General features: G+C 41.2%; 2 protein-coding genes across 4 annotated transcripts; one reads left to right on the forward strand and one right to left on the reverse strand.

The window, feature by feature from the left end:
• The first annotated feature begins 1,254 nt into the window (after positions 1–1,254).
• GTF2A1L (general transcription factor IIA subunit 1 like) lies at positions 1,255–14,403 on the forward strand. 2 transcript variants are annotated; one of them, XM_065058767.1, is made up of 10 exons: positions 1,255–1,388; positions 3,274–3,375; positions 3,674–3,797; positions 5,405–5,460; positions 6,688–6,781; positions 8,396–8,994; positions 10,488–10,778; positions 11,527–11,616; positions 13,452–13,571; positions 13,975–14,403. In XM_065058767.1, the coding sequence occupies exons 1-9, from the start codon at positions 1,353–1,355 to the stop codon at positions 13,557–13,559; spliced, it is 1,500 nt and encodes a 499-aa protein (XP_064914839.1). In that variant the 5' UTR covers positions 1,255–1,352; the 3' UTR covers positions 13,560–13,571; positions 13,975–14,403. The 2 variants fall into 2 exon arrangements, with proteins under 2 accessions (XP_064914839.1, XP_064914838.1); XM_065058766.1 differs by having other exon boundaries at positions 1,256–1,388; positions 13,452–14,403.
• Positions 14,404–17,515: 3,112 nt separating this feature from the next.
• On the reverse strand, positions 17,516–45,669 carry LHCGR (luteinizing hormone/choriogonadotropin receptor). 2 transcript variants are annotated; one of them, XM_065058764.1, is made up of 11 exons: positions 45,418–45,669; positions 38,848–38,919; positions 34,815–34,889; positions 32,067–32,141; positions 31,493–31,567; positions 31,319–31,396; positions 28,611–28,679; positions 27,871–27,945; positions 26,496–26,681; positions 23,164–23,244; positions 17,519–20,818 (listed from the first exon to the last, which is right to left on the reverse strand). In XM_065058764.1, the coding sequence occupies exons 1-11, from the start codon at positions 45,567–45,569 to the stop codon at positions 19,570–19,572; spliced, it is 2,187 nt and encodes a 728-aa protein (XP_064914836.1). In that variant the 5' UTR covers positions 45,570–45,669; the 3' UTR covers positions 17,519–19,569. The 2 variants fall into 2 exon arrangements, with proteins under 2 accessions (XP_064914837.1, XP_064914836.1); XM_065058765.1 differs by lacking the exon at positions 34,815–34,889 and having other exon boundaries at positions 17,516–20,818.
• Positions 45,670–71,207: the final 25,538 nt, after the last annotated feature.

Consider the following 71,207-nt stretch of genomic DNA (forward strand, 5'->3'; position numbering starts at 1 on the left):
TATTAAACACATTCCGTTGCAGAGCAAAATTACTTCAACAGCAAATTCCATTTGTCTCGCTTGCAAAAATGCAACTTACAATATTATTATGGATGCTTTTTTTTTTTTTTCTTTTTGTAGGTGTTTTTAGCTATATAATTAAGGGTCTGTCAGTATTTTCATTAAAATCTTTTCATTCTTCACGGTGCGTAAGTCAGCCTTAAAAATTAAAGCTTAATGGGCGAATCTTCCCTTTACAAGCCAAATAGCGCTATAACTACATAGCTACCTAAAAATGGAAAAAGGAAGAAGGAAAAAAGAAATATGTTTCCAGGTTCTTAGAATGATCAGGGTAGCAATGACCCATATGCAGACAGAAGGCGTATAAAGACCAAAGTATATACTCTCCTGCACACACAAGATTAACGAATATTTTTCCAGATGAGTATCTGCTAAATTGGTAAATCTCTTTATTAACATATGAACAGATTGCTGCAAATATAAGCAATAATTTGAATAGTTGTACCAGATTGCTGCTACTTAACTGGTAGCTTCAAATATCTCCCTGTTTATGAGGTAATAATGACTTCAGAGTTTATTAGAGCAAAATAATATGCTTCTGTAGGCAGCTTTCCTAGGTATATTTTCACACTCAGGAACAACTATGGTTCTCATTCACTCTGTTCACCAGACAAAGTATCCTGCCCTCCAATCACAGAATCACCGGATGTCAGGGATTGGAAGGGACCTCAAAAGATCATCCAGTCCAATCCCCCTGCCAGAGCAGGAACACCCAGATGAGGTTACACAGGAAGGTGTCCAGGTGGGTTTTGAATGTCTGCAGAGAAGGAGACTCCACAACCCCCCTGGGCAGCCTGTTCCAGTGTCTGTCACCCTCACTGAGAAGAAGTTTCTGCTCATATTTAAGTGGAACCTCCTGTGTTCCAGTTTGCACCCATTACCCCTTGTCCTATCACTGGCTGTCACTGAGAAGAGCCTGGCTCCGTCCTCATGACACTCACCCTTTATATATTTATAAACATTAATAAGGTCACCACTCAGTCCCCTCTTCTCCAAGCTAAAGAGACCCAGCTCCCTCAGTCTCAGGGACAGAAGCTGAAGTTCCAGGCAAGAGCTCAGGGTGTGAACTGCAAACCCCGCGCTTCGTGCAGCGACTGGTCCCTCTTTTCAGCCTGAGCAGTTGAAAGAAGAACCCCCGGTTTAGTAACCAGCGCTCGGCTACACCCAAGCTTGCTGCCCTGCGTGGGGTTTTTCACGGTTAGGGAAGAAAAGGCAGAGCAGGACCGGGCGGGGCCGGCGGCGGGCAGCCGCGTCACGGTGACAACGGCGCCTTAAGGCGGGAGGGCGGGGTGATGGCGGCGGCCGCCATGGCTCACGCGTATCCTCTGGTGAGGGGCTGCGGTGGCGAGGCGTCTCCTGGCCCCGCGGCTCGTAGCCAGGCTTGGAAGCTGCGAGCGGCCCGGCGGGGTCTGGCTGCCCGCTCCGGGCCGGAGACAGGGGCCGGGGACGTCGCCTCCCCTCCCCGCGGGGTCCCCAGAGGATACCTGGGACCGCCGGCCGTTCCCCGGCGTGGGGAGCCCGGGGGTGACGTCACGAGCCTTTATTTTGGTGGGGGGGGGAGAGTGAGTTAAAGAAGCGTTTTGTGGGCAAAGAGCATCACGGCAGGGGTTGGTGTGAGGCGCTGGGCAGCCCCAGGGTGGGGAGGGATCCCGTGGCGGTGCCAGGCGCAGGGCGGCGGCCGCTGCCTCGCCTCATGTGGGACTTAAAGCGGTCCTTCGGCTGGCAGCAATACCAGGGGAGCCTCGGAGGCTTCGCTTTAAGACTTGTTTTTGGCTTTGCTGGAATGGGGTGTTGATAAGTTCCCCCCCCACCCCCCTATCGTGTAAGAAATAAAACTGGAGTTTTCTGTTTCGTGGCAGTGGTGGGTCCCAGCGCGGATGGCCTGGTCATCGCAAAGGGCTGCCTGTGTGTAAAGGGGTAAAACCAGAGTACTGCAGTGTCTGTGCTGTAACCATTTTTCTTTAATTTGAAAACGCATAGCATTTGAGTTTTACAGTTGCTATGCGTGGTTTTTATGTAGCATAATAAATATTTGTACTTACCATAGTTTGGTAATCCTGGGGAGAGTAATAGGCCTGTTGAAAGATTTAAATTTGGTTTCTCTTATGGATTAGCAATGACGGCAAAGCATTTGACATATGGGCTAGTCAATATCTCCTAGTGTAGCGGTACAAGATTAAATTTTTTTTTCTTCGCATATTCCTAGTATCCTGAAATGTGCTGGGGGAATTCTTGGAGATCTCCAAGGAAATCATACATGAGTATGGTTATTTTAAAGCAGTGCTATGTTGTGCTGACAGCCTTTTGCAAAAAGCCTAACTTGTTGCTTTTTAATAACTGCTAGGGCTTTTTTAAACACATTGTTTATCATCTACAGTTTAGAACAACTTTAGAGCAGCAGCATATAATCTGATGTTAAGTTAGAGAAACGTAAATTAGTATTGCGCAATCTTAATTTCTAAGGCTTTAAAAATTTCAGCTGCATCTTTCACCTTGTTTAGCCTATTCTGCTGGTAATGATAATCAAGATTAATAAGCTTTAAATTGCTAAAAGCTTATTATGTTACATTTGCACCTGAGTGGACGAATCTTGAAGCTCCTGTGTGTCTGTTGTCCAGGTCTGACTGGAGGATTAGGATTTGATCACTAACATGGACAGAAGAAGGAATCAAATGTTGTGTTGGAGTCCTGTTGTAATATAGGATGAATTATATGTATTGATAACTATACTATTAAAATTTCCATAGCTAAACTACAGCATCAGACCACAAATAAAATAAAAAAGTTATTTCTTGCAGGTTACTTAAATTTTATATATATTCTGATAGAATTGGCACATCTCATTTTTACTAGCTTGTATTGTTAGTTGGTCTTTAAGCTAGGAGCAATGACGCTATAATGATACTAAGCAGTAAATGTTGGTTTTAAACTGACATTTTTTACATGCTTGTTTGAAAATATAAGCATTTCATAGCCTGCAGAAAACACAATTTGAGGCTTGAATCCAATTTTTTCCAGGGATGTCATATTGAAAAGAACGAGTGGACTTGCAGACCTCTGCACTTGAGAGAGTATTCAGTTTATTACACTGATCTGTTTATGCTGTTCAGTTTGTAAGAGTAGTTTATGCAGTGAGATTAGACCTTGTGCTATCATTTAAAATGGTTTAATGTTCATCTTAACTCGAAAACATTTATTTATTTATTTATTTAGCCTAAACTATACAAGTCCATTATTGAAGATGTGATTGAAGGTGTGCGGGAGCTCTTTGCAGAAGAGGGTTTAGAGGAACAGGTTCTGAAAGAATTGAAACAGGTTTGTTTGGTTCCCCTGCATTAAGAGAAGTTGTTTACTTTTTTTTTTTTTCTTTTGAGATGACGTAGCTGTCCATTTCTTTGCCCTCCAAAACATGCAAAATTTTGCCCTAAGTTAGAGTTTCAATGTAAATGATATCTTGGGCTGCTGGAAGCTGAAATTCTGTAGTGATTGTTACCATCTTTATTGGATAGAATCAATTTACTCTTGTAAAAGCTAGGAATACCTGATTATAATTTCAAATGTGGTTTATTTTTAAAGCTGGTATCTGTTGACCTTAATAATAATCTTTCTGCAGCTTTGGGAAACCAAGGTGGTGCAGTCTAAAGCAACAGAAGGCCTCTTCAGACGTAACCACCATTCTCCACAGTTTACCCTGCAATTGCCGCACAATTTTCACCATGTTCTGCAGGCTTCAGCAGGTCAGGTGGTGTTGAACACAACAGATGCAATTCAAGAATAGCTCAGTGATGCAAGAATCTTTTTAGAATACTTGAAGGTGCTGGTTTGGGATACTTATGTGTGTATCTAGGACGACAGGTAACAGCAATTATTTGAAAGTGGAATTTGACCAATGAAGGATTCATTAAAATTTGATAAAGTAATGCAGTTACGGCTATGTGCTCTTGATTTACTGCTTAGTTCGAGTAACAAAATGTGTAGAGTTTTAGCCGCCTTGTCTGTGGTTCAGAAGTTTTGCCGTTCAATTGCAAATTTAGCAGAAGGGGTAAGGTTCTACTAGCGCTTTTAATGTGTGGCATCATGTATACAGAGGTTATATGGCATTATTGTGCCATGCAGCTTGGCTGTCACATTGGATTTTAACCTGGTTCTGCACGTCTTAAAATGTAATCCCTTGCTCAAACAGCAGAGTGAGAGTTTTTGGTGAGGTTTTTTGTCTTTCAGTTAGTTTTCCTAAAAGCGGCATTCCTGTTACACTTGACTTTCACAAGACCTGTTCTTCTCAATTAAGTGCAGCTGACCACTGTGGTAATGTTATGGCAGAGCGTAATGCTCAGCTGAGGCTTCTCCCAATGTGAGAGGCCATTGGGACCTTTCCCCATTAAGGACAAGAAACATGTGAGATGATTCAATGAAAATCTGTGTCATAGTGCTCTTCGCAGTTGGGCAGGCACTGCTCATCTGTTTTTTTACAGTCTTCATAGTTGAATGGGCTGGTTTTGGAGACAGGTATTTTATTTATTCCATGTGGTTAAAGGGAGTATACTTTTGGGTTTGTTTGCTATTGGAGGCTTTATATTTAATGAGTTTTACCTTATTACTCCTAAATTTTGGAAGGGTAGTACTACGGCAAAACAACCTGTTGAAGCCAGTTATTTTCTTTTTCTTTTTCTTTTTTTTTTTTTTTTTTTTTAATGTTAAATGGCATTTGAATTGTCCTGTAGCAAGAGATTTTCAAAGTAGTTAGGGCTACCTAAATAGTTTGCTTGTTGAAGCCTGGGGAAGTTTTCCCTTTGGCTTATCTTCTCTCACTGAAGTCAGTACTTAGTGCTTTTGAAAATTGCACCCTACTGTTCCTTCTATGAGCAACATTGGATTTGCTGTGGTGCAGAAATATAGTTGCATATCTTCCTCATATTGACAAGGCAATTCATTTTACATATATGTTCTTGGTAGCATTGCACATCCATCCTTCTAGTTGATGTAATAAATAGAAATGGCATGCTTAATTTTTGCAGTGCAACTTAAATGGATCAAACAGTTAAATAGAAATATTTTTAAAACAAACAAAACATCTCCAAGACCAGCTTTTAGCAAAATGTAAGTTTTACAAATTTGGGTGTAACCTCTCCCTGCTGAGTACAGCATAAGCTTGAAGCAACATAAAGGGAAGTATATTCAAGGGCCTCTTCTAGATGTGCTCACTTGTTTGTTGATCGGAGTATGAACTGAAGGTAGGTTGCTTTCGTTTTAGTTTTAGCTGTGTTTGCTGTAGATTATGGTAAGATCAACTATGTCCAAGAAAGTAATGTTTTTTGTAAAGTGTCTTTTTTTTTTTTTTTAATAGCTTCTTTAGTCATCCCAGCTGGCAGAGGTTTTCAGCATTTGACAGCAGGAGATCTGGTATGTAGCTGTAGTGATATCTATTTCAATTTTGATTATTCTGAATTCTAAATAATTATGTTTGTCAGTTGTTAGTAGGCTTAACAAGAGGCAAGTATTAAATATTTTCCACGTATAGATGCTTTAGGACAGCATTTAGGGACTGAAAAAGTACCCCTTCCCATGACAGTTTTAACTGTCCAATATGGTATAGTAGGTAAGGGAGCATGAGTCCTGCTGAGAGAGAATCAACAGCTGAAGAAACTCAGTGTTGTTACTTCTAGCCCTATTATTTTGTTTTATATTTTTAATGAAAACTATACAAAAATTAAGAGTCTGCAGATGGAGAGCTGTAACTCTGCTGCTTCTGTTTGAGCAGTGAAAAAGGATGGGGATCTACCAGTTGGTTTTACAAGCAGTGCAGCCAGAAGCGTGTTGGAGGACCCAGCTGTATTTAGCCCATGAGATGGAAGTCTAGTAGAAATGCACATCTACAGACCACCCAGATTTCCCCACACACCTTTTTTTTTGGTTACTGGATATTAAATTAATGCATGGCTAGGAAATGCTAGCAGTAGTGAAGCTGGGAGGAGCATTAGCTGCAAGGCATAGAAATCATCTAGAAGAAAATGAGTGTTTTAAGAGTTGACAGATTCTGAACTCTGGGCATGTCAAAATTTGTTTGGAGTGGGCCTATTAATTGTCAGAACTTGATGAATTTGAGTTCCTCCTAAGCATCGAGGTAACTAGCTTGCCAAGCTGAAGTATAATATGGGGAAGGTGTTTGTATAATGTGCAAGTTTCCTGATTGAAAGTTTGGCTTTCTCTGGAACAGCTAGTTCAAAAGGGAGCTGTATATCCAACTCCTTGCTGTTCAGGAGAAAAAGAGAATGTGAAGTGACTTCATAGACCCAGGCAAGGAGTCTGTGCTGTGTGGAGTAATGCATAAGCTTAGGTAGAAGTGGCTCTGAGTGGAAAAACACCTTTCTGAATGGTGTGCATGTTGAGGGGGTACAGAAAAGTGTTCTGTTAATGAAAAGGGGATAACTGGAAAATAGGGCAAGTGATTATCGTGTCGCTACAGAATACTGTTTATCTGTCTAAATCCCAAAAGTCTGAAGCAACTTCTCAGTAGAGATCATCACAAAAAGGCCCTCGTTCATGTTTGTCTGGATATGTTAGCGTGACGTGCTGGGGCCTAGGAGATAAAGTGTGCGCTGTTTCTTACTAAAGCTCTTGTGTATCTAGGGTGCTCCACAAGCGGGCGCAACTCTTACTCTCCCTACGGGTATTGCTTATCCTATACATGTACCAACTGGAGTGACGCTACAGACAGTATCTGGTAAGATTAAAGAGGAGATGTAAAATGTTACAGTGCATTGACTGTATGTGGATATTGAAAGATGGTTCCAAGTACAGTAGATAAAACAAATGTGAAGTTAAAGCATAGGGGGGTAGAGACATTTATGCTCCTCTTCCTTTGTAGTTTGTGTTTGTAATTGCTGCGTGGGGGAAGTAATTACATTGATTAGTTAGTGTGTCAGTTGTGTACACTTGCAAGATCAGTTAACATGGGCTGCCAGGTGATGCCATTTTTTTTGTTTTACAACTGCTTACAATTGTGTTCTTTTGTCAGTTCAGACATAGGTATATCCTTCTCCTATATGAGGAATATCTTCCATGTTTTAAAAAGGTAAAGACATTCTGGTGCTTCAGAATTGAATTGACTTCTCATTCAAATAAAATCCAATCATCCATAATCCTTTTTGCTCCCACTCTTTGCTGACAAAACTGCCTGTACTGCTTGTACAAAAATGTGCTAGTGCTGCTTTGAATGTGATGAGTGGAAGGCTTATTTCAGTCACTGATTGACTTTTTCTTCAAACAGCTGTTATTTGAGAACTAATCACAGTATCACAGTATGTTTGGGATTGGAAGGGACCTCAAAAGATCATCTAGTCCAATCCCCCTGCTGGAGCAGGAACGCCTAGGTGACAGGAACATGTCCAGGCGGGTTTTGAATGTCTCCAGAGAAGGAGACTCCACAACCTCCCTGGGCAGCCTGTTCCTGTGTCTGTCACCCTCACTGAGAAGAAGTTTTTTCTCAAATTTAAGCGGAACCTCTTGTGTTCCAGCTTGATCCCATTACCCCTTGTCCTATCACTGTTTGCCACCGAGAAGAGCCTGGCTCCATCCTCATGGCACTCACCCTTTATATATAATTCCTAAGGTTTTTGAGACCTATGGGCTAGTATCAGTGACTCTCTGTCTGCAAGCTTGTGTGTGGGGTAAAGAATAATTGAATGACATTGTGAGCTTAGCTCTGGCTCAGCTTTTAACACTGATAATAATAAAAACTGTAAGGATTCAGTATTTGGAGTGGTTTTCATACAATGAGAGGACAGATAAACTAGGAGGTGTGTGGGTTTTGGTGTTTTTTTTTTTTTTTTTTTTTTTTTTTTTTTTTTTGTTGTTGTTGTTGTTGGTTTTTTTTGCGTTTGTTTTTAAACTAGAGTTTTTTAGAAGGGATACTTAAAGGTCCTTGAAAGAGTGAACTGCCCATGGAGATATGCAATAGTAGTTTCTGAAATGATAGGGAAACGAATGCAAAATAGGATTATTTTCTATTGTTGTGTGGTGCGTTTTTTATTTTATTTTTTAATCCAGCATATAATTAAGTTCTCGAACTGACTGCCACAAGGTATTGTGAAGGCCAAAACCAGAAAGGGGTATTAAACATGATCGTCTGGATGGAAGCTCTGACTGAAGTAGCCTCTGAACACTTAATTTTCAAAGGCTGCAATTGTGCTTAGAGAAAGTACTGCTTTGTAAATGTCCTGTTTCTCATAGTTTGCCTGAGTATTTGCTATTGGTTATTAGTGGTAACAAGAGAGTGGCCAGGATAAACCCTGTAAGTTTAACCTGATGAAGAACTTTTAAACTCATCTCTTTGTAGGGCAGCTTTACAAGGTAAATGTGCCTGTGATGGTGACCCAGGCCCCAGGAGATGCGAGTATTTTCCATCACCCCGTTCAGCAGATGTTTCAGCCCCTTGAGCAACCTTCAGTTCTGCAAGCCAACGTTGCCGGTGTTGCACAGGTGAATGAATCTTCTGCTCAGGCAGCTGCTGAAATGTTACAACCCCAGGAGACTGCTGTCCAACAGACCACGGTATTTCCACCAAATGTTGTGGAAGAAAATCACCTAGAGAACTCTGCCAATAGTGCATTGGTCCAGCAGCCTTCTCTGAGTCAGCAGCCACTTGCATCTAATGCAGTGTTGGATCCGTGTGCAGACTCAACAGAGAAATCCCAGCACGGCAGTCTTCACACAGCTGTGTTTACTCCAGAAGCCTCTGAAGGGTTTTCTCCCACAGAGTCCTTGGCAAACAACTCCAGTAGTGTCCTGCTGGATGTGGCTGGGCAGTTTGACACTGAGCCTCAGCAGTCAGTGCAACAGCAAGTGCCTGATATCATTGACCTGATTATCATGGGCAAAAGTTTGGATGATAATGCTGTGCTGAAAGATCATGACAGCATTGCTTCCTCTGACAAGGTAAGGCCTTTTATTTCTTAGCTGGTGAAAATACATCTGTTGGAGATAGTTGTTTGGAGTATCAGAACAGATGAGATCAAACACATCTGCAAGCGACAAGTAGCACCTCTAAATTATAATAAGAAAAATCATTATAATTTTGAAGTTCATTCTTGAGCTTGTTTTGAATAGCAGTAGCTATCTGCTTAATGTTAAGAATTTCTCACAAATATTGCTGAAATACTGTTGTTGAAGAGAATGTCAATCTAAAAAAATGCTCAAAGTGTAATGCATAGATATAGTGTATTCTTAGACTTACTGACAAATTTTGGGCATAATACTTTGTGGGTTTTTTTGACTGAACAGACATAAATGACCCTTTGAGAACTTCCATGTCATTGTGACAGTGAATCTGCATGTGGATAATGGCCAGCTGTGGGCAAATTGCTTTTGCAATGTCAGCTGGGGTAGTTTTAGCTTGTAATGTGCAAAGAGCATTTAACTTGTCTTGCGAATGCATATTGAGTATGAAAAGTCAGATTTGGTAAGTGAAAATCTGATGGAAGGAAATGGATTTCCTTGGTAGAAAATACAGAACAAACTAGAATTGCTGTGTGAAAAACTTGAATGATTTTAATTAGGAAGCCACTTTCCTGACCTCATCTAATTTTTGTTCCAGAAATTATTTGCAGATGTTTTTAAGTTCAGGCTGGCTTGTTGACTTTGAGTTGTAGTGCTTATATGTGATTGAGACAAATTTACTAAATGCAAATTTAATGACAGTAATGACAAATGACTGTAAATAGAAGGCATGTTATGCTACTCGTGAACTTTTTGATGGCAGGATGTCTTACTACTGTCAGTAGTAATAATGGAAGGTCAAAACAAAGTGTTATTTTCTTGAACTAGAAAGAATATGTGGATGTGAATTAAGTGCTACAATAAAGATTTAATGAGAAACTGAAGACGGCTGAAAGCTTAAAGCCCTTTTATGTTCCTATGAACAATCAGTTTAGGAATTTCTAGCACTTTTATGAACAGTAACTTGAAGTACTGAAATAGTTACTGTCTCAGCTTTTTAGATGTTGTTGAAACAAAGCATTTCAATTGAATTGAGAGAGAAGGATGAGTTAATCTTGACTCATTTCAAAAATGAAAAATGCTATTTTGGGGGGCGGGGCAGTAGCTTGTTTCCCTTTTTTTGTTTTGGAGTTTTATTTGCAGTAGAAATTCACAGATTGAAGTTGGTTGTGTACAATAGTGTTTAAAGAAGAGTCTAAGAAAATGTCTCTTTATATTGCTGAGGAATATTTGGAATGGATTCTGTTTAAGGTTAAGTGTTAAGATTTGCAAATCTAGTCAGGGTTTACAAGTAGTCCAGGACTTGAAACTCTCATTTTAGTGCCCCAGTCTTGTTACTTTATTAAACAAAGATCTCAGGCTTTGTACTGGAGAATGAAAGCTTTGCGGTGTTAATTCACAAGCTGTCTCTGGTCTCTTTTTATTCCTGTCAGATGGAACCTACTGAGCAGATGGAATCTAATTTACAATCAGAGAAGGATATCTGCAGTGACATTGAAGGCATAATTCAGCTAGATGGTACTGGTGACGTCTCTCCCAAGGAAGAAATACCACATACAAAATATAGGGAAGAGAATGAATTTATTGCTCTTATTGAATCAGAGGATCTAAAAGTTCTCGAAGATGAGGAAGATGATGATGAAGAATGTGACAGTGTTACAAGCACTGAGTCTAGCAGCAGTGGTGGTGATAATGAAGAGCCCCAAGTAGATATAGTTGAGGAGGTAATTTACTTTAAAGCCTTGTGAAGCACATTACAATAGTGTATTTATCTTGACTGTTGAATTGTTGGACCCAGAACAATTCCTGACAAGTTTAATGCAGAGAATGCATAGTTAAATTATATACCTCTTGAGACAGGAGGTACTGCTGAGAAATTACTCGAGAGCTCAGTGTGAGAAGCCTGGACAAACGAAAGAGATGTTGAGAAGTCATTTGTTTATTAGATGAATTAAAATACTTAATTACCAGAAATAAAGTTCTATGGTAAAACTCTGGCCTCAGTGGAATGGAGTTTTGCTTTTTATTAAATAAGATCAAGATAAAAGTCTAGGTTTCTTTTCCTTCTGAAAGACTGCAGAGGATTAGACAGAGAACAATGTGATACAAGTACATATGTTTCCTAGAAACAGGAATTTCTTAAAGAAGTGCAATCTTGTATCCTAGAGATTCACAAGAGAATCAACTCATAGCTTTTGGGCTGCAAATGAATACCAGTTGATTAGTATCCCAGTTACTGGGGTCAGCTTTATCAGTTAGTAGTTCTGCTTTTTGACCTGTGTTTTTGGTTTTGGTTGGTTTGTTTTTGAGAATGTGAAGATGCTTATAAATGAGCTTTGTGTAACATGATCTTCATAGCTTCTAGGTCTTGATTTTTGCAGTGGCAGCCTTTTATTTTTCTAGGTGTGTTTCACGTCAAGTATTGTCAATGCTATTCTGAAACATTATGTAAAATACAATTCTAATCTCTAGGACCCCTTAAATTCTGATGATGATGTCAGTGAACAGGACATTCCAGACTTGTTTGACACCGACAATGTGATATTTTGTCAGTATGACAAGGTACAGTATATAGTTTTATCTTTGTTCCTTAATAATTCTAAATATGTTCAGCAAATCCGTATCTAGTTATCTGTCAGTGCCCTTTAAAGAAAATCTCCTGCTGTTATAATTGAGTGTTTAAATTAGGTCTTTAGCTGACAATAGTCTGAAGACTTACCTGCTGTTTTCTGAAATAAGAATAATCAATGGGCTCATAATGGCCTGTTAAAGGAAAAGGAGACCAGATTTGTAAAGCTGCTAAAGCTTATGCATTTCCTTAACTTCTAAGTAATATCAACAGCTCCATGGATGTATGTATGAATTTTCAGCCATGAATTAAGATTTTTGAAATGGCTAACAGAAAGAGGAGTATGTGTACTTTCTTTTACACTTTTTGACTTTTGAAGCACTTACTGAATGATTATCCTACCAGAATTCTGCTGTGTCTGAAAAACAGAGCAGTTGTTAAGAGCGATTTGTCCTCCTTGTTTTTAATGTTTAAAATTCAACGTTATTTTGAACTCTTGAAGATCAAATCAAGTATTTCTAACTCTGGTGTGGATTTGGACACATCAATAGTTTAAGAGCTGAACATAACAAAGTTCATCTTTTTTTTGAAACAAATATGGAAAAATGTATCTATAGTTTGCTAAAGAATGTGCCTTGGCTTTTATTTTTTCAGAAGGGACTAGTGATAATTTTGTGTGTGTGTTCAGTTAGGCCTGCCTTAATGCTGTCTGTATTTTAGGAAATGGTGGGCTGCTAAGAAAATTGTCTTTACTGAAGTGTAACAGGTTATCTGTTTCTGAAACTAGTTATTTTGGAAAATGTGTCTAGAAAATGTATCTGAAAATAAGCCACAGTGTCTGGGTTGCATTGAAGAAAGTACATTAAGTGTGATGTTACAGAGGCTATAGGTAGTGTATATTGTTATCTGCTGCAAGTTTTGTCTGTAATAAGCTGAAAAACTGTTTGAAAATGTTTAAAAAATGATAAGAACTTCAGTATTGGACATGTCTTATAGGAAATTTAACATCAGATGTTATTAGAAATTAATAGTTACAGAAATTGGGGGAAGATGTTGGTAGCTTTCCCCTTTCCTATATAGATGTCATAAAACAGGCCTAGTAGAAAGTAGATTCAAACAGCTATCTATTAAATTACTTTGTTACCTGTAAAAGAAAGCTGTTCGCAAAATTACTATTCCATTTCTTTTGCTTTTTCCTTCTTTTTTCTTTCTAGATTTGAAAATGGACTGATGCTTAAAATCCAAGGAATTTTCCAGAGATGTTTGAAATTCATTCTTATAGTATTAAAAACCAAAACCAAACAACAAACAGAAACCCCAGCTTTCTACAGTATAGATAATTTTGCAGGCCTTTAAAGAGAAGCAGAATATGCAGATTATTTTTTTTTTTGTATGGCAGAGTTTGTTTTTAAGCAAAGTTTTCATGCTTTTAGCCTTATCCTAAAGCCTCTGTGCATGCAATCTTGCTTTGCAATGTGTATGGGAGAAGGAAATGGCTGCATTTCAGTGGTTAAGCCATACTTGTTTGCAAGGTGCAATATATTTTGGGACTGATATGCTCATGAAGCTGTTCTGTTATTGAGATTCAGAAGGTTGTTCTCTTGAAGAGGGCAGGGAGTTCATTATAAACAACTGAAATCTACTGTCTCTGTTGAATACTTGAGGTGTGCCCAGTGGCAGTGTGTCACATGTTCTGGGCTAACAGGATTTTGTAAACCAAGTTGTGCTTAAGAAACCTTTCTTTTTAAATGGATGGTCTAACATATTTTTGGGAGGTGTGGAACATTGATTTTTTTAAAAAAATTTATTTGTTTTTTTAATTCATCAGATACATCGAAGTAAGAACAAATGGAAGTTCTACTTAAAAGATGGAGTGATGTCCTTTGAGGGTAAAGACCATGTTTTTGCAAAAGCTGTTGGTGATGCAGAGTGGTGAAACCTCACTGAAGTATGTACTTTCAGACTGTGGCATTATTCTCTTATAAACCTTCTGTGCAACAACTAGACTTTCTATTGTTTTGCCATTAAAAAAAACAGACCAACAGAACAACAAATCAGTGACAAAAATATGTAAAATCAGTTTTGTTAATCCATGCAAACTAAACCACTGTTTTGTTAGCTACTCAGCTTTCTTTGCTGTTTTCTGATTATTTAATTACTTTTCTACCCGAGAAATGTTGTTGGCATTAATAGCTTTAAAGACTGAAATACTGAATCTGTTAGTAATTCAAGAAAGTAATGGAATATTATGTGACTATACTGAAGTAAGTTTCAGTTCTGTTGGTTTTCTTTCCATTTTTTAAAATAAGAACTATGTAGTTGTTGGTGATACTATATATTTCTTTCCAAAGGGGAAAAAAAAAAGGAAAAAACCGACGACAACAACAACAACAAACCCACCAACATCTGTGCAAGTCTGAGATTTGTGACTTTCAGCTGTGCACTTCTTTCTCGCCTTTCCTTCCTCTGTTGCTTTTTTATGTTGTTGCTTTGTGCATTTTGTTGAGCTTAAAGGCAGGCACTTTAGATGTACATCAGGAAATGTGGGTGAAAGACCCTTGAGCTCTCAATATGTGAGAATTATTGTTTATTCTATACCCTATGTGCCTACTGAGATGCAATGAATAGTGTGATTTAATATTAAAATGTGATTTATTTTCACTGTCAATGGAAAGTCATTTAAGTTTGCTTCTGCACATATCCACTACATTCTAGGACTACAGACCAGTAAGCTGTGAATGATACAAATTGTGCATAATAATAAAATGTCATCTCATATACCTTTCTAGCAGAGTTGGTTTTGTTCCCTAAATATAAACTTTGCTTACAAAAATGCATACAAACCATGCATGTGACAGTTGTTCAGCTTGCCATGAGAACTGCATTCCCAGCAGTCCTCAATATTATCTTTTTGTTTGTTCCTCTAGCAATAGAGGTCAAAAAGAAGGTCTGTGCCCATAGGTCTGGGCCCTGGCCCTTCAGAGCTGCAGCTTGCCCCTGGCTAGCTCCTGTTCCTTGTAGGGCAGTCCTGGCAACTAAGTGGTTAAAGCCACAGCCAGGCTGACTCAGAAGAGGCTGATCCTGCTGGAAGGGCAGTGTTACACCTGGCACCCCCTCCCTCGTGGTTGCTGCTTTTAGGTCTTCTGAAAGATGACATGGTGAGACATTTAGTTATCTGTGCTCCCTGGGAGAGCACAGAGGCCTTGAAAAGGGAAATAAAGGGGGGAGTTAGAAAGAATATAGAGAAGAAATGGGGGGAAAAAAACAGCTCTTGTTCGTAAAGGTACAAACCCTTGTGCTGATGGCATGAACAATAGAGGTGCTTCCCTCAGGAGGCAGGTTTTTAGCAACTGTTGAGTTCCTTGCATGCTTTTTTTTCCACATATCTGCTGCTGTCCAGTATCAAAGACAGGACACTGAAGGAGGAGAGCTGACCTGAGTGTGGCATTTATTTTGTCTTTTATAGTTACTGTTTCTGGGATGTGGAGAACTGTGTATTCAGCAACAGTTAAAATATTACAGTGTATGATTTCTTTTTCCCCATTCAGCTGACTTGTAGCTGCACTGATGCCACACTTCAGACCCATAAGTGCACAAGAAATGCAGCTCTTACCAAATGACAGATGCTTTTAGATTTCAGCCCTCTCTCACAGGCTCTGAGGTGTTCATGCTCCATAAATGTGTACATTAGGAACTATGGGACCATCTTCAAATCAGGCAGCAGAGCAATGCTTCAGAAAAGACTGGAAGCAGAGGTGGTGTGCCACAGGAATCCAAGGTACATGTCTGGGTATGCACCATTCACTAAGCACCGCACTGTGTTTGACTGTTCCTTCTGAGAACAGGATCTGCTTTCACTAGTCACTATAAAATGAAGTGGCTAAAGAGTGCCTAATTTTAGCTAGTTTTAAAGATAAGTAGCTTTTTCCCCTATGTTCCGTGTACATGAAGGTGAGGAGTCAGAGCTCTAAGCATTTTTATGACTGCCCAGCTCCTCTCCCTGTCTCTTCTCAGACCTTGTTCCTCTGACTGGCTGCCCAGATGTGTGAGATAAAAGTAGGAATTCCCATCTCTTGTCAGCTTTACCAATTAATACTTAGTGCATACTTCTACCTGTTAGCCTTGTCTACCTGTTTATTTCATCCTTAAAAGACTTGTTTAATGTTTTGCAAGTTAATTTTTATGACAGCTTGCTGTGACCTCTGTGCAGCTCAAGTAGGATATTGATGATATAGGCTGCCCATCTGAAGTATTTTTTAACACTGACTTCTTCTCAAAATTCTTGCAAGATTTATAGGTTGGGCATTTGTGACATTTTAAATTCTCTCTGGCTTTTCACAAAATCCCATGCACTACCAGCAATTAAAATCTCAAAGCACTGTTTGCCATCTTTCCTCCTGAAACTTTGCTGACAGTCTACATAGTGGCTGTTACTCCTGGTCAAAGCTGATCTGCATCAAAAGGATGCTGAAGATGGCTTAGCTATACCATCAAGTATACCCTGGGTTTTCATATAGTTGCATTTCCTAACCCAGCACCTTCTTGATATGAAGGAAGCTTAATGTGAGCTCCATCTGGTGCCTTGCTGAGCTACCAATGTAGAAGCTTTAGGGATTAGAGTTTTGCTTTCACTATCTCAGTCCCTCCTGTACTGGGGAAAATGGCTAGTGAATTAATAATGCTGCAGATCTTTTGGCTCCCTCCAGACTGCACTGCACATATTCGCCGGGAGTGCTTGCAGTAGATATTTGGACTCCTGCAGTAGGACTTCCGTTTTCTTCTGTCCAAGCATACAAGAATTGCCCATCATTTCATTTACACCATTCTTGGAGGAACATTGGCAAAGACTTACAGCTTTGAATAAGACATTTACAACTAAAAATATCTGAAGTCAGGAATTTTTATACTGCAAAAAAAAGTTTATTAAAATGCAAGCTCAGCTAGCTAATTGCTGTAGCCTATGACTTGAGCAGTAATCGGATCAGAATGTTTTTGATCTGAGTAGTTTACTGTAGTAATGCCTTTGATTGCTACTACCTACACGTTGCTGTAGATGTGATGGGAAGAGGTGTGCAGTACCAGTTATGGCCATTGAAGATACTTCAGTAAATGGCTGTCTAAAACTCCACACCAGAAAGAAGGCAAGTTTACCAAAAATAATGAGGTAGAATAGAAAGTGTAACTTGTATGAGAAGCTCTAGCATGAATCTAAGTCTTTATTAAAGTGTTACTTTTACTTATTTGCTCACTTTTGTGTGTAGAAAATACTAAAGTATATAAATGTTGTTTGTGCGTTATTTTTTTTCTTTTAAAAAACCCAAATGAACAAAACCCAACAGCAATTATTTTCTAAATGGTTGATTTTACGCAACTTACAGTAGGTAAAAAAAGTGCCCCAGAGCTCCTATTTCTTTGCTGTTACCTAAGCAGCATTGTAAGGCAGGCAATTTTCAGTTGTCACTATTTCAAACTCATTTCTCTTGCATGTAGTTTCCTGATAATGTTATGTGGTAGGTGGACAGGAAAGGTGTGCTTTCAGGCTCTCGTCCTGTTGAAACATAATGTAAGCAAATCAATTATTGCCCACTCGAGACATTGTTTTGCTGTGTCCTAAATTGTGTGCAGGACTCTTCCATGGGCTGTCTGAAGAAACGAGTCTCAAAAATCAGTTTTGAGGTAGGTGACAGAGAAGCCTTAGACCAGGTAGTTTTTTTCCCACTGGTGTCTTTAGTTTCTATTACAGTTAAATATCCTATAGCAGTCCCATTTGCTCATCTACTAAGCTCAGGAGCTGGTGTGTATAAAGAGGTGCATCATACGGAATTTTTACTGATTGCTAAACTGTAGAATTTTAACAGTTTCCTTCTGTTGTCAGTCGTGCTTTGTTCCCCACGTGTGCAAACTGCTTGTGAGTACAGCTATGCTTGCGTACAGAGGTTTTATACTGATTGAAATCACGGCATTAAGCTGAAGGTAAGAGAGGGTCAGAGATGTTATTTCTAATTAACACAATTATGATAAACCACTCACTAGTACAAAGAATCACTTGTTAACGCGAAGCAAATTTAATTTGCAATGCAGTGTTTTGGCAATAAGAGGTGTGCTTTGGAATGCAGATTTTTACTCTGTTGCTGTCACAGACTTGCAAGAAAAGGACTCAGTTGAGAAGGAATATGTAAGAAGTTTAAAGAGATTGCAGTAATACCATTTTCTTATGTATCAGAGCCTGCACTTTCGGTGGCTGGCAAGAACTGTTAGGCTGTGACTCTTCTGGAGTAAGCACGATCTTACACAGCTGCACAGCTCTGCTGAGTGCAGGGCAGGTTTGTATTATACCAGATGAGGATCTGGTTTCAGATAGCTTATCATCTACAGAATGGGATTGAAGATGCTAAAACTTTGGCTACAAGCTCAAAGAAAATGTATTTGCTTTTACTTTTTCATCCTCTGTGGACCATGAACTGCCAAGTGTAGGTTTCATGCTACCATATTGGTTTGAAATGTAAGCGCTCGTGTGTTCCTCCCATCAGAGGCAATGTAACCAACCTGCCAAGAATAAGCCACCTAAGAGGCTTGATCTGCAGTCTGCAGCTTTTACATCTCCTTTTGCCCACAGGACTGTGAAATTTCCAATAACTAAGCCTCTCATTTTCAGAAGACCAGGCAGTACACAGCGTGGCATCCTCAAGATGTGCCTGGGGCAGACCCCCACAGGGCATTCGGTGCAACCTGCAGCTTGGCTCTCAGGAGGGATTGTTTGACCCATATGATGCAGGTAAGAGCTCACACATCTGAACCTCCAGCTTCAGCACAGCGTCATGTTGGTTCACGGCAAGTGAACCACGTAAGTGTGACAGCTTATTTGCCATGGACAGAGCAAGTATGCTGCAATAATGGAGGAATGCTCCATTCTTACTTAAATTAGGAATGTGGCCACAAATCTGGATCTCCTTAGCATCAGGCAAGGCATAGTGAAAGAAAAGATAGATTTTTATGGGAAAACAGAGTCACTAAAAAGTAACTACTGTGCTTCATCAGCTGGGAATGGAGTCAGACTGTGAGTGCTGAGGAGTCCTCAGTGCATCCTGAATGCCACTGGCAGTCGCGATGCCGGAGAGCAGGCAGCTGAAAATAATTCATGGGACTGTCCCTGAAGAGAAAACAAGGCAGTGCTTATTTACCTGTGCAGACAGCAGCTTTCCTGCTGCTCAGAGGGAGCCTTTACAGCTTCTGTGATTTGTGCATGCACGCTGTGGTACACAAATGCAGTCATGTGCGCAGCAGGTGGGGTTTTATAGCTGTTGCATCTCTTGTGATTTCCAGATCGTATGCGGTTGTGTATGGGTTAATTTTTTTAAAGTAAATTACCTACCAGCTCAGACTGAGATCTGATATAAATTTTGAAATTGCTAGTAACAAATGCTTAGCAGGTCAACTTTTCTCCTTGGTGACATCTTTACAACCTAATGCTTCAACACTGTTCTTTAACAAAGTGTAGGTTGCTGTGTAATTGGAAGTTTCTGTGGATGAAATGAAGGGAGGCATCTAGTTTAGTGCCACTTTCCTTAACCCAGCGGTGCCAGTGCAGCTGACAAGAGTGGAAAAAGAGAGCATGAAAGGTAGCAGACAGGCTTTAAATACCCCCAGGGAAGCAGATTTGGAGAGAAAGGAGCCAGATTGCAATCACTGCAGTATCTGTTAACTTCAAGAGCACCTTGACTACTCCTGGGCTCCACTGGTTTCCCCCCAAAGAGGAGTTTTGCCTCTCATCACAAAAGAAGAAAGGGGAAATAACACTTCAGACCTTGGAACAGTTACATTGCATAAGAAGGATTGATTGGCATTTTTATTTATTGTGAAATGTTCAAGATATTGTAAAATAATTCCTAGTCACTAGAATAATTACAGCTGGCCTTGCAAAGCGCTGCATCTATTGGTGTTCTGGTTTAATTTTCATTGCAAGGTGTCTTGTCCCGTACTGCAGGATACGGCTTCTCTAACGCCGACAAGAGCAGCAGCACTTGTGAGGCTTTGCTGGGGCCTGGGGCTGAGCTGCCGTTCTTGCAGTTGGAGGTATAAGCAGAGAAATAGTTCATCCTGTAAAGCTCCGCTCGGCTCTTACAGCAACCAAGCTTGCTCATCAGCAGAAAGAAATCCCTTCGGAATGCTTTGGTGAAAATCGCGTAGAGAAATGGATTTGCGCAGGAGTTGACAGGGTAAAATAAAACCAGCAAAATCTTGGAGTTTGTCACTGTGATGAGAGGTACTTTAAAGGCAGCGGATATGGCAAAAAAGGAGATGGGGGCCATGCAGGTAAAATCCGTGAAGATCAGTATTGCCATTCTCTTGGCGACCTTGGTATCTTTATTGGCAGCTACAAGCTCTGGGTTCTGAACAGCTATGTAAATCTTAATGTAGCAAGCACAAATGACAATGAAGGCGACAACGTTGAGCACTAAGATCAGCAATATGTAGGCTTGGGAAATACTCGTTTCGATATCCATGGGTAAACAAATGCTGACCTTCATGTAACTGCTGACCCCGAGGAGAGGCAGCGCTGCTATGAAAATGGAGAAGACCCAGCCGCCGAGCATGATTGGCACGGCGTGCCGCAGCCGCAGCTTCCGATCCAGCTGCATGGCGTAGGTGATGGTGTGCCACCTCTCGATAGTGATCACCGTCAGCGTGTACACCGAGAGCTCGCTGGCAAAGACGGTGAAAAAGCCGGCAGTGCTGCAGCCACTGCCCGTCTGCCAGTCTATGGCGTGGTTGTAGTACTGGCCGCTCGTCTGGGCGTCGACAGAAGCAATGAGCAGCAGGTAAAGTCCCATGCAAAAATCGGCAAAGGAGAGGTTGCACATAAGGAAGCGAGGAACGGTGAGCTTGTAATGGCTCGTTATGAGAACAAGGAGTACGGTGAAATTGCCAGCAATGGCAAGGATGTTGATAAACCAGATCAGGACTCTGAGAAAGCTGTATCCCAGGATGTCTTCGCAGGGATTAAATGCATCTGGTTCTGGAGTGCACGTGAGTATTTTAGGCTGACAAAAGTCATACTCAAAGTCAAAGTCGGTCATTTCACTGTCATCGAAAATCGCTGAGTAGCTATAAGGAGAGGTTTCTTCATCTGTTGCGAATGGGTAAATACTCTTTTCTGCTGACCACAGCGATGTGTTGTAAGAGTAATCTCTGTAACTATTTAAAAAAAAAACCACAAAGAGAAGTGAATTATTTGTTACAGGCTGCTCACACTCTTTTGTAAAATACAACAGATAACACTTGTTTTAAAACAGTTACTTCCTCCATGTGTTTCTACAGGGTGTTGACATATAATGAAGCATTGTAAGGATGCTTTTTGTTTGGGTAGCAGCTTTGGAGAGCAGCAGAGGTCATAATCACATCCACAGAAATGCTTTCTTATACAACTTATTTGCAAGTATTTAATCTTGATTGCTTTGGAAGCAAGCCATCTTTCTCATGCTGCTGGTACACTGTTCAAACTGCAGTAACACTCGAATTGATGGATTATAGGCTTGATGTAATATAGGTCTATCAGAAAGTTATAGAAGCCAAACTAAAATAACCTAAGGTCTTTAACTGTGCAACCTTACCTCCCCAAGGAAATGAAATTATCAAAGTCCTGAGACTACATGACTTGGGAAGTGATGAGGAATTTGATATTCACAGTACTATAAGATGAGGAGTAGAAGTGCACAGTTAACTAATGTCAATGGCTAGGATGATCTTTTGAGGCCCCTTCCAATCCCTAACATTCAGTGATTCTGTGTGAATATATTAAGTTTAGACTGGACCCAATGCCTAATTATAAATATTTCTATGTGTTTAAAACAGACCTCTGTAATCTCCAGGTCATCAGTAGTGTGAGGATAAGCCCGACAAAGAAACATTTTATAAACAAGCACTGTCCCTTCAGATTCCCTGCCAGAACGGGTACCTATTTGCAGAACTATCCAGAAATATCCATTCCAACTGTGTTTGGGCAAACACTCAATCTGCAGTGTGAGACTTGGAAAACATCTCTGTGGAGGACAACTCTTCAGAAAACGGGCAGCTGTGGGATCACTTAAATACATGCTTAAATTTCTGCATCTACTGAAGCATATACATTAAACTATTTTTCTGGAGCAGGGTCTCAACTGGCAAATGAAGCTGAGCTGCTTTTCAGCTATTCCTGTTGGGCAAATAACTTTCCAGTACTGTTATCCTAACTCTTCTCCCTGTACATGAAAATATGCTCAATGTCTTGCTGCTTCTTGCCTGAGTTAAACTGGTAGAGCGGGGAATATATTTAACTCTATTTACTAATAAAAAATATTTGTGGCTTGCTGTGAGGCCATGCAAACATGCTGCCATGTGCCAGCTGTCTTTCTTTCTTCTAATAAGAGCTCAGGACTGTCAGCCGATTTCTGCTGTGGTTCCCAAACTTTGCAACTTACAGCCTTTCAGCCCATGAATCATGACCTTCATTTGCTTAACATAATGTCTGCTTGGAGAATTGCTGGTATGGAGACTTACCAAAGCAAAAAGCTTCAGGAGCCAATAGACTGGGCAGACTATTTAATGCACAGTAGGAGTGCAACAGATGCTAAATCCAAAGCAGGCGATTACTCTGGCGTAGGCGCTGGTGATTTGTGTGATCATATTTCTCACATATTTCTTCACACAAGGCCGAACAAAACTAGACCGCAAGTGTAGGAGACCTCATGAATCAACCACTAAGATAATGTCCAAGGAAGTCAGCATCCCAGTGAATCAATCACACGTGGCTGTTTTTAGCTGTTGGAATTTTGTGACCACAACCTTTTCTTTCCTAGACACTGCAATGCTCTGACACCACCTCATGGCTGAAGAGAAGTCCCATGGTCTCCCATTTAGATTTAGAGGGATGGAGAGCTGCAGAGCCTCAAACTTCTCTTTTAAATACTGGCTTAGAGCCTGTGTCATCCAGCATGGCCAACACCAACAATTTTGATTTTAGCCTTTCTCATTGTCCTGCTGAACACCGTCAAACAGAACTGTGATGATATGGAAAGACAGATTTAGAAGAGGTAAACCAATTGCAGGGGGTCATCAAATTTCTAACTCAGGGGCTCTATTTCTACCATGGAAAACTGCTGACATACAGACTTTTAATTATCCTTTCTATAGGCAAAAAAAAACCCCACAGTAGCAGCTCTTTGAATCACGCAAATAACTGCAGTTATCTCAGGGCATGAAAAGCCTCCATGTAGGACATTAACTTTCTTAAATATTTAATCACGGCTTTGAAAGTCTTTCAAGAATTCAGAAGAGAAGCTGGAGCGAGTAAAGCTTATTAAATTGTTTTTTCCCCCTTTGCTTTTTAACATCAAAATCACAAATCTTGGTTTAATGATCATAAAATTGCCACTGTGCAACTTGTAAGGGTGACTAGGTCAGCAGCAAAAGACATGCTTTTTTGGAAAAAAACCCACATGAACAGCAGGAGGGCAAGGTCCATATTTGCTACTTCCAGCATCTGTAAGCAGAGAGGTACTTACAATATTTCGTTTGTTGGTTTCCTCATGGTGCTTTCGCACACTTTGGAGAAGTTGTCAAAAATAGAAAGCAAGGAACTTTGTCTGAAAGAAGGATGAAAAGAAAGTTGAATTTCAGTCTGGATTTTGGCCAAGTTCTCATCTTCTCTGCAAGTGATCTTCACAGACACATAAGGTAAGCCAGAGGTGGCCTCACAGTAGTGTGAACATTCACGTGGAGCTCTAGAAGTGGGGAGGAGAAGGCTTCAAATACTGTGGCAGTAGGCAGTACCTCATGGTGGGATAAAAGGATGGTCTTTCAGCTTGGTTATTGTTTATGATGTATTTTTGTACTGAAATAACTTTAGCTGGGACTAAAAGGTATGTTTTGCCTCGTGAAATATTGTATTGAAGTGGGTCAGGTTCTCTACTGGTATGAATGTTAGCAGTTATGCCTGCTTTTAGAGAAGTGCATGTTAACAATACCTGGGAAGCTCGCCTGATACTCCCTTTTCAAAAACCGTTTGGGATCTGGAGGTAGACCTTACATGCTGGAAGAAAAGCAATTTGAAAAGTACAAATTGAAAGATGACCTATTTGGGAAAATCTCTGGTTCTGAGGCTTTGAAAGGATGAGCCAGGTACTCTGCCAGGGTGAATGGAAATGGCTTTGTGTGACCTCATTGTAACAGCAGAAAGAGCTGGCAAAACCACTGTGCTCTTTTGTGTACTCCTAAGAGAATGAGACACTTGGAAGCTTATAAAAAGTTTTATGTATAATGAGAGAAATAAGGTTTTAAGATGTCAATCTAAGCCCCTATGTGATGCTTATAAATAATGGGATGGCAACAGAAATAGGCAGTTTTTTTGTAATTTTTTTGAGGATGTGGTATAACCTGCTTCCCCTGCCCCCTTGCCATCCCTCTCCCATTCAGACCAGTGGAAGAAGATCCTGGGGACTGAATCCCACATTCCACCTCTCTTACATGGCTCAGGGAATGAGCACACCACAATTGTACCCCAGAAATCTCAAGAGTATTTGGTCTGAGTACTATCATTTCCCTAATGTCTGTGATGCTGACTTAAGTGACCCTGCTTGCCCGGTGAGATACATGCAAGACCTTGTCCCTGTATCTCACTGAGCAGAGTGTGCCACCTATAGGTGCTAAGGAATGAGGTATGGGGCAGTAAAGACTATGTGGGATGACTGTATATAGGGTACAGGGCGACAGAATGGGCTAGGAGACAGAAACAGGCTGCAGCTGGGTGACCATGAGAATACATAACCACACAAAGACTTCCCTGTGTAACCTGGAAAGGTCTTGGGAGGTCTCAGTCTCTGTGTCCCTCTGCTATCACCAGTGGATGACAAGGTGTCCTGGTTTTGTTAAAAAACAAGTTTCTCTTTTAGTGAATTTGCCTGTCAGCTAAAGCCTTCATATTAGCTGCATATTAGCTTCATATAGCTCCTGGAGAACCAGACACATGTTTTGGTAAACATAGCAATGGAATGCGAGGTTATTGATAGTGAATGGATGCACCTCTCGTGAGAGGGACAACGAGAAACAGGTGACCAAGAAACTGACCAACTGTGTATAACATTCCATTCACGTGAATACTTCATATAAAAGTAGGAGATCACGAGGATCTTGTCCCTTTTTCCCTTTTGCTTATGGCCGACATTAGGAGAGGACTTTGCTAGATGTCCCTACGAACTGAGGCCTAGTGACAGACTGAATCCAGCTCCGATTGGCTGCAGAGTCCAATCCAGGACTTTGGTTGCCGGCTCTGCAGTTGCTGAGACTTTCAAGATTGGTTTTGTATATTTTGTATTATTTTCTCTATTCTTATTAGTAGCATTAGTAAAACATTTTTAATTTTTCCAACTCTCTTCACTCTGTCCTTCTTTTTCTCCTGATCGTCTGTCCTTAGTGGGAAGGGGGGAGAGGGAGGGGCAAAAGGGGGAAGTGGTGGGGAAAGGAGGTTAACAATACATCTGCCAGGGTTTTATTGTCACCCCACAATTTAAACCCTCGACACAAGGAAAACAGCCAGAGATCTGCCTCTTGTTCCTCTGCAGTAGCTGGTCATATAGAAGATAACAGCCTGTGACTTGTACATGTTTTTCCAGCAGCTGGGGCTGTGCAGATGGGTAACGTGCCAGCACTGCTCTGAATCCTGCTGTGCCCCAGTTAGATGGGCAGCACAGTTTCCTGATTTGCTTTTTTTTTTTTTCTACTAAAAAACCAGCCACCAATTATAAGAAAGCGACTAACTCAAGCATCCCTGTTTTTATAGAGTATGATAATGTTGCAAACTCAAGCACCTGAAATTAATATCAGAAAAGTAGTTGTCTTCATCAGAATGAATAAAACTTTGTGGTTTTTTTTTTTGGTCCCAGGGTTGTTTCGGCACTGAATGTGCTCAGAGATTTAATCTGGGACTGAATCAGAGTTTAGTAGCAATGGAAACCCTTGACTGTAGGATCTTCACTCTACTCTTGCTGAACCAGGAACCACTTAGTAAAATGACGTATGCCAAGAAAGCATAGCATCACCCCTAATTTTACCCTAAAGAATTGAAATCTACTCCTGCCTTGGCAATGCAGTGCTGATGTGATGGCATACAAGTTGCACAGATCAGGCTTCCCACAAATGACTGCTCAGTACATCTTTTCTGTAGCCTTCATGTGAGACAGATGGGAAGCAAGGTATCCTCATAGCCTCAACTAACCTCATTTGGAGTTACTCTGGCTGCCCAAAGCCAACTGAGGGTTGATTTCTTTGAAAAAAAAAAATGCTGAAAAATTAGTTCCAGTTGTCTGAGATTGACCTCCCCGAATTAGCAGATACAAAGCTCTCTCTGGGCCATGGTTCCAATAGCGGGGAGACCAATACTGTCTATTGTTATCTGAAATGACGGGGATTAAACCAAATAACCTCTTTCTGCAGGATTCCTAATTTTGGTGAGTAACTGAAAGCCTGCCTTTTCTACTAGGCCATCATATCACCTGCATTAGATAAGCTACATAGCTAAAGGCTATTGATGGACACCTATCTTCCAAGGAGGATTTTTAATTGAGCTACCAAGAAAAATATAAGCTTTAAGCAAACTCAGAATAATGTTCCTGCTGGCAGATCCTGGCACAGGATGGGATCCATTTCTATTCTAAAATAAATGGAGGTAATTTTCCTGGCTTTAGCAGAGATCTATTGTTTTGTGTGAGGCCTCGCTATGTACCACAGCTTCCTTGTAACTGGAATAAGGATTATCAAACCTTGTGAGTTGAATAAAACTGAATTGCCATTTTGGAGCTTCTGAAGTATTGCAATACAATAATGTGCTATTCATACGTACTTTTCTGTCCTTAGATTTCGAAAAGCACAGCAGTGGCTGGGATACGTTAGAACAGCTTCCAGAAGATTGCTGAATTTATCCAGTGGTGGCAGTCTCTTTAACGAGTAAGATGACGTTGCATTTAAGACTTGAACGGCCTCGAGCCCGTAACTAGGCAGGGACTCCAGCGCTGTGTAAGAAACATCCCTGTGAAATAAAGGAAGTGTTATCTTTTCACGTGTATAAAAATACCACTGAAGCGTTGATGGTAGGTAACCACAACTCATTTTTTGACAAAGGCCTAAATCTGCAAAGCCATTTCAGCACCTGATACCCAGCTCAGAAACACAAGAGCAGTGGGGTAAGAGCATTCCCGCGGCCCAGGAGCCCCAGTGAGGCAAGGAGCTCGTTTTGTTCTGGGGAAACCAAACCCCAATTGTTTCAGGGGATGTCCCTGACTTCTCTGTTTGAAAGTCACTAAGCATGGAGCAAGAGATGGCTCTTAAGGCCAGAAAAAGTGGGTGAATGTGACTCTCTACCCAGCTAACAAGTAAGATGCCCTCATGGCTCTCTGTTTGGCTCTGAAGGGCCGTTCAAGGTGTTTTAATTAAATGGTTATTAATTAAAACACATAAAATAATCCATCATTCTTGCCAAGACAAACTTAAGCGCTTTGGCTTTGAGTAACTTTAGAGGAATGTTTTTCAAGTTGGGTAAGGAAAGGCCATTGACATGACTAAGGATTTTCAGAGTCAGGCTGTTAAACAGGGGAAAAAAAGGCTACAATTGTGAAAGTGATATTAGTAATGCCATGTACTGTAAAGCAGCAATAAAAGGAATAAAATGGCACATGCAGCTCATAGTGCTATTTATGGAACCACCCACTGGGTTTTATTGCACAGAGTTACAGCCAGTCCAGCCCTCCAATAAGTACTTGATTAATAAAGCATGAGGATGATAATAATGTGTTTTATTCAGCACAGGCTAATAGTATGCAATCAGCTAGTTCAGCTTTATGACCAAATTCTAAAATAATATGTTGTAAAAACATACTCATCCTACCAAAGAGAAATTAGTTTGCAATGTCAGAACGTAAGGCACAGGAATAGAATCAGGAGGATGTGACACAAAGTAAAGGCCAACATATCTAAGAGGCAGAGGTCAGTGCCAACGCTAAAACTGGCTGATACACATTTGTCATGGTGCAAACTGAGCCTTCCACCCTGTAATTTCATGGCATCTCATTGACATATTACCATTTTACAAGCAGAGGGTAAGAGATTATGTTTTCTTCCAGACTCAAAGCCTGTGTTTGCTGAGATGATGCAGCCCACGTAGCACATCCAGGTTCCCGTGGGACACCTAAAATCCCAGTAACGGAGCGGTGGGTACTTACAGGACATCTGGCCCTATGGCCCCTCTCAGGGCGTCGTCATGTATCCACCTGAGGTTCTTATTGTCCTTCAGGATTCTGTGGAATTGAACATTAAGTCTCTTTACATCCATATTTTAAAATAACCCTTTTTTGTTTTCTTCTTTCTGTCTATTTCAATCCTTTCTCCCACCATAGTGGTTGTTGTTGCAATATCTGGCCAGGGAGCGCTTGAGTTTCTTATGAGACCTTTCCTTGTGCTGATGCCACCAGGTCACTGTAATCTATGCTTAATTCTGATAATTTCCAGTTTCTTCTGACTTAAACCAGCAACCAATCTGGTTCCTTCACTCCAGCAGCATATATAAATGCAGCAAAAGTTGTGTCTAAACCAAGAGGCTAGTCCCAGAGGCTGCGAGAGTGATCTAGAAACTGTTGATATTTCCAGATGTAAAATGTAGGTTTGGGCTATGGTTTCAAGATTTCCACTATTGCTGCTAAGTTTAAGAATGTATTAAATTTTGTTAAAAATTATGAGCTTTTTAAATAAAAAACCTGCAGCATTCTAAGGGATGGTGTTTGAGGAAAAGTAGTAAGCACTGCAGAATTAACAACTGAGTCACAATGACACTGAAACGTGCAGTTTTCTAATGGGTATCAGAAAATGCAAGACACAGCTTGTTAAGCTGAAGGAAGAGCCTCTGACTGTACTTGAACTGCTATTCACTGTTTAAAAAAATATGGAGGAGGTGAAATGCACTCACAATTGATTCAGCTTTGTCCCATTGAAGGCATGGCTGTGGATGTCTTCAAATCCATTTTTATATAATTTCCTGGGGATTCAAAAAAAACATGCAAGGAAAAAATGTGGAAAATATGAGGTTATGTTAGGTACTACAGGTTTAAAATTTTAATGCTGCATTCATTTTAATGAAGAGAGGTTCTTGCTTATAAAGAACATAAGTAACTATTGCATGATTTATGTTAACTCTAAAATGAAGATAAAATTGAAGCTTAAATTTCCTAAGCACCTTCCTGTTTAGCTGTTGAAGAGAACTTCTGCTTACGTACAGATCCTCCCTGCTCCGAGGAGCTCACCTGTGCCTGCCTTGGGCTGAGATCCAGAAACAAGACATTATTCCAAGTAGGCAGACAACAACCTGGATGCAGAAGACCTGGACTTTGTGGTCTCAGCACATGCAATGGAAGGCTGCCAGGGCTAGAGAAGTGTCAGGTGGAAAGCGACTCTAAAACAAGAGGGTGCTGGTGGACTGCAGATCCAGCAGCCCAAGAGAGAGCTTTGCACAGAGGCAGGGGTGAGTTGTGCATCATCCAGGGGTCAGGGTCCTCCAAAGCAGGGCTGCTAAGCTGGGTTTGTGCTGCAGAAACCTTGCTGTCCCCTGCGCTGCACCACGGATGCTTGGTGCCACGTTGAGTTCTTCATTCTCCGCCCTGGGACCAGATGGCTGGGCTCTGCTACACCTGAGGTCCAGCTCTCCTTTGTTAGGAGATCTAACCTATGAGTCCGATTTCCCTGAGGAAAATCCATTTCTGATATTAAGTTCATGTTTCCAATAGAATTTCAATATTATCATTTGTATATAGTACTTTTTCTTTAATATTAAGCCCTAATGGAAAATGTGGTGGAGTTTATAAATTACACAAAATCTCTGCTTCTTCACTTGTTTTTGGGAGAGCAGAATCTGGGGCTATGAAACGTGCTCCCAAGAAAAGCTGGAAGTATGGGCTCTAGAGCGCCTGGCTACAATTGATGCGAGAAGGTATCTATCTCAGCACGATGCTGAAATAAGTGATTTCCTTAAAAAAACATGAGGATATGTAGGATCAATTTCCCCATCCACATGAAACACTTACTGTTTGAAAGACTGAATTAGCTATTTGTAGTGCACAGTATTACTTCAGGTTGACTTTACACCTTCATACATGGATTACTTGTGTTTCACCAGACCATGCTGCAACAACCAGAATTATTTCAGCTAATTACAGTTAACCACATGGGGTGGAGTTAACATCTAGCTCTACAATTAGGAAGCTGCTGATAAGGTAATTATTTTCTTCTTGTGGTGAGCTCTCTGTCAGAAAAGGATGGGAGAAAATTATCATTAGCTGTTTCCAGACTGATTTTGACTCCCATTTAATACACTTTAGGGTTACAGTAAAAATTTTAAGCACCTTTCTCAATCTCTTGCACGTTCATTTTCTTGAACCACTAACAGAATAATAATTTTGCTGAAGTTACTTAGAGAACTTGCTTGTAGGAAAGAGGCATATAGGATGAAATTATACCCTAAACTAAGCAATTGCTCCTCTTTAACGTTTGGTGGAGTAGTCTTCAGTCACATTTATGCTCAGCTTCTCTAATGGTTGCAGAAGGTATTGGTCAACACATTTAAAAAAAAGAAATCTCTATTGAAATTACTGTCATGCTGGCAAATCAGCCTGATGTAGTGCCCAATCCAGTCAACTACAGCACTTACTTGTGTGCACAGCTCATTTGCAGGTGCAAGTAATTGATGGAGTTTTGTGGCGGGGTTTTGGTACACTCTTGTCTCAAGGCAAGACTCTCCATCTGGATGTGTGCTGCCTTTTAGATACCAGTCTGGTCTGCAAAGGTTGGCTTTACTGGCCTCCAAATGGGTATTTGTATCTATATACACAAAGTAGTTGGCCTGCTGCTGCCATCTGTTGCTCAGCTGGTCCTTCCTCAGGAAACCTCAATTCCAGCCCTGTCCTATGGTGAGGCTCAGTCTGTGATTCTTCTCCTATTTCAGCACTTTATGGAAATCTTTGTGAAGGCAAGAGTCCTGTGGAATCCACACGTGGTTCTTGCTGTGCTGACAGATGACATCTCACTTTGGCTTTCTGCTGCTTTTTGCATCCCTCGAGTGGGGCATCTCATTTGGCATCAAACCAACCTGTCTCATAGGTGGCCGTGCCAATGAATCCACAGTTTGCTAAAAGGAAAGTCTTGGTGGGGAGACTATGGGTATCAACATAATCTGAGTCAAGTGAAATCAGGGTAAGAACAAACATTGGTACTTTGTACCTCATCTTTGGAGGGAACCTGATCCGTAGTATCCACCTGCTTGGTCCCTGCAAACTTTTTGTGAGGAAACTGCATCACTGAGGGAAGGAGAGAGACCCTGGCCCCCAGCACAGCTTTTGGAATTTATGTCCTGTTGATAGTACTTTTAAAAACAGTGTTGCATGGAAGATGAGGATTTGGATTTCTTCTCATATTTTCTTTCCTATGTGAATTTAGCTTTGGGATAATACCCTGCTCTTCAGCTTGAAGAACACCTCTCTACTTCCTAAGCGTTTCATTTAATTCATAATACAGACATGTATTGTATGGGGCTTAATTTCAAGGTTTTTATACAGTTGAGCTGCTCTCCTCAAGCTGAAGTGTTATCTTCACAGAAGGAACTGCAGCTAGGACTGTTTTACTTACAGTGTCAGCGATTCATTGTTCATCCCCTGGAAAGCATTTTGTGGTATAGTTGTCATACGCAAGTTATCACAGAGCTCCCTTTGGGATTAAAAAAAAAAAAAAAGGCATTTTTGTCAGTGATCCAGGAACAAGATGGAAAGACTCCCAGCTGGGTTAGGTTGGGTCTCTACTTACAAAATAAAATGAGCTTCTAATGAGAAGATCTGTGTCAGGTCTGGAAATAGTCTTAATCCAGTGTTACATATGCTCCTAGAGAAAAGCATAATTCTTATTTACAGGAGAAAAGATTACCAGAGTGGATGCAACAAGAAGCCAACTTGGTAGGTGCAAGTTTAACAATGTATTAAAAGGTGACAAATTTTCAATTTTTGATTAGGCTCCAATTGTGTTTGTAAGACCTATAAAAATTAAGTTTGTAGTATCCTCAAGCAGTGCCCCGGAGAAGCAACGTATGTTACCTCTACATTAAGCACAAAGAAGAGATTTAGTTACCCCTTTTGCATGTTATCTTGTCTATCTGAAAGCTTTATTCTGGAAATAAGCACTTAGCAGAGCTAATTTGCAGACTTGACTACTGGTTTGTCCATTACTACCCAGGCCTGATCTACTTTATTTTCTTGCCTATTTAAAGACTCCACTACTGGTTAACTGCCCATTAAAGGTACTGTAAATGATGTATGTACTTTTAGTGTACCGTAATGCATGAAAAAAGAAAAAAAAAGTCAAACAGAAAATAACTTTTTCTTACAAGTATTTTAGCCTTGGAAGGTTTCTGAAAGCTCCGTCCTCGATGTGCAACAGGTTTTTTGTGTTCAGGATTAATCTGTAATGAGGAAAAAGTATTTCAGTATTGTATTCGTTATACGTTTGGGAGGATCCTGAATTTTGCTAGCCATTGGCATTGTCAGAAAACAGTCAAGTGCAGAACATGACAGAAGGCTCTCCAGCTGCACACAAACTTTCTACAAATACAGTGAGTCCATTTTGAAGCACTGTTGGTAATTGCTAATAAAAGTGGCTTGTAATTGTTAGGTAGCTGACAGAAGATGATGGCTTCTGAATTCTCTTTGTTCACTGAGCTGAGACAATTTGGATATCCTGGTCACTGGTGGGAATTAGCATTTTGCCATCATCTGGTGGTTCCTTGGTATAGTTTTGTGCCCCTCACTACGGGAAAGACATTGAGGTGCTGGAGAGAGTTCAGAGAAGGGCAGCAAAGCTGGTGAGGGGTCTGGAGCACAAGTCTGATGAGGAGCGGCTGAGAGAACTGGGGCTGTTCAGCCTGGAGAAAAGGAGGCTGAGGGGAGACCTTATCACTATCTGCAACTACCTGAAAGGAGGTTGTAGCATGGAGGGAGTTGGTCTCTTCTCCCAAGTAGCAAGTGATAGGACAAGACGAAATGGCCTCAAGTTGTGCCAGGGGAGGTTCAGATTGGATATTAGGAAAAAATCTCTTCACAGAAAAAGAGTGGTCAGGCACTGGAAGAGGCTGCCCAGGGAAGTGTTGGAGTCACCATCCCTGGAGGTGTTTATTACAAAAGATCTGTGGATGAGGTTCTTAGGGTTTAGTACCAGAATTAGGGTAATGGTTGGACTCAGCAGTCTCTTCAAACCAAAATGATTCCATATGTGTTCTGGGTTCACAGCGTGTCTAACACAGTGAGCTTCTGCTTTACTGCAGGAGCTCTGAGGCACAAGCCCACTACCATCACGGTGATGGTGCCTCCAACCGGTGGTCTTGGGGGTGGGGCTGAGCAAGGAGCCTGAGCTCTGCTCATCTGTGTGCATGCCTGGTCCTTGCCCTGCAATCGGATTCCTTTGCATCATTCTGTGTCTCCATCATATTAATGAGGCAGTTCCTCAGATGGTTTAAAATGTTAGACCACCACGGTCTTCATTAGATAGTGGCTAGTAGCACCAGATGTCTGCTTAGATCTGCATGAACTGGGAGATGGAGATAAGTATGTGAGAGGTGGGTGTTGGTCTCTCCTTCCAGGTAACAAGTGACAGGACTAAAGGAAACATCCTGAAGTTACACCATGGGAGATTTAGATTGGATATTAGGAAAAATTTCTTCACTAAAAGAGTTATCAAGCACTGGAACAGACTGACCAGGAAAGTGGTGGAGTCACCATCCCTGGACGTATTTAAAAGATGTGTAGATATGGTGCTTAGGGACATGGTTTAGTGCTGGACTTGGCAATGTTAGGCTTATGGTTGGACTCGATGGTCTTAAGGGTCTTTCCCAGCCTAAATGATTCTGTGATTCTGTCATCTGTGATATACTGTTTGCTAGCAGGTGTTCAAAAAATGGGGACAGGCCCTCTCAATCAAGGAGCACTTTCTGTAGCTGTACTATTTGGTAAACCTATCTATTTGCATAAAAGCTCAATAGCCATAACCCAGCTACCTCTTTATGCAGCTTTTACAAAATTCAAAGCTTTTATAATGTGAATTTGCAAAAAGAATACAAATCCAAGAATGCCAATGAACCTGCCTGCCCTGATTATCCATTGAAAGTGGCCTTGAGTGCAGCTTTGGACATGAAACCCTTGCAATATGATGCTTGTAGAGCATTCAAGGTTCAGATAGGTTTTCTTGCTAGTTTCTTGATACTGCTTCCAGTAGCTCTTTAATGATCTTGCTCAGCTTTTTGGTTTTGGCAAATGACAAGCTATCCATAAACTGTAGGTAAATGCATTGGGTCAAATCTTTTATTCTGTCCCTAAACTCACCACTGATTCTGCTGGAAGCAGGACCCAGTCTGAGGTGGACAAATCTGTATCTCTTGCTTATGTGAGCAAGTAACTGGCTTCAATGGAGTACAAGGGGAAAAAAAAAAGATGGATTTGTCCTCGCTCAGTTGCACTATTTTTAAGCCACTCATTGATCATGCTGTGTGAAAAAGGCAGTAATGAGATATTGAATCAGATTTATGGTTTCCAATTTCACTAAATATTTCAGAGCATTCTCCCAGTCACTGCTTTAACTCACTCTCTCTCTCAGAGGGCTGTACTATGCAGGTCAAATTTAAAATGGGTACATGTTCTGTTTGACTGATATTTTAGTGCTTAACAGAAGAGCTATGCATACTAAGCAGATGTATTTAAATACTGTAGGCCTTTAAAAACTGCATCTTCAAAAAGGAAGATTTTTCTCATCTGTTGTCATCTCAAATTACTTCCCCGTTTAGAAGGCTCGACAGTGCTGGCAAAAGTAGACACAGAGCTCCACTCCCATTGTGGAGCTCACTGAAAGCAATGGGATTTCTATGCATGGATGTCTTTGCAAGATTTAGATCTCCAAGGCTAGACCTTACAGAGTGCTCACTATTTTATATGAGACTTTGGAGAGAAATGTTTCTCATTATAGATCTAATCCAAATCCAAGCAAAATAACAGAGGAAGATCTGGACCAAGAATGCTTCTCTGGAGACTCTTTACTCTTTGATGATCCTAAATCATGACATAGACACCTTTCTTTAACTGATGCTTACATTTCAGACAAAGTGGGAAGGCTGTCAAATGCACTTGCTTCTATTCTCTCTAGGGAGTCGCTCTGAGAGATTTCACTGTAATGAAAAGGCAGATACAAAGCAATACATTAATGGAAAAGATACCAGAAATCAGCTTTCCACTTAATATTTATTTATTTTATACACAATTTTTCACCTGCCCCCCACACAACCCCTGCCCCAATTCTTGTTTGGCATCAGTGTCTGTTCATGTCTCCTCTCAGGCACAGAACCATAGAATAGTTTGGGCTGGAAGGGACCTTCAAAGCTCATCCAGTCCAACCCCCCTGCCATGAGCAGGGACATCTTCAACAGGATCAGGTTGCTCAGAGGCCTGTCCAGCCTGGCCTGGAATGTCTTCGGGGATGGGGCATCTACCACCTCTCTGGGCAACCTGGACCAGTGTTTCACCACCCTCATTGTAAAACATTTCTTCCTCATGTCTAGCCTGAATCACCCCTCCTTTAGTTTAAAACCATCACCCCTTGTCCTATCGCAACAGGCCCTGCTAAAAAGTCTTTATTATAGGCACCTTTTAGGTACTGAAAGGCTGCGATAAGGTCTCATGAGAGCTGGTGCCAGCAGGGTTTGAGAAAGACCAGCCTTTTGCTTTCTTGGCAAAGAAGTATGCCAGCCCTTTGGAATAAGTATCTCTAACAGCCAATCTCCATTTGCTCACGAAATTGTAGGTAGGGTAGTGGCTCAGGGCCAGAAGTAATGTAAAGAGTGAGCCTAAGCCTGTGAGCCTTTCTTTTTTATCATCGGTGTTGCTTAGTGAATTTATTTGCATGGGTAAGGATGTAGATCATGTTCATGGTGCTTCATACACTATTATTAAGTCACGATGATGGTCATCTAATCCACTAATGTAAAAATACATAAATATGCATTCAGTGCACTTTATGAATAATTTTTGGATGTAAATGCCTTTTTTATTCCATACATGCAAATGGAGAGGAAGTGGCTCTTTTTCAGCACTACACCAACCAACACAACCGTTTTTGTAGGCACTGTCAGATTTTGATGTACTGATGCTCTTATTCAACACATGTATTAAGAATAATGAATGCTGAGTATAGAGAAAAAGAAAATATACTTATTCGATGACTGTGAAATGCTTGCTAGATTAAGACTTATGGGGCTACACAAAACTGACTGCTGAAAGTAAATATTCATGCATATATAGGGTAAAAGTCTTCCAAACAATGTTTTCTCTTGACAGAATTGACTGGAAGGGCACACAAACTGAACTTAAGATTATACACTGTCAAGAAAAAAAATGTTTTTCCAAACAACTGGAATGCATCTACAGAATCAGAGCCAGTCTTATCATAGTCCTGAGAGTTATCTTATTGCAATTGTAATTACAAGAAAATAAGGATATAAAACCCCTTAGACCAGAATGAATTGGTTTTCCATTTGTAGTGGCAAAGGTGGATGCGCACTAGAAATCATATATTAAATACATATAAATTTCTTACAGAAGTATCCATTATTTTTTCCATAATCGGAATTCAGTGAGATTGTTATTTTTGGTATTGCACGAAGGAAAAATGGATGAAGAACAAGTGGCCTGCTGGGTGCCTGATCTTTAAAGACTCATGGGCTGGGAAGGATCAGTGTCTGGTCGCAGAACTTGAAGGCTCATTCAGGTCTGGGGTCTGAAACATCGTCCTTCCTGTTGCTCACTGGCTCCCCATTTATATGTGTTTGAATGAGTTATGGCAGTGAGGATAATTTATCATCTGATTTGCAGATGGTGCTGAGTTGCCAAATAGATGATTTAGAGATTTATAATTTAAAAATATGCATTTTTCAAAGTAATACTAAATCTCAATAAGATTATGAAGTGTTCTGTAGATTTACTTCAGCCAAATAGATCAATTTCTATGCTGTTAATTTGAAAAGATACATTAAAGGATGCAGGCAAATAAATTGTCTTTATGGAAGAGAAAATGTCAATGAACAAAACATTCTATGTGAGGAATAGTATATGCATACAGTTTGGGAAAGTTTAGCCTTAAGTCATACAGGTAGGAGAAACTTTGTAGATTTCAGTTGGTCTCCCATCTGAAAATGATAAATTCTCATTAATCATTAAGATGCACATGATTGCAATAATACAGTGCCATTGGACTGTACTGGAATACTTCACTGTAGTGGAATACATGCAGCAGGGTTTAGCTTATTTTCTACTTGCTAGAGTTACAGGAACATATAATTTGAACAAAATTGTTTAACCAATGAGCACTAAAAGCTAAACTAATCCAGTTGGGTCTATTCAATCATTGGCATTACCCTCATCCTTCAAGTCTTTGCCTTCAAAACTGAACCACAAAAGCGTTTTCTACTTTCTCTGTTTCCTTGAAAATAAATTATGTAACATCTAATATATATTTTAATATCTGATGCGCTATGTGCTCTTCACAGGTGAAGAGAAGTACAAAAAGTACACCTTGAAAATAAAGTGGCGTAGTTTGTGCTGTTTCTTTGGTTCTGGAGGAGGTTATCCCCCTATTCTGCATTGCACTGGTGTGTCATCAACTTTGTGCTTTAGAGATGTACTGGTTTGACTGAAAATGAGTTAATTTTCTTCATGCAGTTAGAAACCCTTTTTTTTTCATGGCTAGCAGGCTCATTATTTGGACGTAGTTTGAGAACAAGAGATAACACGCCAGCACAAAGTTAATGTTTTAATTGCTCTGGTCTGAGAGCCAAGGACACTCTGAGCTCTGCCCACAGGTGTGAGGCAGCGAGGAAGGGGGGCAGAGATGGGGCAGAGCTTGACTGGCGTCCACACTGATCAATAAGAGTATTCCATCCCATTAGCATCATGCTTCATATTTAAGGAGAGTTGGCATCTTCTGTCTCTCTCTCTCTCAGGCATTCCTCTCTCTTGCTCTCTCTTGGGCATTTTTTTTTTCTCTCATGCGTTCTTTCTTAGCTCTTTTTTTTTATCAGAGCCAAGGGAGTTCGGTTTGGGATGTTTAGTTCTGCCTTTTGCCATTTTGCAGAGGCCTCTGGGCTTTTCTGCCTTTTTCCTCTTTTTTCTCTGTTCGGGACCAGGGCGCTGCTTCCTGGGACTGGCTGCTCAGTTGTGGACAGTTTGTGAGGAATTGCCTTGAGTATCTTTTATTTCTATTTTATATGTATATATATATACATATACACACACACATATATATACATATATATACATAAAACTAGTAGTGTATTGGTATTCTGTTATTTTATTAAACTGTGTTTATCTCAATCCAAATTTCTCCCTTCCCTTTCATTTCTCTCCCCTATTGGGGGGAAGGGGGCGAGTGAGTGGCTGTTGCGGTTGTATTGCTAGCTCAGGTTAAATCACGACAAGAGACCACTCAGTGCAGACAGAATAAAAAAATAGCAAATAATGGAGACTCAAATGTGCCCTCTTTCAGTTAGAACAACAGAAAAAAAGGCAAGAGTGGTTGGACGAGCCTTACAGTGTGAGTCCTTGACATAAAATACGTACAAAATGAAGGGAGGGGAAGCAACACAGGCCCGGTGTGCAAAATTACAGCCCTTCTAAACCGGAAGACCCAAGAAAGGGTTCAGTCCTACTGATCCCCTGCCAAGCTTATATTTCAGTGCAAAACACCAAAGAAGTATCTTATTTGGGTACTACATAAATGTATTATCACAGAATGCCACAGCTATCATGGCAAAGATAAAGTGTTATGATAGAAATCAATCTCCTCTGCCAATCAAAAGCACCTGTCATCAGCTGTATCCAGTTCTCTCCAACACATTTCTTATGTGATCTGTTAAGCAACTCCAGAAAGTCATATCTTTTCAGAGAATGTTTTACATACGGTTTATAAGAAAAGAAATGCTATGTTATCTTTCCCCAGTGTCTTTTTCACCAATACTATGTTTTAGCAATACATTTTCACATTATTGTAAAAAGATTTTATTTGGGATGGAGGTTTATGATAGAATTTCTAGTGAGGAATTAAGGAAAAGCCTATGAAAAATTTTGTCAACTTACATGATGAAGGCATCTCTAAGTCCTTCAAATGCATGTGATGGGATTACTTTTACAGGCAGGTGAGTAAATAATCTGAAAAAAGAAGAGAGGGAGGAAGGGATTGTGAAGCACAGGGTTTCCTTGTTTACACATTGTACCATTATGGTGGGCAGAAAAGCCCACAAAAGCCAACAAAAAAGCATAAAGCCATTTTATTTCACCCGCAGTTCTTTGTACTTCTGGAGTCTGATCCACTTACCGTTCATCTTAGTTAAATGGAATTCAAAGGATATCGGGTCACTTCCTCAACAGCATAAATTTAAGACTAATCACCATCAAATCAATAATAATTGTAACCTATTAAATAAAATAATAACCTCATGGAAGTGGTCTGCTACATTTACAGTCAAGGGAAGATAAAAGCTTATTTAAAGTTAGTTCTGCAGAAAAAGTGGCTTTCATGTAAAGCTTTTTCTCTATAAAACAGTATCTTTGCATTCTCTGGATCGTGTTCTCCTCCCAGCAGTATCCCTGTAACACTGCAGGGTTGCACCCTGAATTCATTGGCAATGCACTGGCTGTGTACAAGAGTAGAAGAGTCAGGCCTGGTGTGGTGAATTTTTTGGGTTTTATTTTTAATAAATTGCATCAGTGTGGCTAGTTGATTAGAAGCAAGTTTATATTTTCATTTTTAATTTTTTTAGTTACTTTGAATGAGAAGTTAACAACGATGTGAAAGACAGAGCTGCATTTTACCATTCTGCTCCACATCTGAATCAGAATACTTTTACCAGCCAATTTATCTAGCCATGACCACACTCTCCCTGATAAAGGCCATAGGAAAATATTTAACATATTTCAAGACATTATCTCTGTGCAAACAGATAATTGCTCCATTTTGTTTTATAATTACAAATATCTAGTCAGAGACATTTGTTTCTCATCCTTAAACCCCCCTCAAGGTTTTTTTACTGAAATGTGTCCGTGCTATTCATATAACCTACTTTTTTAAAAATTCGTCGTCATAATTCTTTATCCAAAGACAATTAAAAATGTTTTCCAACTTTTATATATATATATATATGTATACTTTATATATATGCACATATGTCATGCCCACACAATATAATGGCAGGCTGTCACACATACATATGTCTTGGGGTTACAATTCTAGAGGTACCAAGGAGCCTGGGAGTCAATTCCTAGCTATGTTCCAAATAGTCTGTATGATTTGGGGCAAAGCATTCAGCTTCCTTGCACCTTGACTCCCTGTCAGCAAACTGGGAATAGCAGTTCTTCCCTACCTAAGAGGGACGTTTTTGATGCTGCTGTGATTGGGTCATACCTGTCTCGAGATGGATGCTGGCACGTCGTGTTGCGTGTGAGGTTTGGTTAAATCAGAAATGAAATTAAATCATGTGTTTTGAAAAAAAATGTATTTGCCCCTGAAGGGACAGAAGGGCAGAGATAATCCTGTAGTAGGGCTCAATACTCTGAGCCAAAAAGAAAACAACTTCAAGAAGTAATAAAAAGTAGAAGCTGAGAAATTCCTGCTCTATAACCCTGGCAGCAGGAACTTTCTCATAACTGCACCATCGGCTGGGTCTGCTTCCAGAATAAACCATGTCTTTTGTGAAACTGTTTGCAAAAAGTATTAACATTTACCAAAAAAAAAAAAAAAAAGGAATGTTTCTGAAAGTGCAAAAAAGTAAAGCCAGGTCTTGGCTTTTAATGACATCAAAATCTTCCACCCAAGAACCTCCTATCTCCTACCCCACTGTGATGTGCCGGTGAGCAGTGTGGTAGTTGTAAATTCCCATAATTCATGGCTCAGACTGACCTGCTGAAAGCCTTTGGCAACAGTGCTCTGAGCTGAGACACCTCAGCTGGGCGATTAAATTTAAGTGGGATGACCCAGCACTTTTAACACGTAGTGTAGTTAAACTGCATGACAGCAGTTAATCCATTCTGTATTTCAACTTCATTGGTTTTTGTTTTTTAATTCTCATGAGTTCACCTTGATAGCTGGAACTGTGAACTCATCTGCATTGACATTACCTCGTCCCATTAAGCGTTTCACCAAACAGCAAGAACAAAGGAAAAAGGCAATGCATAATCAACCTTCCCTCTTAATTCTCAAAATGCATGGTGTAGCATGCATAGACACTTCCACATTGACAGAAACATTTAAATTCACCAAAAAGGTAAATGTTCCCATCGCTGTTCCTGCCCACTTTACCTTTGTGGTTTGTACCTGAAACCTTGCCTGTTTTAAAGGGAAACGTGTTCATTCAGATGTCTCTATACTTACAACATTTTTAAGAAGATCCTTTAGCTTGCTGGGCACAATCCAGCCTCTGTATATAAGCATTTAGGTTAATAGAGTTTTGAACTGCTTGTTGCAGGATTAATTTTTTCCAAAGCGCCAAGTAAAGCGAGGTCTTATCTCATGTGTTGAAGTCTGTGCTATTGAACATGACTGATGTCTTTGATAGCACACAATGAAACTCAAGCAGGTACTGGCAGGAATTAAATATTGATTTCTTTCTGAGAGCACTCAGATTGTGACACTCAGATGTGACCAGTTATTCATCTCTTAGAGCTGAGGAAGCTTTTGTTAAAAAAAAGAAAGAACAAACTGGGTTTTACAAAGCTACAAAGCCTTTATACGTCTAAACTGCCCATGCTACTAGCCCCATTTCTATAGCTCATGAAAGGACGGATGCATCCATCTTTAATACACATTACCAACACCATTTTGAAAGAATGTTGTTAGTTAAAGCCTGAACTTTTGCACTTTTAATAAAAACTGTAATGTTTCTTTCATAGCTAATACATCACAACTTGTATGCTTGTACCTCCTCCTGCCATTCAGCATCTGACAATACCGCAGCTCCAGGTAACTGCAGAGCTTTTCATCCTTGGAGAAGGGATGGACAGAAAGGAGTGGGGAGCCAGGCAGCCTTGTTGGCATTCACCAGCCCTTAGCGTTTCTGTAAATCAACCTAGGTTTTCAACGTACACAATTCTAGGCAGTAAGGTTTGAAATGGCCAGGCTAAATATCTGTAAGGCTATCTAAGAACATTGAGAGAGGCAGGACCAGTGCGTAGATTGATCAAATCCTGTCCTTGCTTGGTAGCTGAAATACTGTCCTCTCTTCGGCTAGCATTTGTTTCCTGTATTTTTGTTTGGAAATCATAGAGTGGAGTTTTGACAGGGATGATTGTCTTCCTTTTATCGGGAATATTGGGGCCCGTAGGGACCACGAGAGCAAACCACCTTCCGCTTCCTCTGCTGTGAATATATGGACGGAGCAATAAGAGCTCTTTAGAAAATGTTCATGGGCGGTCTGTCTCAAGGATGCAGTGGCATAAAACCTCTACCATATTTTTATTTTTTTTTTAATTCTGGCATATAGCAGAGGCAACTTGACACAATTTGACAACAGTTTATATCTGCTAAAAGATAAGCTTCTGCTCCTGCACTACCACAGACTCCAGCTTCAAGAGAAGCTTTTGAGAGATCTGGAGACCAGAAGACTGCAGGACTGCTGGCAGACCTGTTCATGAGGAATCAAAACCCAAGGCCACTCACACTACCGGAGAAAATCTCTCTATCACAGAACCGGCCTTTTTCAAAATGTGATTAGTTCAACTGATAAATAATAATAATAAACTAAAAAAAACCAGCAATAGGTATGTCCTTATAGCAATAGGTATGAATGTGTTACTGTAGCTGGGTTGCCTGTTATATATTAGTATCTCTGTTTTATAGGATTACTCATATTTCTAATGCCCCGAAGGTGCATTCTTGCTGGGAGTGGAAAACATCTTATTCTGTGGTGTCCTTGGCCTTAAATCAGAAGGACTGGGAATACTGATTCAAACTAAGACTGAAAGCACAGCATTTTCCTATAGTTTTTACCAGCTTCTGGGGCAGCGTAAAGAGTTGGCATTGAGTTCTAAAGCCCTGTATATCAGGCATTATCTGCCTGAAATGTGAACTATGGTGCTGGATATATCACATGAACAGCCAAGGAGTACTTTCTGCTAGGTGGTGACGGGTGAATATCCCAAAGATGCAAATATGCCCGCGGTGGTAGAAATGTCTACTTGTTCAGTCTTTTGCCACAAAGCTTTGGACCTGGTGCCTGAAATTAATCATGAGCCACTCACACTACTGAAGAAACCCTTCCCCACACCCTTCCCGAAATTATTAGTGCGCTTGCAAGCACTACACTGCCATTCCCCTGGTGCACACAGGTACTTATGTGACTATGAAGGCACAAAAGAAACTTTGTCTTGCTTTGTCTCTCTTATAAGGAGCTGTGCAGGGGAAGAAGATGGCTAAAAACCATTGGTAAAGTATGGAAAGAGAGGAAGTCAGTAAAATGACAAAGCTGGAAAAACAGCATGAGGTAGACAGTAAGAGGGGGAGAAAAAGAGTAAACAAGAGGGAAAAAGCAACAGCTGAGTGGATAAGAAGACACTAGTATGAAAATCAAAGGAAGAGGTGAAAGGAAAGCATATAAACTTGAAAAAGAACTAAAATAGAGTAAGAATACACATACATCTGTAGGCTTGGAGACTACATTAGTATAGCTTTGTAATTGTCTGATGAATGTAAGTTTTCCATTAAAAACAAACACACACCACAAAACCCCAAAATACAAAGAAACTGAAATTTAATAGTATAGTTCCAGATTCACTATAAATCAAGGTGGATGTGGCCTGGAAGCAGGAGCTGGACATATCTGTGTAAATGCAGACTGAAAAACAGAGAGATTTTTTTGACATCTGAGTGTAAATATTTTCTCTGCAGTATTGTGCAGAATCTTGGTTGAATTATTTTCTGACTGTAAAGTTGGTTTCTACAGCCAGCCTAATAGCTGGACGTTGTAAATAACTGTAAAGTTTGAATGTTATATTAAAGGTTGAAAGGGAAAAAAATCTTCCCTTATTTTTGCCCGTAATCTAGTCTTGTTGATTTGAGTGAAACGTAACTGGCAGCAGCCATAAGCCCATTATCTGTCTTAACCTGATCACTGAAGTTGGGATATGATTTCTCCTTAGAGTGACAGATGGAAAAAGGAAAAATAAAAGTGTAAACCAAAAAAGAAAGAAAATAATCACATAAGTTTAGAAACATGCTTGTTGCAATAACTCTGGAGAGTTCCTCCAGCATCCACAGGCTCTGCTTTCTCTGACACTAAGGTAAAACAGGGAAATGGAGAGGAAATAAACCTCAGGATAGAGATGTTTCTAAAAACTGACTTTGGAGGAAGGATTCACATGGCTCTAGACTCCTACAAATTAGTATTTCTTGCTTCTATCAATTCTTGAGCTAGGGAGAAAGGGAAGAGGAGACCAGGGATAGTATCATCTCTGGGGAATTTCAAGAGCATATTAAATTTACAAACAAAATTGCTGAAAATTAAAAACACTGGCTTTGTTACCAAAAGGGGCACAATAAGAAAACCCCAGCTCAATTCTTCCACAGATAACCAAAGGATCCTAGAAACAACAACTGTGCTATCTGTTGGTCGTCTAATCCCCTATTTTGACGCCATGATTGTTTAGATCAGTGTTGTGATAAAGCCCTTAAACAACACAACAACACTTGAATACCGACATATATCAACTATTTGGTTTGGTCTACTAGATCATGAGTTTGGAATATGGTGTGGGAGTGGGGTAAAGGAATAAACCTGTAATTCCCTGTTGTTACAATTTAATCCTAATTCCCAGAGGAGCATTAGGCAGAAGGATATGATGAACCACCCCATAGAGATCTGAACAGCTGTGAAAACTCACAGCAGCTTTTTTACTGCCAGAGAGGGAAAAAAGATAAGCCACTAACTTGTCACTGAGTTGGACCCTGAAAAGAGGCAACGGGCACTGCTAGGAGGATTCTGATGCTTTAATATGGGGGGCTTTAAATTGCATAAGCTTTGGGAGAAGATGCTGGGAAAAGTCAGATTTGTGAAAGTAAAACCAAACAAACTCCAGAACTGACAGAGGTTTTATGAACAAATATCGACCTTTTAATCAGGTTTCTTTAAAGTTACCTAAGCCACTACAAGGCACTATTTTTAGAATAGGAAAGGCAGCTTTTGCGTCCTGTCACGGCAGGAAAATTAAGTTCAGACAACCGAACCACTTCTGTCACCGAGGCTAGTGGCGTACAGCAGGAGCTTTTGAGAGTGCAACACCTTGCCCATCGAGAAAACGTCCCGAAAGGACGGGCATCTTCTTCCTGAGGAGAAAGCCGCTGCCTCCGGGCTCCCGCCGGACTCCCCACGGTCAGGCAGCGGCACGTCAGGCTGCGAAACCCGCGTACAACTTCAGCCCCGACTACACCACATCTTGTCCCCTCAGCGGGATGGGCGACTCCCCAAAACTGCCGCCGCGCCGGCAGAGAGCATGGCCGGGGCGCCGGGAAAGGCGGCGCTGCTCCGCGGTGCGCGTACTGCCCCCGACGCGCGGAGCGGACGCGGAGCAGCAGGTCCCCGGCACCCCGCCCGCTCCCCCGGGCACGTAACAGCATATGTCCCCCCCCCAACTCTGGCCAATGCGCCCCGCAGTACTTACGCGCGGGCGGGCGCGGGGAGCGCCCCGTGCGGGGGCGGCGGGCAGCGCAGGGCGCCCTGGCTGCAGGCGCAGCGGTGCGGGCAGTGTCCGCCCGCCCCGGGCAGCAGCGACAGCGGCGGCAGCAGCAGGAGGGCCAGCAGCGCGGGGACCATGGCCGGCGCGGAGCAGCTCGCCGCTCGCCCCTCGCCTCTGCCCGCCCGCAGCCCGCGGAGCACGGCCGGCGCCCCCAGCTCCTCCCGCCCCGGGGCGGGCTTGCAGCCCTCCTTGGCGGGGGAGCCGCGCCCGCACCCCAGCCCCCTGGGCTTTCCGGAGGAACCGCCTCCCCGAGCGTGCCGGTACTGATAAAGTTGCCTGCAAAGCCCACAGGTGGCAAGTGGAAACTTTGCGTCGATTTTCATGGGCTCTGCAAACAGCTCAGTCCCCATGCTCCCCTCTCCAGGAGGGTCAGGAGCACAAGTGATGGCTCTCCATTCCTAGAAGTGTTACTTGGCCAGTGGGATCAGTGCAAAGCACGTACCCAACTCTGCACCAGACTGCATTGTGTGCAGGTCAACAAGAGGATGAGACCATGGAGGTGTGTGCCCTAGAAACTCCCATTTGTCTGGCTATTAACTGCGTTGAGAGCTTGTATCTGGGGGAAAATATGTTGCAGTTCTCTTAACAGGGTAAATGCTTATTGTGCTGATACAGCAGCCTTGTTAGTGGATGGGAATGGTTGGGATACAAATGTCCCTGTCAAACACTTTCTTATGGCTCCACACACAGTTGCTGTATTGCTGATGAAGGATTATAATTTGCCCGCTGGGCGATCAAAGAGAGGCATTTAAGGGTGCATGACTTATTACTTTATGATCAATTATACCCTTTGCGTGAAAGAAGTAATCATATTTTCAGGACTACTTATCTTCACAAAGGTCCATTCATATTGTAAGGGGCTGTTTTCCACGTAACTATCATTATTGCTATTGTTATTATTATTTATTACTGCAGCTATAGCTTCTAGAAGATATACTTAGAAATCAGGACCCTGTTTATGACGTGTAATGGAGTAAACCAGCAAAAAAGATAATCGCTCCCCAGAGTATGATTTGCAAAATAAGTGAAAGAGTATATAATCAAAAGCTACCTCGCTCTCCAAATGTATCCAGGAAAAAGTCCAGGAGCAAAGGAGGGAATGGCCAAGCACAACATGGGTTTTGCCTGAGATGATTCTTCCAATTGTAGCTTTAAAATAATGGAATTAAATAATAAAGCATTTTACAGGTTTCAGTGTTTAGGACTAAAATACGAGACAGGAGTGAGGTGTGTGAGATGTGTGGAGTCCAGGTGCATCCCCGTGGTCTCAGTGAGGGCTTGGAGACAGAGATAGCAAGCACTAAACAACTCCCATGCTCTGACATCAACAGCATGACCTGTGTCCATCTGGATCGGGAACGAGAACCAAATCTTGCGCAGGAGGATAGGGTGGCAAAGCCCTCCTTTGTTGTCCCTCTCAAGAGCACTACCATCCATTCAGCCTTCTTCTTTCAGCATCATACCCTCCACTTTAACTGATAGTGATGTTAGCTTTTATTCTGACCTTGCAACGATGATGAGGTGCACTCCATCACTTTATTCTGCTATGCTTGGCATACTCTTTTTCTCCACCACTACAGCAGGGTTATTCTGATGGATGTTCTACCTAATTCCAGCTAGCATGTGCCTTTATATTGATCTGTCCTCCCCCTCCCCACCTTCCCATCGCCTTTGTAGCCAAGGAAAGTGGTGGGGTTATAAAAGCGAGAGGCTGACTGAACCCTGCCAGCTGACAAACATAGGATAACATTGCGTCCTTGCGAAGACCTGCTCATGTGAAGTGCAGTTTCTTTGAGGTCTGTCCGTATGGTACTGCTGACCCTTTCGCGACACCCAGCTGCCAGCACCGTGTCTGGGGTCTTGCAGCTTTGTTTCCTACAGGAGGAGCAATCAGTGAGGAAAAATCTGGGTACGTTCTTGTGTTATTTGCACGTGCTCATATACATTGATTTGGGAATTAGATGGCCAGAAGGCAAGCAAGAAAGTCCCTTCTTGGACTCTACCTGCCAAGCCGAAGGTTCCTGAGGATCAGTTCAGTTCCTGAATCAGCTGCATGCAGACTTTATGTCAGGAAGCAAACTACCTGCTGCCATATGGCTTGTCTGTCCACAAAGCTGCCTATACTGCCAAAGTCAGGCAAAAGAGTGTGTCTTGTAAAAAACCACTTGTTTGACAACCCATCTTGGAAGAGCACCGCTGAGTGACACCTGCTGTCACTCTTTGCCTGGCAGGTGCTGTGACTTGCCCTCATTATCTGCAGCATGTGGTGGTTTGTAGGATTTTGCTGATGCTCAGGTGTCTTCAGAGATGTTATTAACAAGGGTGCTAGAGCAGCGTGTGGTGTTTGAGGTTATTACTCTTTTCAGTGCCGTGTCTCCCAGGAGCACTGCAGTGATGACACTTCCATGCCTGTGTCACACACAAGTGGCGGGTCACGCCTGGGGGCATGCGGGTCGCTGCCTCAGTTGTCATACGGGAACTGGTGAGCTTGAAGCTGGTTTGGGTACGAGCTGCAGTTACATCTTTGGCAGGAATGTCAATATACTACAGGCTGTAGGGGCAATTCTCTTTCCTTGCCTTCTGTATTTTGTCCTCAAAGTGCCAATAGCTGTGAGAGCTAGATTTGTGCTGACCACAAGACATATCAGATCTCTGAGCCTTCTCCTTCCCCCTTTCAGCAGCTTTGTCAGAAGACAGGAGGGCATCGCACTTAGCCGTGTAATTATAAAGCAGTTTGTTATTTATGCATCTTTATGCCCATGTGTGTACAGAGCACAGATCTGGTGATCAACTGCAAAACCCATTTAATAATCTGTGACAATCATACAGGCTTAATTGCATTCAGCCCACTGATCTGCATTCAGCCCACTGATTCACCTAACAAGTCACAGGGAATCTTGTACGCGTTGTAGGGAAAAGCAAGTTTACACCCCCCCCAAGTGTAGCTATCCCTGAAACTCCTTCCTCAGAAAATATCTTTAAGAGATGTTAGCTATATATATACAAAGGTTTTGATCGCGTACTATTTTTAATATACCTAAATTAGAATTGCAAGCAAAAAGCTTTATTTCTGATGGAAACACATGGTCATTAGGAAGTCTTGAACATCTGGGCTTGACTGAATATCTATCCAAAATGAAACAGTAATTATGCTTAAGTATAGCATAGATGCATACGGTGTTAACCTAAATTTACATCTGCAGGAATAACAGCTGTTCATATAAGGATGAGCCTCATACGGTTCTGTAACTACATGTACAAGTAGTTTTACACCTAGGTTCATACATGGCTGCATAGTAATGAGTGCCACTACATGTATTGTACAATTCATGGAACCATCTTTATTCTGGTAGTACTTAAGTGGGAGCTTAACTTTGATGTGTTGAAGTTTAACTGAAGTTGCAGGGAATTAAAGATATGCCTGATGCTATTCTTCTGCTCAAGCTCTAGCATACGCAGGGATTGCTTTACACGTGTTGGAGTGCTTTCCTGAATCCTTGCCTCAAGGCTGCTTTGCAGAAGTGTATGCGAGCCCTTCTGCAGACAGAAGCTGCAGGAGCGATAACAGCCGTGAGGGCTGCAGCTGTAGGTTGTAGGTTTGTTCTGCACGGGCAAACAATGTAAACAGGAAAACCCAGAAGTCCTTCCTCCATCAGATCCCCACTGCTCTGAAATGTGGGGTTGATGGAGCAAGGACTGAGAGATTTGGCTCACAGGAGCTGGTACAAGGTTTCTCACTTTGACATTTAACAGCAGGGCTGGAACCTGCTGGCCTGCTTTGCTATGGAGCAGCCCCTAACTTGCACTCATGGCAGACCCCGTTTAGGCCAGTTGTTCTAGTTTACTATCTTTCCCTTTCTTTCTCCATTTGTTAACCTTAACATGCCTTTTTACAGTTCCTCAGAGAAGTATTGTCAATGGAATACTCATGTGTAGAAAAAATTGCTTTTCAGACACAGAACACAGCTAATTACAGCGTTACAATTAGCTGAATGCCCTTAACAGGGTCCAAGGGGGGAAATCATAGTGCAGCATCTGCTATACCATATGCTTTTCTAGTTTTCAGAAGATAACAGTGGGCATGTATGCTGCCATGGATTGCGCTTTCTGCTTGAAGAGCAGAGCAGCCTGCAGATGCTCCAGTATTTCTTCCACCCAAACTCTGTTAGAAATATCTGATGCTGCATACATCTGTCATGATGAATTATGCTTTCTTGGCTTCAGACTTCTCCATGCAGACAGACTTATAATGATCCAATGGTAGTTCATATCCCATCGTTCCTGAGTGCATCCTTCATCCTAAGGGCAGGTGTTGTACCAGGAACAGTGTGGAGACAACAGGCAGTGTGACATTGCATGAGTTTGTGCTCAGCTCTGGGGTGCTCCTCATTGTTCACTGAATTACCATATAAAAAGGATGAACTGCTGCTTTCTGCATGGGTTTTTCATTGTGGTGTTGGAAAGCTGAAGTTGTCTTCTGTGTATTGTTTAGTGAACTAAACCTAAAATGGCTCATTATTTTTTAGCTGATAGATTAACTTTGCCTTGTCCAAAACATCCCAGAATAGTTGTAGTCCTGCTAATATACTGTTCAATGTGTTGAACTATGTTAATTACAGTTGAATTAGAGCTGACAGTGACTGAGCCAGCTTAGTAAAATACTGCTTCAAATTTAACACAAACCTTCTACTTCTTTCTATTATTTTATTTTTTTAATCACATTTTTAACATTTCACTGTCTTCTGCTTTAACCAAGCCCAGAACTCCAAAAAGAAATGCATTTGTAAAGACATTAATAAAAAGTATGTCACTATAGTCGCAAAGCAGCAAGTAGTAACTAGCTTTGGATCACATCCATTCTCCTAAGTACTGATTAATTTGTTTGTAGAAAATGGGCCTCTGTTATTTAGCCAATTACTTAATTATCCAGTCTCTCTTCCCAGTTTGTTTGGCAATCTTGTGCTGTGATTTGTGGCAGCTTCTAACAACAACAAAAATATTATTAAATTTTTGGAAGGGCTTGGGCCGGGGCACATAAACCTGTGATTTACCTCCAGTAAAGCCTGAAGGATGCTGAGAGAGAAAGAAGCCCCATGGCTCCTCCAAAAGTAGTTGGGAACACAGTCTAGCTCTGGCTGTGTGTTTGTATGACTGTAACTCTGTCCCAGGGTTTTACTGTGAACGCTTTCATCATGGTGCTAGAGCTGTTGCTTTTTCATTAATACCATACCATATCATATGGTTAGTACATGCGTATTTATGAATTAGAGGACCATGACTACCTTGTGAGAGTTCTGCGTCCTTATGTGGAGGCTGAGAGTGTGATGGGACAATAACCCTGGGGTCTGAGCAGTGGGACTAGAGCTGCCAGAGAGAGTAAAAGTAAATCGGGGAGTCTAGGAAGTGGGGATTTTTCTCACTTGGGCCATAGTATTAGTTCTTGGCTGGTGCATCAGTCAAGTTTTACTTATTTCTAACTGTACGTCAGCATACACTTGCAGCTGTTAAATGAGGCAGGTGTTGCTCCTTGTTTGCAAGAACATCTGGGTGCCTGAAAGAAGCACTGGGCTGAAAAGGCAGCCTGTGAATTTGTACATGCACGCGTTATACAGCTAAAACCTAACAGCTGGGTAAGGTTTGAAGCAGGATGAATTGTAAGCTTTAATCACTAGACAGCAAAAACAGTGGTCTCTCATCCAGTAATCCATATGCCAGTTGGATCATAAATCCAATAATTATGTACAGTGTAGTTTTCCAATCCCTCTTCTGAAGACTTTCTTTCACATTGTAATTTATCTTTTGCCTGTTGTCTCAAAATTTCAAAAAAGGGTGGTACAGCCATTTGCAATCAGGTCTGAGCCTGGTTCCTCTGCCACTTTTAGCATGTATTACACGCTGATTTAGAAACTATTTTAAAATACATTAAAGCCGTCATGAGAAATGAAGGAAGCCCTGAGCTTCCGAGTGTGTGTTTGATGCTTACCTCGTTGAATTCCGGAAGAAGGGATTATTAAAGACATAAAAGCTGTCTCTTCATCAGGAGCTTAAAAACACTCCAAGGGAAACAAAAACTGTTGTGCTTAGCTGCTGTAATTTAAGACCCAAATTCTGCTCTTGTTTATAATGGCATAAATTTGAATTTGATTGAACTCTGGGTTAACAGTACTGCAAATGAGATGAAAATGTGACTTCAGAAGTTCTTAAGGTAAGAAGCAGTTTTGAACCCGACCTTGTTCATTTTATCTGTGTGTATGCTCTTACTGACTCTGCTTTCGTACATCAGCCTGGAAAAATATTTATAGTACATTTGATCTCTTTTTAATGATCCTAGTCAGAATGAGTATTTTTGATTTAATGCTAAATGTGGCCAGCTTGGTGAAATTCCACTGGGGTTTCTACACTTCGCCATTCCCATGATATTTAAATACTGCATGAAAAAATAAAGGCATGCTGCCTAGATCCTGAGATTTAGTTAAAGAATTTCATGGACTTTGAGGTTCAAAAAGGCTGCAATTATAATACAGTGATTTTCACTTGCTACCTAACACAGGCCAGCTTGTGTGATTCTGACAATGCACAGATGGATAGGAGTCAAAAAAGACTGCAGTAATTTCAATAATTAAATATTGGTTTAATAGTTAATAGAAGTTCATTATATAAAAGGAAAGTTCACAATCTGTTGATAAAAAAATCAGAACTTCCCATACTATATTGATTTTAAAATATTAAATTTTTTTTGTAAACATGATGAAGTGGTTTGGAAAGTAGTTAATACATTTTTTCTGGGAGTTCTAGAATTAGACAATATATGTAGACTTATAAGGGAAAGTAATTCCAAGTCTTAGTGTTCCTTTCAAAAAGGAATAGTGTTGACCATCCTCAGCTTATTCACTTTCTTACCTCTGCCACTGACAACCAGTAGGGTTACATTATTTCAAGGTCAGTATTTCCAAGGGTGCTTCTCTCCAAGGGTGCAGGACGTAGTGTAATTGGCCATCAGTCAGAAAATGCTTTAATACTGATAAAGTGTGTAGGAATGTTTTCTGCTTGTCCTTATATGACTTACAAAGTATACAGCTATTTTTTTTCCCCCAAACTCAATGTCAAATTAATGGAGTTTGTCAGCTGTTTAGGTAATGAGTTAGAGCAGACATTATGTTTTTGGAGGAGATGTATGTGTGTTGCATTGCGAGGCCAAAATCCAGAAAGACAAATGTTTTCAACCATCTTGACAACCAGAGTATCTCCCTGAATTTACAGTGCCTAGTCACCTTAAAGAAAGATTATTTTGTAAAACCTTTTAATGATTACTGGCAGAAATACAAGAACAATGAAAGACATTTTGATTTACACCAACATGAAATGAGATAGGAATTGAGTTCTAAATGACAGGCACTTTCAGTTTATTTGTGATCCACATAGTGAAGCATGCAGTGCTTCACTAGTGTGGTTAAGGATCTAGAGTAATGCTTGGGAACAGGCCCAGGAGGTGACTAACCCCAATTCTTCCATATCTTACCTGGGTTCAGCTGTGACGTGTTTTTGCAAAAGCCAATAGTATCAGCTGAGGTTGAAGAGCTGGAGCTGATACCAAACTTCTCTGCTGAGCTTCTACCTACCCGACCACTGCAGCAGTATCTGTCTCCATAGTTTGGTCTGTAAGCTTCTTGTAAAGCTCGCAGAAGGAATTAAACTAATCCAAAAAAGCAATCCCAAATTATGCAAGCAGTATAAAGAGCCATCCAGCACAAGCCACGGAGCTCTGGGCAGAGGCATGAGCGTGAAGCTCAGCTTACACTAGTGTGTGTCACCTGGGAGGAAGAAACCCTTGCAAACTTGTTCTAGTCTTCTAAAGTGTTTCCTCAGGGGAAAGAAATGCTGCTGCATATGGGGAAGGGAACCTGTATTTGTCCCTTTTCCTGCTCTAAGGGGATTTTTGGATTTGTGCCTCCCATGTTCCAGGTGAGTGACGCAGCTCTTGGTTGAGGCTTGAGCACCTGTAAGCTGCTGCCTTGCAGAAGGCAAGGTAAATGATCATTTTTCTTCTGTGGTTTAGGCTGCTATAACTTTTGCCTGATCTTATTTTTCTCTGTAATTTCTGATTAGTTGGGCAGTCTTTACTGATGTGGTGTTATTGCGGTTCCCTGTATTCTGCCAGTTATCTCTTGAACAATTCTCTGCAAGTTTTTTGTGTGGCTGAAAGGGGAATTCCAGGTGTTTATTGATTTAAGGATGAAAAATCTTTTGTGTAAACCTCTGCACTCCCTTCTCCAACTGACTTCACTGTTTCCTTTAGTTTCTCTGTATGCATATTTGGAAGTCAGGACTACTGGTATGGACCTTCTTTCCTTCCTCTGGGTTAGCACCAAATGAGAGTTTGATCACTCGCTCCAGGGCTATGTTCTGTGAATGACCCTCACATAATTGCCTCCTCTAATTAGCAGAGAGGTACTGTGTTGGGTAGGTGCTGTGTGCACATCCAAAAGGTTTCGATTCTCAACCCCACGGAAGGCAACGGCAATATTTTCCTAGTATAGGCATGCCATAGCCACAGAGTAATATGGTAACAGCTCTTTACTGGCATTGGTGCTATCACCCAAATATTTGTGTTTGCCAGGTATGTGTTAGGAAGCTCGGGGAAGTGCTGGATGTTGGTGTTTGAAGGGGCGGTGGCGGGAGCCAGGCTGGCAGGGGGTGGGTGCCGCTAGAAGGTGCTCGGGCGTGGGAATCACCACCCCCTGCCCAGGCACAGCAGATGCCACATGGTCCCAAGATTCTTGACTCCTTATTTTCTCTGCAGACTACGCTCTCATTTGTTCTTCTGCTAAGTTTAACCTACTGCGGGTGAAAGGAAGTTCTTTGCTCAGGCTTATCAGGGCCAGAGTCTTCTTTGAATACCAGCCAAAAGAGGGTAAAAGTGAGTCCTTGAGTAATGGTTTGCATCACCAAAGCCCAGTGAAGTGGGGAAGGGCCACAGATTATATTTTGGTGTGGTATTTCTGCTTATTTATTTGTCTGGATTGGGACTCATTGTCTACTTTTATATATAAATTTGGGATGTCCCACTGCCTTTCTTGATCTGTCTTCTCCCATGTACAACCTCTTAGGTATGCTTTCTCTGATGTGCCCCAGATTGTGTCCCTTGGCCTCTTTTGAGTTGTAGGAAGTTACTGTTCCCCCCAAAGATGATCCTTGCATTTATGCCAGCAAAGTTTGCCTTGACATGCTTCAGCTCAGTCCAGTCCCATTGCTTCTCCCCTGGCCCTGCCAGCCCAAGATACCCAGAAGAGTGGGTCTCTCCCACAAGTACACTTGCTGCCTAGCGAACTGCAAGCAGGCACTGCTATCCCACATCCCTGGAATCCATAGGTGTTTTTTTTTTCCCTCACTGTTTCCAGCCCCTGCACAGCCTCCTTTCCTACTGCCTTCAGCACTAGTTTCCTCTGGCCATGCTCCTCTACCTTCACACGAAGCCCAGGAAGCCAATGTCAGCACCAGCTGTAGGTCTGATACAGTCCTGCCATGCCTCTTGCACAGATAAAGCGTGTGTGGGTGTGAAGTGGAGCTGGAAAGAGCTCAGGCTTAGCCAGCCAGCAGCTCCTGCGTGCCCAGATCACACAGCAAGTGCCCTTTGGCTCAACTCTCCTGTCTCCACCTTGTTCCTTTTGGCTTATAGTAAGTGTCGGACTGTACACATGGCTCCAGAGGGGTGAGCGTTTTTTAAGATAAAAAATGAAGCAGAAGATTATGGGTGAGAGAAATACCAGAAAGACATTCCATGGAGCTTTCCCTACTTGCCTTTTTCTCCTCGCTTCCTCAGGTGTGTTATGCCCCTTCCCAAGGGCAGGCTGGCCAGAGGATCCTGATCTTTCTTTGCTGTGATGAGGGCACTTCTTCGTGTGGCTGCTGAATATGCAGCCAGGTGATATCGGTGTGGGATGCTGGTTGCTTTAAGCCTACACTTTGGCTGCTTTGGGTTAAAATAAGCAGGAATGTGGTACGCTCTCTGTGAGTTCGTTTGTGATTGCTGCAGCCCCACAGATGGAATTCATCCAACACACCTCGTTTGTGAAAAATGTAGAGGTCAAGATAGTCCCTTTTTGCGCCTTTTCTCATTATTTTTGAGTTGCATAATGTTTATATGACTAACTGAGAAACTGAAAAAAATATAATGAATAACCTCTTAAAAAACAAGATTTGTTGCTTTGATCTTTAACAAATAAATAAATAATTGATTGACCAAACTGTAAAAGAAGGAGAAAGAATTCCGTACCCCTTATGCATCCATGAGCCCTTTTGTGAAGTCTTGTATTCTGCTAAAGGGGCTCAGAATGAAAATAAATGTGAATATTTTAATTTGTGATTAATAAAAACCTAAAGGAGAGGAGTGATTTCAATTCTAAACTATTTGAATGTATGAATATTTGCTAAGAGAGGGGTACTGTAACAACAAGACGTGATTGCCTTTTTTATTCATCCCTGATGTCTGGGACATCTTTCAATTATTGAAATTGTATGGACGTGAGCAATCTCGTGAAAGAAGTTGAGTGCACTCGTAGGACTGAAGTTAGTTGTATGTATTAATCCCACTGAATTTAAGGGCATGAATGGTCTAAGTACAGCTACTTGTGTGTCTGTGGATCCATAGAGTAATAGCTCTTATCTTGCAAAGAACTGCTAAAGAGGGAAATACTTGCTGAAGCTGCTACATGAGATGGCTGTATCTCTCATCTTCCATCTGCCCAGATGAAGCAGTCAAATCCAGCTTTTGTAACCCAGTCCATTTGTCTAAGTTCAGTTACTCCAAGTTCACGTGGCCGTGGCAGGGTGGAACTTGTCCCAGGCTGTAGTCATATGTTGCTGTTTAGATGTGGTTTTACTTCCATATAAAAACTGATGCAGTTTAGATGTGAAAAAGAAACCTGTTTGAATTATGGATGGTCACGGAGATTTCCTTTTGAGCAGTCACTTTTTCAGAGAGTACTGGTTTAATCAACAGGTTTAGTGCCTATTCACATCTAACCAGATTGTCCTCATGCCAAAGACATGCTAAAGTCGAGGCAGATGGCTTGTGAGAAATGGCTTGCAGGAATGGAAAAGAACAGCAGAAAGTTTCCACTGATTTGGAAAGGCCCAGTGGTGACCCAGAAATTGTGTTCCAGAAGAGAAGCACAAGCTGCTTTGGGAGAGGAAGAGAAATCGGAGACTCTGCTGTCCACCCTGCTTAACGCTTTGGGATGCCATGGTAGAGCTACATCTCAGCTCAGGGGACCCAAATGAATTATTATTTAACTTGTTTCACATACCAAAGGTACGAAGGGAAAACCTGTCTGTCATTTCTCAAATTCAGGTAATGTAGACCTAAGCTGATCCATTTCCCAAAGAACCCTTTCATGGGAGAGCATCATTAGTGTAGATGACAAGTCACTGCAGATGTCAGTATGGTCAAATTTGTGGGGTGACTGGAGAATGTGACTCCTCGTACGTCCAGTCATGGTCTGACTGATAAATGTTGAGATGCACCTGAAGAAATGCCAAGCGTAGTTTGTTCTCACTGGAATCAACGGCATTTGATAAGCCAAGATAAGGGTTTATCTGAAAACGAAGGATTTTTGAAGTCCCATGACAGTTATAGCACATCAAATGAAAATCAGGTCTAAATTCAATACCTGAATGTTGTTCTTCTTGCAGTAAGAAAAACTCAACACAGTGATCTTGTGAGACAACATTTATGGTGTATCTAAATTTAAATACACCTAAATCCATTCTACATTCTGCTAAGGGGGAAGTTGTGATTTCTTGTGTCTCCTTGACTTGATTATTTTTCTTTTGCTTTCAGATCTTGTATTAATACCAAAGTTGCAAATGAAGGCACAAGTTTAACAGCTTTATCTTTTTAGACTTTTTTTTTTTTGAGACCCCACAGTGTAACATGCCTTAATTAATGGAAAGCAATAATGGATTGCACAAAGTCCCAGTGAATTTTGTCTTAGCAAATTAAATCTGATTTAATGTGTTAAACCGAAGAAATATTTGCATAGTTAATGAAACTGATTAACTTAGAATTAATTTGCTATGTTTAGTCACATGGTTTAAAACTAAAGTGATGTTAGTAATGTGTTGATTATTATTAGTACTCAAGATAATCAGGCTTGCTGTATGATTAAATGTAAATATGTAGTAAAAAAATAGTTCAGTTTAATAAACAATTTCAAATAGAAAAATGCCCCATGATGATAAAGTGAAATTGGGGAGTGTTAATTGTACACGTAGACACTAAGAAGTGTGGGGAAAGCACAAGTTCCCTCTTATATGTTGAAAGTGGGTGAGAAGCTGCTTCTTTTTTTACTGCTCTTTGATTTGCTAATTATTTCTTTGTGATCTGCGTTACACTTGTGCCTGGGAACAGTCAGTATGGCCCATGGAGCAGACGTACGAGTGCTGAACAAACAGATCCCGGTGAGCTCGTGGAGGTGTGGATGGGAACTAATGGGTGGAAGCATTGGGCAGAGGAGATGGTTTGTGGGTCAATGCCTGTCTGCATAGATAGCAGGGACCTTGTAGTGAAGTTTTGGGATGGGGTCATAAGGAGGACCATGTGCTGACTTTCTGAGATGCGTAGGAAACAGCCCCTTTAAGAGAAGGTCTCTATTGGAGAAAGCATGGAAGTGCATGCTTAAAAATGAAGTGGTCATTGAATCATAGAATGTCCCAAGTTGGAAAGGACCCACAAGGATCAACAAGTCCATCTCCTGTCCCTGCATATGACAACCCCACAGTTCACACCATGTGTCTGAGGGAGTTGTCCAGTCTCTTCTTGAACACTGTCAGGCTTGGGGCCGTGACACCTCCCTGGGGAGCCTGTTCCAGTGCTCCAGCACCCTCTGGGTGAAGAACCAGTTGTGGTACTAAGAGGTTGTACCTTTGACTTGTAAGGGTGCAGAGCTTGTCAGTCAGTAACCTAAAAGAAATTGTAGATAAATAACCTCCATGTAGGAAGCAAAGGGCATGGAAAGCAAAGACAAGCTGTGTTTGATAGAATGGAGAGGCATCTAATAAAGAACATGTTCATACTGCTTTTTCTGGAGGCTTAATCAGTCTCTAGAGTAACTCGAGGCCAGCTAAGGGATCTGTGTTATACCATTTTCTCTAGTTTTGGTAGGGTTTCTCTGAAGTTTGGAGTTGCTGCAGCTTTGTGATGGTGTTCTAGGCACAGCCAGTGCATCCCACTGGTGGTGCTGGGGATGGTGGGGCACAAGTACTTGTCCCAGGCCAGTCCAGCGCCTCCCAGGCCACAGATACCCTCCTGCCCTGGTGCCAAGGCTGGCCCATATCTGTGGGCATGGGGTAAGGGGGACAAAGCCAGAAAAGGAATCTGGCCCTTAGGTTTCTTGGTGTCTGAGTTTAACCTCAACTTGTTAATCTGACATTTATCTCCAAATAAATAGGTTTCATGGCGTGTAAAAAGGGTAAAATTCTGGCTGTAAATCTGATTGTAGGTTCTTACTGTACAGTGTTGCTTATTTCTTAAAATTGCCTATTTAAACACCTTTTTTGTGCTTTGAATTTTCATAATATGACAGTCAGTTCAGAGTTGACTAGGCAATTTCTTCACTTGGTTACACTAATGTAAATACCAATTAAATGAATGTGCATATTTGTTTTCATACAACTGTGAGCAGAATTTGACCCAGGGAATCATCAGTTGACTCTACATTGGCACACTCTTATGTTTTGTCTATGAATTAGAAAAATAAGTATAAATGAAATCAACTTTTTATCCATCAAGAAGAAGCCTGGGATTGTGTTGTCTGAAGCCTTATAAGTAGAAATTGCTTTTCTGTGTGAGTTTTCACAGACTTTCTCAGAATGGAAGGTCTACAGAACTTATAAGCAAGAAAGACAGTGTTGGGGGAAGGCAGATGCCCTCTTCTTGGTCTGATAAAGATGCTGGTTTTGGCCAGCTGACCGTTGTGGCCAGCATGCTGCAGTTTACAACTCACACTGGTCAGACAATGTAAAAGATCATGTGGACTTCCCTTATCCTTCACATACTAAGTCTGTAGTAAGCTTTAGCTATGTAACCAGAGAAACCAATGATTTTTTTTTTGATTCAGATGGTGAAGTGGAGGCCTGCAACACAAGGGTAACAACAAGCATGTGGTAATCATTTGCACGCTCCATGTGTTTTTCTGCTGCTAAACTGCTTGCTTCGTGTACCATTACATCTCCTTATTTTGCCTCTTTAATGCTTTAGTGGCTGGGTCTCATCCGTCTGTGACTCTTGCCTTCCTACTGCCTGAAGATATGTGTGTGGTATGGAGGTTTGTTCTTTTTTTTTCTTTTCTCTCCTCCCTTCATATCACTAGATTTTGGACTCGGATCATTTTGACCTAATTTTCTCCTTTAACTCCTTATCATGAACTTTCGCAATGCCTTTGGGTTATAATCCTATCTCTGTTATGGTTGGTGAAGTCTCTTGATAGCCACAAGAAAAAGGCTAAATTTAACTAAACTCTGAGCAACCATTCTTGAACAACACCGCAATGCGCTGCCACCCCTTCCAATACCTTGGGAGCCCTTGCCTATAGGATAGCATCCCTATTTCCCCATAATTCACTGAGTTGCATGTAGGTAAACAGCTTAGACATGGGTTTTCTAGACTCAACAGTAATGTTATACAGAGCTGTCATCTCTGTAACTTAGCAAGTGCTCTGGTCCCTGCTGTATCATATAGATATGCTTCTTGCTCCATATATCATCCTTTGGAGGTGGCAGCACTATCTTCCCAGATAATGTAAATACATTCATGGAATGTTTCAGGAACTGATGTTTCTGTTTGCTGAGGTTTTTATGTAAGTGAAGAGTGACTTGTAGTTGAATAAGGAGAAGGAGGCACATCCTGGTGCGAAGGCAGATGACCCAGATTGTGTGGGCATGTTGCATGGCTCTGCCAGACGCTTCAGTGTGGTCAACTTTGAATCTGTCATCTGAATTCTTCCTCTTTGTCAAATGATGGTAATACCTCTTCTTTTGTGCCATCTGTTTCAGGATTATTTTTTTATTTTTTTTATTAGCTACAGCTCTGATGCCCTTGTCTCTGCTTGGATATGCTAGGTGCTGTTGCAATAAAATAGCATGGCTTTCAAACATCATGTCACAAGTCTCATCTGCTTCTCTGTGTCCAGAGAAGCCTTTGCTGAGGGCTGGGGGGGAAAGGGTGCCATTAGACACTGGTGCATGCTGGAGGGGTATCATGTGGGGTAACCCCGCTTCGTGAAAGGATATCGTACTCATAATATTGTTCAAGTATTATCCTGATATAGAACCCACATGTGCACACGTTTATCTCCCAAGGGATATTCAGGTTTACTTGCTCTAGTAAGAATCAAGAGGATCCATAATTAAATGAGTATAATTCAGGGCAGAATCGGGCCCACTGTCAGGTTCAAGATATTGTCATACTCAGGATAACTCTATATACTGACAATGTATATAGAGGAAGAACCTCCTCTACTGCCTGCATTACTGCATAAAAGATCTAACCTTATACTGTGTTTAATGCAAGAGAGAAATGTTTATAACATGAGAGTTTCCTGCTTGTATTGTAATTGTATTCTTGGTCAGCATCTCTTGATGTTTTACAGCGAAATTGTAAGTACATTTGAGTGACTTATTACAACACAGCCTGGACATTAAGCGGTGGTAAACAGGTTCTCTGGGAAGATTTAAACTGGGAGGAGAGTCACTGTAAAGCCTAACAAATTCATTGCGCTTCTCAGATGGAACAGATTTTTTTAAAAAGAGGTCCATGACTACAAGCAGCAGGGAAAGAAAATGTCTCAGGGGGAAAAAGAAAAGATTCTTTAAAAGAGTAGATGAAAACTGGGCTCGGTGACCAGCTATTTTAAAAAGCTTCCCACACTACCCATCCCCAGCTGGCCAGTCTAGGAAGCTGGTATGGTTATTTTTGGGTGGACAGTGAATGGGGCCTAACTGTAATGATGTTTTTTTGTTGTCAAAACCTGACATGGATCTGCAGACTGAAGAGCCTGTCTTCTGACAGTCCCAAGCAGTTAAAAATCATGTGAAGCTTTCCTTCAAATCACCCCACCATGAACAGGAGTAAATGCTGGGATTTCTTTATTTGTTTTCTGTTTAGACTTTTGGGTTTGCTTCCTCCTTGCTCTTCCAACTCCTCTCTGTGACCGTGAGGACTAGAGGCTTATTTTGTAAACAATGAGTTGAAAAACACAACAGCTATTGAAAGACTTGCTATTTAGTCAATCTAGATCACAGCACTAAACCGAAAAGGGACAAAAAAACCAGGCACTGGCAATGAGCAAGGACTAGGAAATTTAGTGAAAATGGTAGTTTTCAGAGTTCTGATATGCCAACAAAGTATAGAAAAGCAGGGCAGAGCCAGCAGACAGGCTTAGAACTGGAAGGGAGGAGCATCTGTGAAATGATTGTCAAACCCACAAGTTTTCAAAAGAAATTTTTGGAAGTCTGGAGAGAGTTACAGTCAGCAAAGTTTTGCCAGTCAATGCTGGCTCCTGATCTTATTTGTATTCCTCAGTTAGGAGTCCCTTTGCTTAATGAGGAGCTCTTCTTACAGACTGGCTAAATTGCAGCAGTGAACTTGCTGTTGGTGCAAGTTTATTGTGGCAGCCCCAGTAACTCATGGGAGTCAATGAAGTTGATGTCTAAACGCAGTGCAATGTCTGTATCAGAGCTGTGGGCTTTGTTCTCTGGTTTTGTTGCAAGCCACATTTTGAGGGACAGGGAAACAGAACAACACACTTAACCTATATATATATATATATTTTTTTTTAAGAAATAACTTTGTCTTTAATCCTGAATAATTTGTGTTTTCACTATTTTGCCTATTAAGCACTGAAGAAACCCCAGTAGCTTTGCTCTTGCAGGGAATTGCAATAGCCTGCCTAGGTGCATTATGTTGAAAAGAGAAACTCTTCTTCACAGGTAGAATGGAACTGTTACCTTCCAGCTTTGATTTTGCTCCAGCAATATAGGCACTGAAGTGCCACCTGCTATCAGTTTTCCCTCATTCTTTACACCAGCCCACATCAAGTCCTTCTTTTGCAAAGGCTTGTCTCTAACTTAGTAACCATTTATGCCGGGAGGAAATGAAAGGCTGAAATCTTTGCTTGCTTCGTGACCCTATCACTTGCGTAAAAAGAAACAAAAATGGTTTGGTGTCACTCTTTCATCCTTCTTCTTGGCAATACCCAGACAATAGATGAGCATGTTTTGTTGAATTCTGGACAGATTTTTACCCACTGTGAAAATGTATATAATGCTCAAAGAGATAATGTAAACAACTGTACTGACAGCTGTGTTAAATGGTGCCTGAATTCTGACTGTCAGCTGGTGGGATATTGACATTGTGTAAATAAACAGAAGGCTTTTTCCAAAACCTACATGTCAGCTGCCTATAGTGCTCAGTTCCCTCTGTTGCAGGCATTGTTACGTGGACATCCATTGCACATGCTGTGTAGGAATTCAGACTAAATATTCCTATCTCATTTGTTTTCCTTGTTTATATGAAGGTATATAACTGATTTTATGTTTCGAGTGAGTTGTTTTACTCAGATGCTATAAGCAGGACTTGCCCTCATCCATCTGTGCACCAGAACAGATCAGAGGCGGCCTTTATGTTAGCTGGTAGCATACCTGTGCTCAGAAAAGAAGAGGAAAATAGCATGGCAACAGCTTGGAAGCAGAAATGTTAGAAGCTATAGTTTTACTCTCTGGTTTGCTTTTGGCTGTTTGGCACACCTGCAGCTTTCTTGCAAGTGAAGTATATTATAGTCAAAATGGGGACGGGCAGAGGTCTGCCATAAAACTTGACTCCTTATGCCTGAGTCATAAAAGACCTCCTAAGAAGTGTAGCTGTAGTTCACAGTAAATTTGTTTTGTGTTGCCAAAGGCAAAGAGATCTTTGATGTGACTGACAGTTCAGATCTGTGTTTCTATATGTGCAAAAAAAGGCCTTTAGCACATAATATGTAACAGTAAATAATAATTTAAAATTGCAGTCTATAGAAATTTGTAATTTTCAGTTAAAATCAATTGGATTTTCATTTCCAATGTTTATAAAAAAGTAGATAAGTAGATCTATGCCTTTACTAAACATGCATATCCTGATCATGACCCTCTGCTAACAGCTACCACCTGAAACCCACGGCATGTCCAAAGAGTGTGTGGTTTTGCAGTCTGCAGCAGATGAATGCATTGGCTTGGCTCTTCTTGATTCCAAGGCAATGTGCTGCAGGGACAGATGAGAAAGTTCTGGTTTTACTGCTGCAGGCAAATATGATTTGCAAAGGGCACAAAAAATTAACTGGCAAAGTAAGCTGAGACACGCTTTCCTTACTGAAATGAGGAATGTAAAATGTCATGCTTATGTTTGTATGCTTTGTAGATGTGGAGGTTTTGTTTGCTAAAATTTTAGAAAGATAAGACAGTAGTTGAGAGCTGATGTCACTGCATCTTTTTTCTACAATGTTGTTGGTTTACTTAATGCAATGAAAGTTATGTTATCATCCCCTTGTCATTTGTTTTAGTAGTCCAGATCTCTGGCATTGTGGGGGCTAGATGGTTTTCAGTGAGGACAGGTGGTTGATGATGGCAGTGACTCGTCAGCTGGGACTGTAAATTGCTGATATTCCTCGCCTGCCAGGTGAACAGGGTGCTTGCTGGAGGTGCTGGCTGCCTGTGCCAGCTTCGTGGTGCCCCAGCTCCTGCATGAGGACCACAGCCCTCACTGCATCTCCCTCCTCTTAGTAGGGGTGTTTTCTTCCTGGATGGTAGTTTTGGTAAAAACACAAAAAGCATCTATTTCCAAGTTGCTTTCTGCCATACTTTCATAATTTCCTTTCCATTCAAAAGCCTTTCCTTCCAGGGTAGCATACATGGAACTGTGCTTCGCAGAAATAGTCTCACATATACAGGACTCACACATTTTGTCTTTTTTTGGGCAGCTGAAGCATGCCGGGGCAAGGCTTACTTACCACTTGCTGTAAAGAAAACATGTGGAATTCGATGTTGCAGGAACTGTCTGAAGACAAATTTAAGAAAAAGAATAAATCCTAAATATTCGGTGCCCGTGATGTGATGTTCATTTTCACATGGTGAATTTGCATTGGAAGCGTAACAGTTCATATTTCAACCTGTGATGTGCTTTGGCAGTGAGGCTAGGTGAGTGGAATACATGGCCGATGTATTTCATCAGGTTTATGCTTATTTAATGCTAGTGTCCCTTCGAGGATATCCAGAGCACAGTTCTTAATAACAAAGTGAGTAGCAAGAGAACCTGGTCGCTTATAAGTGGTATTCACTTTTCTTTTGAGCATTTTTAGCATTTCTACTGCTATGGGAAGGGTAGTGGATGAAAGAGTTCAGCAAACTCTATTTCTCATTGATGCCTTTTCAAAGTAATCATAGCATTTCAGTTTGATTTACTGTTCTATTTTTTTTTTTTTCCCTGAAAAGACAATAAACTAGAGAGCATATTGACTGGAAGAAAATAGCTGCTAATCTTCTGAAACTAATGTTTAATCAGTGATGGAAAGAAAGAAAGTAACTAAAAAGCTTCATCTAGCTAATTAAATAAAGCTGCTTATTGTACTGGAAACAGTTAATGAACCTTAAGTAATATAATTATTTTCAGAATATTAAAGCAGGAAAAAAATGATTACTTATTTAGGACTAAATAATTACAATGTATTCTTCACTGTAAGAGGTTATAGATGCCAAAGACTAAATAACCACTATGCTTCTGATTCTTCATAAGGGCTATTTTGCATGAGTTATTACGTTTGATATCTAGCTTGTACTGCATTTTCTTCTTTAAGATAATCTCCAATGATCTCTAAGGGAATTTGCCTCCCTTGGTGCCTCTTATTAGTCTCATTTTTAGGGACTTGCAGCATTTGATTGCCCTTAAAATCAGCCATGATTGTATTAACTGTGCAGAAGGGATGGAACGCAGTGATTCTGTTCACAGCAGTAACAGCTCTGAGCTGAACCTTGGGCTCTGCTCACTTGCTGAAACACTGCTGGGGCAAAGGAGTTTGTCCTCATGGGCTGAAATCCTGCCTTTCTGCTGGAATTCGGCTTGCCTCTGAAATGTTTCCCATCTCTTCTATTTTGAGATTATGGACAAAAAGGGAATTTGTCTGAGAACAGCAGGCTGTAGCCTAATTATCCCTGCAAGTTCTGGAAGCTTCTGTTTTGGGAGTAGAGTTAAGGCTTAATGCTGGGCATTTTGGAAAATCCTACCCAACTCCATCCTAAAAATCACTGTGGTGTTTTTTTTCTTAGCATCTGAAAGCTGGCACACGAGGTGGTTAAAACAAAACAACAAAGCACCCAAGCCCCTAAGCTGGGAGGGAAGCTCGTGCAGAGCTGCTGTCCCAGCCAGCTCCAGATGAATGACTTATATTTGTGAGGCACATCCCGGAGGAAGGGGCAGTGCAGAACAGCCTGTCCCAGGAGGCATCCCCAAAGGAAAGCATTGCCTGCTCTTGCTCCATTGCTAACGCTGGCACTGTTGCACCCATTGCCATCCTGCTTGCTGATTTCAGAGCCACCCCTGTGCCCTGCTTAGATGCAGGTAGAGCTCAGTCCCTGCCTGATGGGTTTTGCTGTCTTGTAAAGGCTCTTTGGTGAGGTGGGAAGGCTCCCTGCCCCTCCAGCTCTCCACTGTTCATCTCTGCAGGGCTCTGGATCAGTTTGTCGCAGGGGGGAATACCCCAAAAGGTTGTGTCTGTTGGAAGGGAAAGGAACTGAATTTCCACCTGCCTCCCTGAGCCTGACTCAGCTCCCTTTCCCTTCCAAGGACATCAGATGAAAACTGCAAAGAGAAAAACATATCATCTTGTTTTCAATCCTTCCACTTATCTGAGTTAGATGCAGCCCCCCATACCACACACGCTCTCCCTGAATAGTCCTTTAACTTTGCCAAGAGCAACTATCCTAAATGTGAATCCAACTCGTATGATCATTGAAATAAACATTACAACCAATTAAAATTATATTTTACACTTGAGAGAGACGTGCTGAGGACACAGAAAAACAATAGATTTAATTAGGCTTTTAAAATGTGACACATCTATTATATGTTCCATTACTGCTTTAAAGAAGTCTCTGTTTTTGTATAATAAATCCTGCTATAGTACTACCGTTTAATTAAATGGGTGTCAGCACTGGGAACAATTAAAATAAGTTTATGCACTTTCAGGGAAACCCTATAGCAAGACGTGCAAAATAGCATACAATAAAATGAAAAATTAAACCCTTAGTGGGTTTGAGCTGCTGCATGTAAGAAATTTGATAAAAAGCATTTCAAGAAATTAGGAAATTTTGCAGTGTAGCAAGTAGTCAGTTCTGCCTCAAAGATACCAGCCCATGTCCCCTGGATTTTACCATCGGCAAAAGATCCTAGATGGATGTATGCATTAATACTAATAAGTGAAATTAATCCCTGAGAAAAAAAAATCCTTCTTTAAAGCTGCAAATAGGAGTGAATCTTGCCTGGCAGAAAGTATGCATAAATAGGGGAAAAAAAAAATCTGTCTGTTTTGAATAGTCTCTGAGCAGTCTTAATCAAGAGTCTCTCTGCTTGTGAGATTTAGTGTCAGATATCTGAAGTCCAATATGATTTTATGTTGTAGTTTGCACAATAACATGTGTAAGCAAACAGTGACGCTTTCTTAATTAGAACACGATATATACATTTTATTCCATGTTAAAACCCATTTCAACATTGCATTCAACCCAGAGTTTTTACTGTGTTTCCCTCCCTCTGCCTCAGCATAAACAAGCAGCCTTGAAATGAACATCAAAACTAAATGGCATTGAATATAATGAAACAACATTGAGTCTAATGAAGCAGAATTGCTATGTAAACAGGGATGCTTTTATCTCATTGGAATTTTTATGTCCTTGCATGTCTCTCAGCTACATTTTTGTAACCTGATTCTTAGGAAATGTCTGATATCTACAATTGTTAACAGGCACCAAGGCAGCGCTGTAATGTGTGCTTAACAGAGTAGTGTGGAGGTAATATTGAGTTTGCTGGTTTAGAGGGAAAATGTTTTTCGTCTTCACCTTATTACACGGAGTTGGTAACCTCAAAATGCCAATAGGTCTCCTAAGAAGAGTTGCGTGAAAGTGCCGCTCGGAAGCTCCCTGCCAGCATGCGAGCACTTTCGTTATATCTTTTAATGTCTTTGTCCAGATGCGAGCAGCAATAACACAAGCAATAACAGCAAACCTCATAATACTTTCTTTTGGGCTGAGAACCATGCCAAAAGAAGAGTTTTGACTTTCCTGCTGTAATATGAGCTGTACTGGGTCACCAGCTGACCTTCCCCTGCCAGGGAAGGGTGAAGCACCCAGCCACTGCCGTGCATCTGCGCTTCCTCACCTCTGGCTATTGCAGGAGCTCTGAGAACGGTCATGGTTCTTCTGCTGCAAAGAAAAATAACTAGTAAAGACCTTCCTCAAATATTCTTATTGTCACCTTCTTTTGACTCTGTACTTGTGACTCATACATTTAAATATATTTGGCTTACACCTGAATGTCTTTGTCCACTTTCTCACCGATATGAGCTTTTTGTCCTTTCGAACAAGAGTTCAAAATTTAGCCTTTCAAGTTGATGTGCTGCAGCTCCTCGTCTGGGAATGACTAAATGCTTCTATTTGGCAGTGTTGAATGCGGAAGTATTTCTGATAGTGCACTGGTATACAAAGACCTTTCAAATACTTCACAGCCCACTTGAACTTAAAAACAGATGATGGTAAGGTAAATGAATGTGTTTTTTTTTTTTTCTTTCTTTCTTTTTTTTTTTTTTTTCTCTCTGAAATGTAGTGACTGGAAGAAACTAAGGGTAACCACTGTGATATCTATCTCTGTAAACTGTCTCATTTTACTAACACCTTCTTCATCTAAAATACCATCAACACTGCCAAATCTTGCAATTGTGGTGCTGTTCTTAAACCTCTTGCTCCTGAAATCTTGGTGTATTTTTTTTTAACTGAGAATTTCTGTTTCACTAAAAATCCTTTCTAGACCTTCAACTCATTGCAGTTCTCTGTGAGTTGTCTTTTGATGGATAAGGTGCACAGAAAAGCTATAGCATGAGACTTTCCATATCTATGCATTTATAAAGGTTGACGACTCAGACTTGGGTCTTAAAATGCATTCCTCAGCAGCCAAGTATTGCATCAGCTCTACTTAAGAAATATGCATCAATTAGCTGGGCTTTCTATTCTTTTCCCACGGGTTGTTGAGTCTGTTATCAGAAATTGAGAGGAATGGCTAGCTGGCCCAACTTCCACATTTTGAAAAACCTCAAAGTAATGTAGCACATAACTGAAATCACATAAAGTTTGGGTATGAGGAATGAAGCTTCTGACACCTCATTTTCATTACGAAGATGGTAACAGGAATGGAAAATGTCACAAGAATAATTCATTTATGTTCGGTCTTTTGTACTATAATTATCTAGTCCTTCTCCCTTTGGGCTCCCTTTTTCCTACGTAACTTTTGGGAAAAGGTGGGTTTGGCTTTTAATGGTCTAATAAATACAAGTAATACCTTGTGATTTGCTTAATATTTTGAACTGAAAGGTCAAGGGTAGGAAGATTAAAAAGTCGTTGGGGGAAATGCTCTCAGTAAAAGCCATCTCTTGCTGGAAGTAACACAGTTCTTTAAGTAAGCATAAAATCAGTTTAAGAAGGCTCCAAGCCCAAATTAAAGCAGGAAGGAGAATAATGTTAGTGCATAGATACCACAAGCTATAGAAGCGTAAGTGAAATGAAAAACCAGGTAGGGAAATCATGCTCAGGATTTCCCATAGGGTCTCTGCAGCACAGATTATGATTTATTTTTTTTTTTAGCACATTTGGAAAATCTATCTGAAAGTCAGTGGGAACAAAGTAATGTTTGAAGTGCTTTTGAGACTAATCTTTCCAGTTTGGCGTTTGCTAATTAAATTGGATCTTTTTATGACCTTTGCAGGTAAATGACTGCCTGTGCAATCATATGCCATTTTTTGTCTGTGGACCCTGAGACAGGGAATTTCATTCAGCCCTGTTTTGAACAAATACTCAGTATGTGAAGCTTGCTGCAAAGTTACCCCTCTGTGAGGGCAATGTAGTAATGTATTTAACGGCATATATAGATGCATGTGATGATTCGTGTATGTGTTGGAGTTTTGTCTTCTCATCTGCTTGCCAAAAATCTTGTTCCTTCTGTGTATGTTACAGCACACCAAAATGTGCTGAAGTTTGCACGGCCAACCAAAAAGATGTGCTGCTAAGATCACCTGTCCCAACTTCAAATGAAAATGTATTATGAGATTGATTTCTTCCTCCTCCACCCACGTCTGGGGATTCCTGTGCACACACTATATTTTCTCATCTGCACTCTGACCTTTTAACCCTTTCCCTCTCAATGCCTGCACCACGTGCAAGGAAATTATGGTATCACCATCGCTGGCTAGATTTCTGCTTGCGAAGCCCCAGATGAGACTGAATCATGGAGTATTTTATGAAAAGCTGCCTGCTGCCAAACAACAGTCTTAAATTCCAGCATCTGCCCACATACCATCCCCTCTCCCAGATCTGAGGACCCCCATTCCCTTCCCTTTTGTATGGGAGGGAGATGGAGGAGAAAGTCAAGGGCTCTTTGTCCCAAGTTTGCTCTGGAGGCATGCAGTTAGGGAGGGCTCTGCCTTGCACTAATTCACTCCTTGGCAGTGCTGCAGTATGGGTGAGGGAGAAAAGCAACTCAGATGATTCAAGGCTGCATGCAGGAGTGGCTGAAATCATGTTATTCGTGCACTGTGAGAACTGGTGACCTGGGACAGATGGGTCCTTTTCTTCTCCCAGGGAGAGTCTGGAGAGTTTGCATGTTTTCCTGGGGTCCCAGACAAGTGTGTTGCTTGCTTTCCTCTGACATAGGTTCTTGCATCATACAAAATGTGTCTGCAAAGATCTTGAAATATGCTGTTAATTTTGCATATTTGTTCTGAGTGACAATATAGGAGCTATTCCTCTAAAAGGTCTTTATTAAAGCAAACAGGCTGTGCAGACACATGATGGGGGTTTATAGCTGTGCATTTGGTGAGCAGAAGGCAGACTTTTTATCATTTTGGTGAAAGGATACGGGTGTCAGGAGTACTGTCAGGAACAGTTTATTCACAGAATCACAGAATGTTAGGTATTGGAAGGGACCTCAAAAGATCACCCAGTCCAATCCCCCTGCCAGAGCAGGAACACCCAGATGAGGTTACACAGGAAGGCGTCCAGGCGGGTTTTGAATGTCTCCAGAAAGGAGACTCCACAACCTGTTCCTGGGCAGCCTGTTCCAGTGTCTGTCACCCTCACTAAGATGAAGAAGTTTCTTCTCATATTGAAGTGGAACCTCCCATGTTCCAGTTTGCATCCATTGCTCCTTGTCCTATCATTGGTTGTCACCGAGAAGAGCCTGGCTCCATCCTCCTGACACTCACCCTTTACATATTTATAAACATTAATAAGGTCACCCCTCAGCCTCCTCTTCTCCAAGCTAAAGAGGCCCAGTTCCCTCAGCCTTTCCTCATAAGGGAGATGCCCTGTGCTGGGCTCTCTCCAGCAGTTCCCTGTCCTTCTGGAACTGAGGGGCCCAGAAGTGGACACAA

The sequence above is a fragment of the Columba livia genome, chromosome 3, assembly GCF_036013475.1.
Source record: "Columba livia isolate bColLiv1 breed racing homer chromosome 3, bColLiv1.pat.W.v2, whole genome shotgun sequence".
Lineage (NCBI taxonomy): Eukaryota > Metazoa > Chordata > Aves > Columbiformes > Columbidae > Columba > Columba livia.

What these genes read in the sequence shown, in the direction of transcription:
- GTF2A1L (XM_065058767.1), top strand. Translation starts at nt 1,353, where the DNA reads ATGGCGGCGGCCGCCATGGCTCACGCGTATCCTCTG. An exon ending in TGGCTCACGCGTATCCTCTG is followed by an intron (nt 1,389 to 3,273) that starts GTGAGGGGCTGC and finishes TTATTTATTTAG; the next exon opens with CCTAAACTATACAAGTCCAT. An exon ending in ATTTGACAGCAGGAGATCTG is followed by an intron (nt 5,461 to 6,687) that starts GTATGTAGCTGT and finishes TTGTGTATCTAG; the next exon opens with GGTGCTCCACAAGCGGGCGC.
- LHCGR (XM_065058764.1), bottom strand. Translation starts at nt 45,569, where the DNA reads ATGGTCCCCGCGCTGCTGGCCCTCCTGCTGCTGCCGCCGCTGTCGCTG. An exon ending in GCCATAGGGCCAGATGTCCT is followed by an intron (nt 26,682 to 27,870) that starts GTAAGTACCCAC and finishes TTTATTTCACAG; the next exon opens with GGATGTTTCTTACACAGCGC. An exon ending in CGAAATCTAAGGACAGAAAA is followed by an intron (nt 23,245 to 26,495) that starts GTACGTATGAAT and finishes TCCTTCTTTCAG; the next exon opens with ACAAAGTTCCTTGCTTTCTA.